The 60,896-nt window shown below is 34.7% G+C and overlaps 6 protein-coding genes across 6 annotated transcripts in view; 4 read left to right on the forward strand and 2 right to left on the reverse strand.

Moving 5' to 3' along the window:
- Nucleotides 1-1,910, forward strand: part of LOC21394731 — a 3,769-nt gene extending 1,859 nt beyond the window's left edge. Inside the window, exons 2-4 of the mRNA XM_024166572.1 lie at nt 705-869; nt 1,054-1,155; nt 1,582-1,910. Of these exons, the coding sequence (XP_024022340.1) occupies nt 705-869; nt 1,054-1,155; nt 1,582-1,716 (402 nt within the window). The 3' untranslated portion in view covers nt 1,717-1,910. The remainder of the gene's footprint in view (nt 1-704; nt 870-1,053; nt 1,156-1,581) is intronic.
- A 120-nt stretch (nt 1,911-2,030) lies between these two features.
- On the reverse strand, nt 2,031-6,938 carry LOC21394732 (hydroxyproline O-galactosyltransferase HPGT1). Its single transcript, XM_010099577.2, has 12 exons — nt 6,625-6,938; nt 6,426-6,489; nt 5,742-5,791; nt 5,441-5,640; nt 4,724-4,787; nt 4,564-4,636; nt 4,327-4,450; nt 3,646-3,733; nt 3,491-3,541; nt 3,049-3,120; nt 2,854-2,966; nt 2,031-2,736 (listed from the first exon to the last, which is right to left on the reverse strand). Exons 1-12 carry the CDS (start codon nt 6,735-6,737, stop codon nt 2,714-2,716), a joined length of 1,035 nt encoding a protein of 344 aa, XP_010097879.2. The 5' UTR covers nt 6,738-6,938; the 3' UTR covers nt 2,031-2,713.
- Nucleotides 6,939-20,929: 13,991 nt separating this feature from the next.
- Nucleotides 20,930-27,393, forward strand: LOC21394733 (ABC transporter C family member 10). Its single transcript, XM_010099578.2, has 12 exons — nt 20,930-21,004; nt 21,158-23,193; nt 23,349-23,669; nt 23,751-23,837; nt 24,234-24,821; nt 24,903-25,067; nt 25,234-25,528; nt 25,670-25,884; nt 26,016-26,321; nt 26,428-26,491; nt 26,571-26,810; nt 26,927-27,393. The coding sequence occupies exons 2-12, from the start codon at nt 21,166-21,168 to the stop codon at nt 27,037-27,039; spliced, it is 4,422 nt and encodes a 1,473-aa protein (XP_010097880.1). The 5' UTR covers nt 20,930-21,004; nt 21,158-21,165; the 3' UTR covers nt 27,040-27,393.
- A 16,206-nt stretch (nt 27,394-43,599) lies between these two features.
- Nucleotides 43,600-45,842, reverse strand: LOC21394734. The gene is made up of 2 exons (XM_010099579.2): nt 45,241-45,842; nt 43,600-44,131 (listed from the first exon to the last, which is right to left on the reverse strand). The coding sequence occupies exons 1-2, from the start codon at nt 45,642-45,644 to the stop codon at nt 44,026-44,028; spliced, it is 510 nt and encodes a 169-aa protein (XP_010097881.1). The 5' UTR covers nt 45,645-45,842; the 3' UTR covers nt 43,600-44,025.
- A 4,464-nt stretch (nt 45,843-50,306) lies between these two features.
- Nucleotides 50,307-53,738, forward strand: LOC21394736. Its single transcript, XM_024166573.1, has 3 exons — nt 50,307-52,159; nt 52,336-52,527; nt 53,019-53,738. The coding sequence occupies exons 1-3, from the start codon at nt 50,307-50,309 to the stop codon at nt 53,602-53,604; spliced, it is 2,631 nt and encodes an 876-aa protein (XP_024022341.1). The 3' UTR covers nt 53,605-53,738.
- A 1,069-nt stretch (nt 53,739-54,807) lies between these two features.
- Nucleotides 54,808-57,010, forward strand: LOC21394737 (putative pentatricopeptide repeat-containing protein At3g49142). The gene has a single exon (XM_010099582.2). The coding sequence runs from the start codon at nt 54,974-54,976 to the stop codon at nt 57,008-57,010; it is 2,037 nt and encodes a 678-aa protein (XP_010097884.1). The 5' UTR covers nt 54,808-54,973.
- Nucleotides 57,011-60,896: the final 3,886 nt, after the last annotated feature.

The raw sequence follows: 60,896 nt of genomic DNA on the forward strand, positions 1-60,896 counted from the left end.
GGTTTTTTTTTTTTTTTTTTTTTTGGTTAAAAGAAAGAAAAACACGATCTAGAATTCCTTTCGAATTTGGTGTTCTGCTGGTTTGTTATTGCTGTAAAATTGAGTACACGTGATTTCAATGTATATGTTGAAGAACAGTGATGAAATGTAAATGATGATCTTAATAGCTTGAACAGTAGGAAAGAACCGAAAAGATTATAATTCTGGGAAATTATGTTCCATTACTTGATTCTGCTTTTCAAGGAAATCATCTTGTGAATTAGTTCATCTTAATGAAATTATGGAATGTGTAGTTAATGGTTTAGGAGAGTGGTGTTTGCTTCTACTGGTCTATGATTATTTTTGCTATCTAGTGGCTTCAGGTGGTGGAATGGATTGTAGTATACATTTTCTTTCTCAAAAAAGAAAACAAAAATCAAAATAGGGTATTCAAATGTTTTATGCAACTTTCCTCTTGCGTACCCCTTGTTCATGAATCGTGACATTCATGTCATTTTGGTTTTTCTAAGTGCTCTACGTTGAAGAATCAGCTTAAGAAAATGATTTATCCACTATCTAGTCCATTATTTTCTATTGTTGTGCATTTCATATTTTGAAAGTAGTTACTTGTAAACATCAACAAGTTTTGCTATTTTCCCACGGTTTACCTGTGTGAAATTTTCTATGGTATGATTCACTTAGGAATTTGTTCTTTCCTTTTGTAGCCTCAGTTGTCACCACAAGTAGGAGAAATACCTCGAAGCAATTTCCAATTTGATTTTGAACTTGAGAGAAAAATTTTAGCTGAGGCAGAGAAGGAAAACCAAAACTGGGTCAAGCTTGGATTGGAAAACCATCCGTCTAGGACTGTGTCATCAACATCTTCAGTGGTATGTTTCTTTTCTTTTTTGTTTTTTTTTGGGAAAGATTCTTTTCGAGTATTATAGCTGGTCATATCCGGATTTCTTTGTATCCCTTGTATGCAGACCAATAACGAATTACATGTGCAATTATTTTACTTGCATCTGGTCTTACGTTCACATGCAAATTCCTAATAGTAAGTTGTCATTGCAGGGTTCCGTTGCAGACCCTACAGTTAGCAAATATATTGCTTCAGGGCTCAGCCGAGAAGCTGTTACTCTTGCTGTTGGGCATTACGGAGACAATCCCACTAAGGTGCTTTCTTAATCTCTTTTTCTGCAACATTTCTATCTTTTAAGCACTGGGTGTGTTTACAAGTTACAGCCTTGTAGAGGCAATAAATATTGATCTGTTTGCTCCTGCTTTCTTCATTATGTGCTCGGTAAATGCGAAACAAGTGCCAAAGGATTTTTTCTGGCACTTAATATCTTTAGTGGAAATTCGTCAAGAGCCAAGTAAATATAACATTTCACATATCCATCATAGTATTTCTTTCATTAGCATACTCTTTCTGCACTCACTCACTCACTTGGTTCCTTGTACATTGAGACAACCTTATTTTCACAATTTGAAATTTGTTGCGGCTTTATCTTGCTATTTAGCTGGTGTTCTCTTATTCCTGGTGCTCTACTGTTATGACGTAATTTGCCTGAACTAGTCTTTCATTTGATTCCTCTCCAGGTTCGGGATTTTGTCAATGGCTACAACCTCTTACGAGAGATGGGATTTCCCTCGAAGAGTGTCGCTGAAGCTCTAGTTATGTACGAGAATGACACAGACAAGGCGCTGGCACATTTTCTCAACAGTTCGTCGTGAGTAAAGGTTGATGCCAAAAGTGATGCCTTTTTTTTTTTTCGCCTCCCCTTTTGATGAGCGATGGTGGCGCCTATAAACAGTTGTGCTTCTGTAATATGAACCTTGATTGAACACGATTGTACAGTGTTCCTAGTATTTTTACACAGTTGTCGATAATAGTCATAAATTCTGATATTATTGTTGTTTCTTTCCTTTCATCTTTTTCTGGCATGTGTTTGAGACCAAAGTTGATAAGACGTTTTTGTTCACGCGGCAAAGTCAGTTTTTTTGCGTATGTGCGCTTGTTTGTGGTCTACGCAACCCAAAAAAAAAAAAAAAAAAACCAAAATTAACTTGTAAAAAGTTTTACGCATCGAACCATAAGCCCCAAACGCATCAATGTTGTCGATAAACACGAGCATTTCAGTACTGATCATCAGGATAGTTTTCGAAGTATGAAAGTAGATTTGTTTGGAAATACCACAGGTCTCTAATCGCAAAGAAGTGATCATATATTGGACAATTGTTTGAATTTAAACTCGAGATTTGGGAAATCCGACATTACGAACATAAGAATGCAAAGAAAGGATCGTGCCATAAACAACTAAAGCAAACCGGGACTTTGAGTTAAATGAAAAAGAATCACCTTCCTATTTCATTAGTATGGAATAAACTCGGGGACAAAATGATGTTCGGAAAATACATCACGACACGAAAGGACGACCTCGACAATTAGTATTTCTATACTTGTATAGTTGACCTACGTTGAATATATTGAGACCATTGTAGATACTCCAATCCTCCTAACCGTACTCTGTCCCGGTGTTGAATGAAGCTATTTTCATCAGATTTCATGTGTCTGATGTGCTAGACGCCCAGAATCAACATTCCTCAAGAACCACGATTCCTCGTGAAGCGAAGCGCAAATTAGTAAGAGATGTTGAATGATGAATGGTAATGGTATCTTCAAAGAGAACTCTGTTTATTCTTTCTCCAAACAATCCCAATGAAAATCAAATCAAACGCCAGCACATATAGCTCCTGGGAAATAACAAATTATCGTCAGTTACCTTGAGGAAGTAAATCAAACTGGGAAAACACACAAGCAATCAACATACGGTGATGATCATGATGAGAGGGAGAGAGAGGGAGAGAGACCTGAGGACCAGGATGAGCAGCAAAACTTCCCTTCATCAACATGTTTGACATCAAGCCCGATGAACCAAGATCCAGCACTCACATCATCATGGGCATACGTTCGGAGGATAGATCTGCAGAGTCCGTCAGTGAGAGGTTAAACATTGCATCTATGGTTTTGTGTCATTGAAACAGTAATAAAGGAAACGAACTCACCTATTTATTGATATAAATTTAGCCAAAGCTTGTGATATGACATACATCTCACCTGAAGCATGGCGGAAATATCTGTTGAAAACCAGAGGGTTAGTGCAACATCTAAAACAGAAATGCATCGGCAAATTTATTGTCCCGAGGCATATGCCACAGTATTGCTACTGTCTTTCAGGAAGAAATAAATTAAAAAAACCAGGAGTGACAAATTTCGAGTTTTCTTCACTATGTGACTGCTAAAGCCTAATTCTTTTGTCTAAAAGATGGTTTTTATAAGACAGATATAATTGCTTAAATGGGAACAAAAAGAATTAGCCTAACAAAAGATTTGTCCGTAAATGATTATAATGACCAAACAGATCCATCCTTCTGGCGAACAAGAACAATCAGTATAAGGTAGGAGGTGGGCCGTACAAAAATTAAAATATGGTTCAGTACAACTTACGATCTTTTATCGCCGAATTTCCACCAATCTGGTTCATACCACTTCTGGCCCCTAAAAGAATCAGCAAATTACAGAATATGAGAATGTTTTCAAGATTTCGTCTTAAAGAAAGCAAAAAAAAATAAAAAATAAAAATAATTCTAGGCAAGACTCACGGTTCAGAGAAAACTTCGCCTGATTTCATGCAGCCAATATAAACATGAGGTTTGTCCAAATGAGTTGCTAGAGTAGCTCCCAGAGCATCTGTCCAAGAATAAGTAAATTAATAGATAGCATACTCCAAGAAGAGATTTTAACAGTTTAAAAATTGCAAATCCATCCCCCCCCCCAAAAAAAAAAAAAAAAAATTAAAACAACAGTTCTTAAGACCCCACTTGGTCCAAATGAGTTGCTAGAGTAGCTCCCAGAGCATCTGTCCAAGAATAAGTAAATTAATAGATAGCATACTCCAAGAAGAGATTTTAACAGTTTAAAAATTGCAAATCCATCCCCCCCCAAAAAAAAAAAAAAAACAATTACATCAACTGTATGTAGTATCCATCTGAGATCTGGGATGTAGGAATTCTGGATAAAAGGTACTTCTTTAATGGAAGACTAAACTAGGCCCACATATTATTTCATGTTCTTAAGTATGGGAAATGCAGTGGCAGTTTACTGATTAAGAATTATTTAATCATACAAAATACCAAGATAGTATCCACAGCAATAACATTGCAAAATGGCTTCCTGCAATTCTTTCTAATATATGCAATGATTTAAAAGTTCATCATTAAGCATCATGCAGACATGTGGAGGTTGTCAAATTTTATTCTATCTGACAAAATTCTTTTACTAACCAATATTTACATAAACGTCATCATTGACTTTAGCATAAAACTCAGCATCCCATTTATCTGCAGCATGAGCAAAGAACAGTTTAGCCTTCTTCGGAAATTCCTCAGGTGCCTCCACATGTTTATCCTGCAAAAGAGATGGGAGGGGGTAGAAAGTAGTCAAATTATTGAAGCTTAACGAACAGTTCTGAATTCCATGAAAGCATCTATAGTCAATTCAACAAAATATGGGAAACGCACGAGAATGATAAAGTCATTAGTTTTCCTATTTTCATTGTCAATGGCCCTGTCGAATTGGTCGCCACGGTTTGCACTGCAGTAGAATGGATCATCAGGCAAAGGTTACTGACCAATAACCATAGAAAAGTGGGGGAGAGAAAGGGAGAGAGAGATCAGATACCTTCTTCCAATGACAAATCGTGCAATTATTCCTTTTTCATTCTCCAGTTTTTTCAAAGCTGCACCTGTAAAGACAATTCTCTTTCTCTAAAACTTCCAAACATAATACTATTGCTTACCACAATAAACACTTGTAAGACAAGCATGCTCAACATAGAGAAGCCCTTTATTTGAAAAATTAATCGACACCACATTATTAATTTTGCAAGTGACGTGTGCTTGGTTAACCAGATACAGTCTTACAGAGCATGTTGTTGGTAATTAAATGCATTGTAGCCATGATAAAATGTAGCACCCCAAAATTGATTTAGAATTTTATTACTCTTGCAACATGATTTAAGGCATTTCCTTTGGGCTTTTTGTAAAATATTACTCCTTGTATAGAGATGCATTCAGAGGCAACAAAGACTTGGGAATTCTCTTCAGAAAAGACGTAAAATGTGTAGACTTCCCCCAGCTATCCATTACAGTTAGTGCACTTATTTAAAGGCAACCTTGATTCATCTAATGCGTTGAGTCACAATTCGTTACTGTCCTGATTTCTTATTACCTTCTGTAAAAAGCCTGCTTACTCAGTTCTCCTTTCTAAAACAGAAAGCCCAATAAAGTGATGGAATACATATACCAGATTGAAAATGGAGAAAAACAAGCAGACAGACAAAAATCTAACTGTACGAAGAAGGAAAACAAATGAGGACAAAGACTAATAAGAAAATACCAGTTCCCATCCATGCCTTACGAATTGCGTCTCTATTTTTGTCGCGGCCAAACTTTGTCAGGATTCCAACAACTACTAGAGGCCTCTTTTTAGACTTAGCATCATTAGTATATGTAGTCTCTGTGCGCTTTGAAGTAAAACCTTCTTGTCTAGCTGCAGCCAACTCCATCTCAAGGGCTGATAATTTCTTGAGTTGTTCCCTAACAAGTGCCAAAAAGTGACATCAAGTCCATTCTAAAATGTAAAATCATACATCACATGCGTATCCCAATTAAATCAAATGAAAAATGACTACCACTACCTGCAGGCTATGATTTTCAATGTATCGTCCACTGATATCGCAGATTGACCCTATAACCCAAACAACTAGTTAATCAAATTGTTCATGGGAAGTTAATAAGGTGTGACATGTGGACAAAATCGAAAAAATGGTTCACTAATCATAGTGCATAGGAATTTTCAAGCAAGTATATCTAAAACTAATATAATTCCAACAGGAACTCGCATAAGTTTGATTTGGAGGAGAAAAAAAAAGTTTCAATTTTCACAGACTAACACACCTCAAAAGCCAAGAAGGAGAAAAGTTTGTACATTTGGGTATCCAAATACACTTGATATGAGCACAAAATCAGAAAAATAGTTGATTTGGCCCGTTCATTTCACCGATTCGAATTTAAAATTTGAGTTTTGTTACGGTAAAAAGCTCTAAAAAACAGTAATATCTAACTTTTTTGTTACAGTAAAAAGCTCTCACATAAAATCACATCACAACTCGAATTAAAAACTTAAATTAACGGGCCATTAATCATTATAGCTAGAATTTTTCAGAGATTCAATAATAGCTAAAACTAGCATAATAATCCAAACTAAATTTAACAGAATGGCATTAGTTTGATATCAAGAAAAAACTCTCCACTTTCACAAACCAAACACGCCTCAATATCCACATAGAAAAAAAAAGTGATCCAATCAAGAAAATACCAACCTGACCAGTAATCTTATCAAGCTCCTTAATCAAATAAACTCTATTTTGCGCGTCCTGCCATAATCTGCATACAACCCGAGTCCAATTAGGATTTAGAAAACGCAAACGCAAAAAGAGAAAAAAAAAAAAAAACCCCCCACAAAAATCGAATTCGATAAAATAAAAATAAAAAATTGGGATGGAAAAACTCGAAACTGACCGGCCGGCGACATAGATGGAAGCGAAGGTCGCGAACATGGAGAGCAAGAGAGTCGGGACTCGGGATCGAAATGCCATGCCCGAAAGCCTGGCACTCGACCCTCTGCTCTGCATTTTCGTCTACAGATTCCAGAATTTTCTTCTTCTTCTTCTTCTTTATTTCCAGAAGATGAATTGAATTGAATCTTCAACTAAAGGTTCTTAGATCTACTTTTTCTGATTTGAATGATTGAGAAAGAGAGAGAGAGAGATTGGTGGTTGAATTGCTTGTGTTCAAAGTGTATTTTGTTTGGCGCAAATTTCTGTAAGTGTAAACTGTTATTTTTTTTTATTCTTTTCTTCTTTTGTTGCTAATCAAATAAATAATTTCCATTTTAAGTACGAAGATAAAAAGACTGAAATATTAGCGCAAATTTTTCTTAATAAGCAAATATTGGCGCAAATCTTTTTTTGCCCCCTTTGAAACGACAGGTATTAATTATTATTTATTATACAATCTTTTTTTTAGGGTAATTTATTATACGATCTTAAAGGTAATATTACTTACTCTAAAAAAAATAAAAAATTTATATTACTGTGTTTTTTATTTTTATTTTTGCATTGTAAGGTATATTACTGGGCTTATTTCGGCTTCTAAATTTGCCTTTTTTCAAAATGAAAAAGAAAAAAAAAGCATAAATACCTTGTAAAATGCAGCTTTTTAAAAGGCATTAATACCTTGTAAAATACAGTTTTTTTTTTTTTTTTTTTTTTTAGTGTTTGTTCATTGCTTAAAAAAATAACATTTTAAAAGTTTAAGAGATTTTTATGATAATTTACTCTTGCACCACTAACCCCGTTCCGTTGACCCGTTAGTAGACTAGCAAAAACAAATGAATAAATGTGTAAAGACGTCATCCAGAATCTGGAATTCTCTTTATAAAAGGAAGGAACGACAATAGTCTCAATAAACGACAGATTTAAAAAACGATAGAAGTTTAAGAAAATCAACATAAGAACCCTAGGGTCCGTTTGATTCACACGTTCAAGTCATTGATTTTGATTCATTAATAAGAATTTTGTGAGAAGAAATTTTTAACTTCAAATTCTTTGTGAGATAAAAAATACTAAAGAGTCAAATTCTTTGTGAGATGATTATAATAAAATTAAAATCATTGATTTAAATATAGGAACCAAAAGGGTCTTGATAACCTCGTTCGTTTCGCTGATTCAAGTTTAGAATTTGAGTTAAGATGTGATTTTATGTGAGAACTTTTTACTGTAATAAAAAAGTTAGATGTGACTGTTTGTGAGAGTTTTTTACTGTAATAAAACTCGAATTGTAAACTCAAATCAGCGAAATGAACGAGACCAATAAACAACAACTATCTAAACCCACATCGATCGAGGATCCGTTGTAGATCTAGTAAACGACGCCATCTGGGAAAACGACGACATTTAGAAATATAAAAGGACAACAGTCTTGATGAACAAAATCGCGGGAAAACGACAACAACTTCTATAAGCGATAATAACTGTAAATACGACATCGCTTATTAACAAGTATTGAATAATCGACATGATCTGGAAAACCAGGCAAACAAGAAAACATGTAATTCCAACAAAACAACGTAAAGTGAAAAGAAAAAAAAATAAAAAACGACATCAAGATTAGAACAGCAACAAGCTCAATAAAATATAACAATCAGAACCATATTTGACATAAAGGATCATAAATTTTTGTAAACGACGTATTAGGAAACAAGAGAAAGAACGAGAAAATAAATAAACAACTTATGAAAATACGACAAAAACCTTTTACAAATAATGTGAACTGAAGAAACGACAACATCTTAAAAACGACAATAATTCAATAAAATCGCTTGACGTGTAAACCCATATCAAGATCCTAAATTCTAGTAAACGACATCGTTTGGAAAAATGACATGATAATGAAGCAATAACATTCTTTTTAGACGTGAAAAGAAAGACAACCAAAAACGATATTATCAAAAAAAGAACGAAAAGAACTTCAGTAAACGTAGAAAAACAGTAATCTAGACCGACATCAGCTTTAAAAATGACCATAAATTTGTTAAACGATATCGTATGGAAAAAAGAATCTACAAAATTGCCATTTGCCTTTCAGCGACGAATTGCCAAAGCACCTAATCCTCTTCATTTTCGCTGTAAATGATAATGGTATTTCCTGCTGTGTATATGAAAACGACAACAATATAAAAATGATAATAACCTCAAAAACAACATGAAAACTAAACGTCAAGATTGAAAAAACAATGTTCTAGACAGAGAACAGAATTTCAGCATCATGTAATCTGGAAAAACAAGGCATCTCGTTGTTAAGCTCCTCTTTCCCTACTCGAGAAATGCTAGCGTCACTCTCTTTATCACCATGTGTATTCACTATTCTATTTACTATTGATATGTGACTCGCCTAACATGATATATTATTATTCAAACAGATAATGAAATAGTGCAGTCCATGTGTTAAACAATAAATGCAGAGAGTGACCGAAAGAATGATGCTAGTATTTCTACGCCTTACTCTACCTTACTCTTGTTGTTAATCTCTCTCTCTCTGAATTCCCAATAAATCTCTCACTCTCTGAATTCCCAATAGATGAAAGACAACCTGATCCTCAACGAACATTAGTATTAAAAAACGACACAATTTTAAAAACGACAATAATCTTCAAAAGGCATATAGAATCTAGTCCCACAATATATATCTATAGATGTTAAAAAAAAGTTAATGATACCATACAAAAGTAATATTGCTTCTAGGATAGTGAAAAAAAAAATCCCAATTACTGTTGGTCTGTTCTCTGTTGGTAATATTACTCTCTACTTCAGCCCCACTCGTCTTCTCTTCTGAAACATTTTAAAGAGTTCGGAAATAGCAGAAAAATAAGAATCTAGATAGATCTTTTTAACATTGTTCTTGATCTTATATTAATTGAGGGAGTGATTAATATTCACTATTCCTCCTTTTCTCTTTAATACTTAACTTTTTTATTATTTACTATTATGGTTCTTCATAAGAATTCTTGTGGATTAGGGTTTTTCTTTATATGTATGTCTTTTTAATAATAAGACATCTAGTAAAAAATATGGATCCGGTATAATTATAAGAAAATAGAAGCTCTTGAAAAGTTTCTAACAATCAATAAAAAAAATATCCAATCACAAGTGAGAAAATTTAGTAGTTAAACAATCAAGTACTCTAAAAGAATTATGAGACGATACACACTACTACAATTTGGTCTATTTACGATGAAATTATTTGCGACGAGTCGTCGCAAATGAGTGAATATTTGGGGCGACATGTCGTCGTAAATATTTTCGTAAAACTGAAAAAATAATGTCGTTGTAAAAAAGTCACATGTCGTCGTAAATAACTGCTTGGCACCAGATCTCGTATGGCGCAAAATTTTAGCGCCATAATAACATTATTTGTGATGACATGTCGTCGCAGATAATCAACTATTTGCGATGACAAATATCGTCGCAAATAAAATTTATTTTATTTTTTTTCCCCCGAGAAAAAAGGATTATTTTGGCGGGTGGCAAAATTTTTTTGCGATGACATTAATGTGTGTCATCGCAAAAAGTGATTTGTATTCCCTCAATAAAATAGAAGGCGGGGAAATTGGGCGGGTCCCCAAATATTATTTGCGACGACATTACAGGTGTCATCACAAATAAGAATTCCAGAACCTTCCTCCCACAACATGTGTCGTCGCAACCGCGACAACGACATCATTAAAGATGCAGTCGACTTGCACAGACACTTTCAGAAGATGGGAGGGGCAGAAAATGAGGATTTTGTTAGGCAAAATCCTCCTAAAAACTTGAGAAGAAAAGAGCGATGGGACCTTACTGTGATTGTTTTACGTTCCCTACTTTTTAGGTTCAATTTCATTATGACTTCTTACTTTTGATTAATTAGTTTATTTAATTATTAAGTATGTTACTAATTCATCTATGATCATTACTAGAAAAAATCTGCTACAAATCAACAAAATCGTAGCAGTCAAAAGTGGTCTAGCTTCCATGGTAGAAAGTTATACTCCTAGCATCGTTTCGATAAGGTAATACTAATTTGCATACTTATTAAGTTTTTGTCACTTTGGCTTAATAATTATTCTAACACGTTCAACTTGATTAGGCAAATCTCGAGACCCAGGAGTTAAGATCATTAATTGATAATTGGGGTGACATGCACCATCATGGGCATAATTTTATCAATTCGGACGCGGAACATGCATTTGCAAGTAAATTTTAAACTTATTTCGTTATTCATATATAACATAACATAATATACTATTTTTATTCATTATTATTTCATTTACCTTTGCAGACTCAGATAAAGGGAGAAAGGACCACGCAGATGACACAGTCTGCTGGCGAAGGTCCATCCACGCCGATCAATGAGAAGGGGATTATGTCTCAAGTCTTGGGCAAGTGCAGAGGACACACTAAGGGAGTGGGACCGACACTGCCATGGAGGAATCGTTCAAGCGCTTCCACCTCATCATCTGCTTCGTAATCGGACGGGTCATCTTCGGTTAATTTGTCCCAGCATGTCCAAAACTGGCTGAACAAACTCTACATCGACCAATGCAACATGTTTGACAACCAGCAGATCATCATAGAAGTCATGCGCTCAATGAATCCCAACATCAACTTCTTGCCAGTTACCCGTTCCCAACAGTTGGTTCCTCTGCCGCTTGAGTGAAATGAAGAAGACGAGGATGAGGACGACGATCCTGCTAATTTAGGAGATTAAAATATATGTTATAATTTTTCTTATTATCAGTACTTTTTAGTATTTCCTGATTAATTTACTTTTTAAGACTTATTTTATTATTGTGTTGACTATTTTATATCAATTATATTGTTTTATTTTATTATTAAAATTTCTTCAAATTATATTTTTATAAATTAATATTATTAGGAAAGTACAGAAAAAAAAGAAAATACTATTTACGACGACATATCTAAAGTGTCGTCGCAAATAGTTCACATTACTAGCGATGACGGTTTAGTCGCAAAAGATTTAAGGACTTTTGCGACAACACCATGTCGTCGTAAATACGTTATGACACGTAATCATCAACGGCATATTTGACGGAACATTTGTGACGACTTATTCGTGACGACTGTCGTCGCTAAAATATTTACGATGACATTTCAAAACTCTATAGTCGCAAATATATTATTTGCATCAAATTTTTTGCGACGACTAAGTTGCGATGACATGTCATCAAAAATACGATATTTGTGACGATATATCAATTATTTGCGACGATATGGCGTCGCCACACATGACTTTTTTATTGTTGTGACATGAAGTGATGATAGTATTAAAAAGTAATCAACTTATTAGCAATGAAATGTGATATTACACCATTCAAAAAATGTGATATTACAATCTCTAATGGCTAGATTGTCAAGTTAATACAGAAATTAATAATTTAGCATCTCTAAAAACTAGAAAGATGGATTTCAAATAAAAAACGAATATTCTAAAGTTAGTTGTATAATAAAAGTTTTTCCCAAGTATCTTATCCCCATAGGAACTAGGAACTCTTTAGTAAAATAAGCACACACACACATGTTATAATTGATTACATCCATTAGATATCTGTAAAGCAATCAGGTTAAAAAAACAGTTTTTTTTTTCCCCCCTTTTCAATTGGGTAAAGAAATAGTTGGGGAGGTAACAAAATCCCCGTAGATTCCCACAAGAGCTGTAATTATGTGACACATGCACATGTAAGCGATGACATAAATTAGTAGAAATTATTACATACAGTAGTTGTACTAGGGCATAAATTTTCCTCGATAATGTGACTCAAAGAAGTGACTCAAAGTATGCTTTGTGCATCGATCAAAGTGAGAATGACTCGAGTGTGAAGGTAAAGAATCACGGTTAATAATGGCCCCATTGCGGGGGCAAAAGTTATCGATAACACGATTAATTTTCTTCAGCAGTGCAATTTTCTATTTGTTGAAGAATCGTTTTCAAACTAAAAAAAGTGCGTAGAATTTTTGATAAAATATAATGACTGATAGTTTCTTTTTCAAATCATATCATAAAAGGTGATCTCCATCTTTGGCCTTTTCTTATTTAATAAAACGCAAAAAGATGCTTTATGCCTCACATGCTGAACTGTGGAGACTTGTTTAGAAATATAAATACGATTCAGAAAGTGATTAAACAATTAACAGTTTAAAATTTGATTTTAAATCTCAAAATATTTATGTATTTTTAAATAGATCCCATTATTTTAAAGAAATTGAGTTTTAAGAAAGAGTGAGGTGAACTTTATAAAATACAATCACCGTTAAAATTAACATCAAAAGTCAGCCTCCGGCATCCACATGGTTTACACTTGTGCATACATAAATAACTATAGAAAAATAAATAACTGACATCAACTATAGTCTAGTAAAGTTTAGGGTTTACAATCCATAAGATTTATACATGCCTTAAATGAGTACGATAATGAAGAAAACACTTCACTGCTTCCTTTCTTGTAGAACCGAGTTCTTCACCTATTCTGCGCTACTTTTAGTATCGCATGAGTGGGGTTAAATACATTTTAAACATATGAAAAATAAGCGAAAGACCTAATAGGATAAAATTTTATAAAAGTGAATAAATAATGAATAAATGAAAATACAGGCCCGAAAGAATTATTTAGAACAAAACAACCTTTTTACTGAAAGGTAAATAAACTTAAATTCCATATTTCAGGCAACCAACAAGTAATTTAATGATAAATTACTTACGACCAATGCAAGGCCTTATCACCACTGTAGTGGCCTGTCCGGGTTTCGGATTCTGCCCTCAAGGATACGATCTCCATATCCTGTCTAGGCTATCAGCGGGCTTACCAGTTCACAAGATATCTTATCTTAAGAAAATGTTCATTAAAACTTAAAATCAGTTCATTATGAGATCAATAGCAATAATCAAGTTATTGTCTTTAAACACTTTTCTTTATCAAACATGTTTTTATCTGTAAAAATATTTACATAGGCCAAAACACTTTAAAACAGGCTAACAAGGACATAGGTAAGGATATCATACCTCTCGAATATCAAACCTGTAGCTAACTTCTCGTAACCCTAACTCCACTTATCTTTGAAGCTCCAAGCTCAATTGTGTCACTAGCATCGTCATCAAAACCAACAATTTAGAGTTTATCCTTCCCTCTAAACAATCTAGTTTAATTATATACAATTATATCATACTAGTGCGTCTTAAACTCAAAATCAGAATTTATAAACAATTCTTAATTCAAATCATGATTCTTTGAGAATTAGAATTCAACTAAGAAGAATGGAATGAAAACAAGGATTAACATGGCTAATCCACTCACTTTAAGTTCCCAAATGAAGTTAGGTTGGTTCTGCACTGAGTTTCGAGGTCAAAACAGGGTTCTTAAACTATTTAGGGTGGGATTTAGTGTGCACCAGTTGACCGGTGACATAGGAGTGTTACCCCACCGGTAACAAAATCAGGTTTCAATCAACAAATGGGGTTCAAAGAATAAAAAACTCCTAAATTTCATCAAGGTTTCATCAAAACCCATTCAAAAGTAAATCTAAACCAAAAATCACCAAACTCGACTAAAAACGAGTTCCACAAGGCTAGATCCGAAAGTTTAAAGTGAGTCTTAAAGAGTTTTACCTTGATCTAGGCTTTGATGTTGAAAATTTCTTGAGAATCCTCATTTTTGGTTCGAATCCGGTTCCAAAACGTCCTTGAGAGAGAGGAAAAACTTTGAGAGAAAGAAAGAGAGTAACGAGTGGGAGAGAGAGAGAGAGTGAGCTGAGAGTGAGAGAGAGATGCACGAGAGAAGAGAAAAATGGAAAGAAATAAGAAAAGAAAGAAAAATAAATGAAATAAGTAATACAGGAAGGTAATTAAAAGGAATAAGTGGAAGTATGTATTTCCACATACTTTCAAGATGAAATTATAAAATATTAAAAGTAAGTTTAAAAATTCTTGATTAATTAAGAAAATTAAATTAAGCACATTAATAAATTATAATTAACATAATTAAATATACTTAATTTTTTGATGGCGTTACAATGCCCTTTTGAGTTAATCATGCCTTCTATTCATTGCTTTGGTAATTGAACGTAGGACTTGACTCCACTCTCCAATATTAAACATGTGTTTGAACTTAGATCGTTGTAATGGTCGGTTGTGGTACATGAATATCCACTTCAGAGGAGTATTTCGGATTCATATGTTACATAGAGATACAAGAATTGATCCCGTTTTTATTTTTCATGTTTTTTGAGAAAAAAATGAAAATGTTTTTAAAACGGCGTCTGGTGCAATAAAGATAAAGAATGAAAATGAAAATGATTTTTTAGTTTATTGTAAAATGAGAGAGAAATAAAAAACGACTTTTAGTCATTTTTCATTTTTGTATTCATTTTTTCATCTCTCGAGCAGAAAGAAAGAGAGAGAGAGACATTAATGCGTTTTTTTATACTGAAAACAATCTCTTGATAAAACTACCAAACGCATTCTCAAAAATGATTTCTATCCGAGATTGAAAATGTTTTCATTTTCATTTTCATACAAAAAATATTATCATTTTGGAACGAGTTCCGAATGCACTCAATACTTCCTTAAAATTAAAAATAAAGACTAATCTCACTGATGCTTCTTAAATTCTATGGTCATTTTTATTTTATCATCTAAACTTTGAAAACTCTCGTTTTGCATCATGAACTTTGAATTTGTCCCATTTAAATCCTTTTATAAAAATTTATGTTAAACTAAGATGAAAAAGATGAAATGAAGTATGACTATATGGTATTTATCTGTTTATTTTTAAAAGAAATTCAAATAGAAAGACTATAAGACTGCATTATTCTCATATGTTTTTAACATATATTGCTACAGAAGAGATTAAGTGGAAATAATTTAAAATTTAAGAAGTAAAATAAGAGTTTAAAATTTGAAGAATAAACTGCGAATGACCTTAAAATCTAAGAACACTAAAATCTTAAAAATAAAATAATTGATTCTATAAATTAAACAAATATTGAACCGAATCCACGTGAGTAGAGCATTTTATCCTCCACCAATAGTACTCATTGAAAGGATTTTTGACCGCACTTCCCCACATCATGTTCCAGTAAAAAAGTAAAAAATTAAAAGTTGAAACATATGTTCCAGTAGTGTTAATTATTTAACTGCATGGGGGGGTATAAAATGGATAAATATTCGTGCCATTTTTAACGCCTATTATCTTTCTTGGCAAATGCATACCTTTTCTCCCGTATATATATATATATATATATATATATATCATATTATCAAGGCCTCCTTTTGTTTAATTGTTTTCCTTTATTTAAAAAAAAAGAGCAAAATCACATGGACACAAAATCCTCCTGAGTTGTTGTGAAACGAGCAAATGTAAATCTAAGCAAATCAAACGAAAGAAAAAAAAAATTCTGAAAAAGACAACTTAAAGTTGATTTGTTTCTCTTGCGTACGTGATTTTGCCATCGACAGGTTGGATTCTTTTGAGTAGCCATTTACGACTGTAATTTGTTTGGAAATTATATTTCATTGGTTGGACTAAAAACAAATGTTGTATTGTTTTGTTTTATTCTGCCATAAAATATTCTAAGATGCATATATGGACAAAGATCATGGATGACGCAAGTGTATATATATCGACCAAAAGAAAAAAAGTCAAGTATATAAATATATATATATATATATATAGGTTATAATAATGTGTGTTCAGCGAACCTACACAAATTTTCAGTACGTACACGTAATTAAAAGAGCACGTAAAACATTATCACATTCATCAAAGGTAAACTACAAGAATTTTCACCAAACTATAATAATTTAAATTAATATTCATGACCGCTCTAAGAAGCACGTCCTGGCTCCTACTTCTTCTGCCAATTTGCATAATCTAAGAGACTGATTTAATTATTTTAATGGAACGCCAGAGTCATCAGATCCAGTATTATCCAGTATCTTCTCTTAATTAATATCATTTATACATTATTAGCTATATTAAGCCTTGCCCTCGCTAAGGTACGTCCAAAGAAATGAGATTCAAAACTTCTGAAAATGGAGCTGGAATATCAGCGCTAATTACTGCTCTATGACTGCTCTATGTTTATCAAGGACCAGTACTAGTAGTACTATTATTAGTTGTCTACTACTACTATATATACATGCACATATATATATATATATATATATTTTTTTTTTTTTTCTGGAAGTACTACGAGTGGTGGAGTCACTTGAGGCGATCGCCCTCATGGTTTTTTTTTTTTTTTTTCAAAATAACCTTTAAAAATTGTGCTTTCTAGTTGCGTCTTTTTAAGATGATCAGAATTTTTAAATGTACACTTCCAATAAACTCCATATCTTTGTATTTTTTTTAAAAAAATTTTATATTGTAGAAGAAAATTTTTAGGCCTCGTTCACTTCGCAGATTCGAGTTTTCAATTCGAGCTGAGATGTAATATTTTTTTAGAGCTTTTCACTGTAGCAAAAAAAGTTAAATGTGACATTTTCTGAGAGTTTTTTACTATAAAAATCTAAAACTGAAAATTTAAATCGGTGAAATGAAACGAGACCTTAATATATTATTTCAAATAAAGTAAAAATCTGACTTTGCCACTAAGTACTCATGTATTCTTCCACTAAAAATATATTTGAATATTTTTCTATATTCAAATATATTCTCTTCAAATATAGTAGCAAATGCTATTTCTGTTTTGGCTCGAATTGGGACTTCTACCAAGCCTCAGAAAAAGAAATATGCAAGCTGGCTATGAAAAAACCAGAAAAGGTTAATACATATATGTCCAAGGACAATGTATATCTATTTTCTCACTTTATATCATTACAACTATATGTGTCCAAAAGAAAGGTGCAAACAATTGGGAAACACATAAAATGAAGAGAATTCGTGGTCGACAATGAATTAGACTTGCAATATATGACGCAGAGAGTGATGTTATCATGAAATTATTATGCAAATATTGTCACTGACTTCCTATTGATGGTGACCACTGCCAATGTTACAGGTCACATTTTTCACTGGCCAACAGAAAGATCAACGTCAAGTACATTATTCGGAAATCATATATTTTGTACGTACGTGTCTTCTTATGCTCAAGTTTTGAGAGTTATATGTATTGGTCTTTCGTGAGTATACTCTGCAAAACTTCTGACAAAAAATTATAATTTGTAAAAGAAAAAATAATTCTTCAGACTACAAAACAATGTTATTATAATTCCAAATCCATCGCTTTAAAATTCTTCCATGGTTCTATTTGTATAAATATATATAATATTCTTTTATATGATTTTGATACACTCAAAACATTTTTTTTTAAAAAGTCCACATATAAGTTCTTCCACCATATAAGATTTCTTATCAAAAATTAATTATAAGGAGAACGACATTTCATTGAAACGGTATTGGCAGATCAAATCCCACTTCGCCTTGCATTTACTTTCTTTCTATATATGTTTATATAATTATATAATACACATATATATAATACAGAATCATCTTAAGTCCGGCACCCGGATTTCCGGCACCCGGATTAGTCAGGCACATGTAATCTTTTTTATATTTTATTTGAAAGGAATCTCTTTTATATTCATAAAACATCGTTCATACGAAAAAACCTATATTAGTTGAACTGTTATAACTGTGCAAATCTTAATTTGTTGTTGGAAGTTTTACTATTTCAATAAACTGAAGAAATTTTAGTGTACATGATGAGTACTTTTGGGGTTGTAAACATAGAAGTGTTTAGTTCGTTGACTGGTCAATCACTGAGACTATTTTAGAGAAACGATAATTTTTTTAAAATAAAAAAATTTGGCCATTTATTTAAAAAAATAAAAAGTTTGGCCATTTATTAAAAAAGGTAGTCAAAAGATGACTATTTAGCAAATTTTCTCATAAATAAACCATAAATTTGTAAATTTCTTTGAACATATTGATATATCATCAACTAACCTTCAACTCATTTTATAGCTATAGATATGAAAGTTTCCCACTCATAATTTATAATGTATGTGCATGCAATATATTCTAATAACTTTTTCCAATTATTTGTTTCAAATGAGGAAATTTTTTCTGACATAAAGAATTAAATGTAATTTATTTATTTTACTAAAAAGGTTAAAAAAAGAGAATATAAAATCATTTGCAAAAGTAAGAAAAGAATATAAATACTAATATTATTTTAATTCAATGTTAAAAAAATATGTGATTATACTCATTACTGCACTCATGTCCGACGGACGTGCATCAAAACTATTATAAAAATAAGCAGCAATAATGCAATGAGGCGCCATTGAAGGTTTGGTTAATTTAAAAAAAAAAAAAAAAGGTCAAGAAAATAAAAAATAAAAAAAAAGAAGAAGAGAAAATGATCATTATGAAAACGATTTTAACCGCGCAAATGGGTTTTCTCTTTTGTGTTCAAAGGTGATTCACGAGTTACAAGTTAAACGTAATCTCCAACTAGAGCTTCCGCTCTAAGCATTTTGTTTAATGTTATATTTTACTCGTATATCAATCATAACTACAGAATCCAATATACAATTAGTTAATAATACAAATCACGGTCCCCCGATCATCAATGGCGCCAATGATTTTGAGTTACCACAAATATTTTAAAACAATCCAATGTTTTCTTTTGGGTTTTTCTCTACTAGGGCCTCTATATTGATAAAATGTTAGATTTAGTGTAACTTTAAATTTAATTAAATTAGATTAGATTAAAAAAGCATGTAAATAGATAGTTTTTTATATAAATTTGATTATTGAAAACCGAGTTATCCTATTTGTTAAAGAAAAAAATTATTAGGATTTAGTGGACGTTTTGTTAATAGATTCAGAATCATAATTCAGAACTATTCTAGATTTACGTGTGTTTTTTGTAAGAGAAAATACTATAATAAGTCACGATTCATGATTCGAATCATGACACAAATCCTCATACCAAACACATTTTAACCTGAAGATCCTGATCACTGAACCAACGGTTTTTTTTTTTTGTTTTTTTTTCGACCAACACTTTGAAAGTAAATCTGTCGGCTGAAATCGTCCGGCACACAACAAAGTAGTGCCAAATCATTTTCCTTTCAAGTAGAATTGGTCATGGACCAAAAACCGTCTTGCCTTTTTTCTTTTTTCTTTTTTTCCTGAAAAGTTATATATTTATATGGTTATTAAAGCAGGAAACATGCAGGTAAGAAAGGACGAGAAGGACACATATATATGACGAATCATGTTACAATGTAACATGTGTTCCTAAGAGAACTCAAAAACGTGAGCCATGACGACATTTGCATATAATCTCAATAAAAATAAATAAAAATTTATAATCACTCACAGAGATTCCTATAAATTGAACTTATCGTCGAAGACTCACAAAATCGGTCTCTCTCCGACGACCACCGAACAAAAACGAGAGAGAGAGAGAGAGAGAGAGCTACCAAGCAAGACTTTCACGAAGTATATAACAAACTAATTAAAAATAAGTAATATTTACAACTGATTAACTGATCAGTGATCACATTGTTCATGTCCGTCGTTTACTATTAAGTATTAAGGTGACCAGACGAGAGCTACCAAGCAAGACTTTGAGCCACGCACGATTCTCGGTCAGTGAAAAACTTGTTTTTGTTTTCCTTCTCTCTTTTTTTTTTTTTTGGTGAGATAATAAGGTTAGTAAATGAAGCTAAAAAATAGTGGTCTATTATCTGTGATAGTTATCCAATATTCTAGTTGTTTAATTTGGTTTGAATTCTTCCTCTCTCCTTATTTTTTTTTTTTCATTATTCGTTTTTTTATTGCCATCGTCATTCTTTCGAGAAATTTATTAATATCCATGTGGCATCTTGAGGGGTTTTATTTTATTTTTTTTGGGTGCTACTGAGATCTTGATGTGAATTTTTTATATTGGGGAGTAAATGTTCAACTACATAATTTACGTTATTTTATTTTCTGAGTCATTCTTTCGAGAAATTTATTAATATCTGTGTGGATCTTGAGGTAAGCTATATATATATATATATTTTAAAATTAATGTTCAACTACATAATCTAAGTTATTTTATTTCCTATGGTTTATTTTATTTATCTATTTTCTTAAAATAATGGAGACGGTTTTCTTGACCTCTATCTCTTTCACACGTACTCCAAAAACTGTTAGCAAAAGGCGGTTTTGCTTTTGTAATTTCAAGCCTTTAAACATTAGTGAAAAAGAAAACTGGACTCTTTTTCGTAGAAACTAATATTAGCTGTGGCCTAAGAATAGGAGCGACTTCCTGTTCTTAGGCAAATTCAGGTACAAAATCACAATATTTCACGTTTCATTTTTTGGCTTCTCATTATATTATATTTTCCACTCTATAGTTTATTATGATTTCTGGGTTCTTTTAGGATTAACAGACGAATATAAACCATCTTTGTTGTATAATGTTTGTTGTTTAATATGCAGCTTCGATTATGGAGGATATGTGGACAATGTTCTGTGGTGAATCTGGTTTTTCACTATCTGAATTTCTGAGCCATCCTTCATCATGCACAAGCCAGGCTTTGATAATCTGTTTCAATGTTGTGCTTTTGGTCATGCTGTTGTTCACCATAATCCACAAATCATCCTCAAAATCTGTTCAAATCCCACCTCGGTTTCAAGGTTGTTCTACTTTACAAGTAGTTTCCGCCGTCGTAAACGGCTGTCTCGGGATTGTGTACTTGTTCCAAGGAATCTGGATTTTGGAAGAGAAGCTGAGGAAATCCCACACAGCTTTGCCGTTAAACTGGTGGCTGCTGACACTGTTTCAAGGCTTCACTTGGTCGTTTGTGGGCTTAACCGTGAGTATTAAGGCAAAGCAGCTTCCGAGAGTGTCGGTCCTGCTGTTGTCCATTCTTGCAGCCTTGTTTGCTGGATTTGTCTGTGTTCTGTCTTTGTTCGCCGCGATTTTGAGCAAACAAGTAACAATAAAGATAGCTCTAGATGTTTTATCTCTACCAGGGGCCATCTTGTTACTCTTATGTGCTTACAAGGATTCTAAACATGTAGAGACTGGTGATGAGAATACGGGCCACAATGGTCTTTACACGCCTTTGAATGGCCAGGCTAATGGCCACGACGATAAAAGCGATTTCGTTACCCCGTTTGCCAAAGCTGGATCTTTGAACAAACTGTCATTTTGGTGGTTGAATCCGTTGATGAAAAGAGGTAGCGAGAAAACACTCGAGGATGAAGATATCCCGAGGCTGCGCGAAGCGGATAGAGCAGAAAGTTGTTACACGACGTTTTTGGAGCTGTTGGAGAAACAGAAACAAAAGGATCCTTCTTCTCAGCCATCAATGTTGAAGTCAATAATTTTGTGCCACTGGAAAGATATTTTCTTATCCGGGTTCTTTGCTTTACTAAAGGTTTTGACTCTCTCTGCTGGTCCTTTGCTCCTTAATGCCTTCATTTTGGTTGCTGAGGGGAAGCAGAGTTTTAAGTATGAAGGTTATGTATTGGCCATTGCACTTTTCTTCGCGAAAAACCTCGAATCCATAGCACAGAGACAGTGGTACTTCAGAAGCAGACTTATTGGTCTGAAAGTTCGGTCTTTGCTCACTGCAGCCATTTACAAGAAGCAATTGAGATTGTCTAATGCTGCTAAGTTGAACCACTCTAGTGGAGAGATAATGAATTATGTTACTGTGGATGCCTATAGAATTGGAGAATTCCCATTTTGGTTCCATCAAACTTGGACGACTAGCCTTCAACTCTGCATTGCGTTGGTAATTCTTTTCCATGCGGTCGGACTGGCCACAATAGCAGCCTTGGTGGCGATACTCCTAACGGTGCTTAGCAACACTCCGCTCGCTAAGTTGCAGCACAAGTTTCAGACTAAGCTTATGACGGCACAAGATGAAAGACTAAAGGCTACGGCAGAGGCTCTTGTGAACATGAAGGTACTTAAGTTATACGCGTGGGAAACTCATTTCAAGAATGTTATAGAAACTTTGAGGAAGGTGGAGGAGAAATGGTTATCGGCGGTGCAGCTGCGAAAAGCGTATTATACCTTCCTCTTCTGGTCATCACCTGTTTTAATCTCGGCTGCAACCTTTGGAACATGCTATTTTCTCAAAGTTCCTCTTCATGCCAGTAATGTCTTCACTTTTGTGGCGACTCTGCGGCTTGTTCAGGACCCCATTAGATCTATACCTGATGTTATTGCGGTGGTGATTCAAGCAAACGTTGCATTGACACGTATTGTAAAGTTCCTTGAGGCACCAGAGCTGCAGACTGCAAGAATCCGTCAAAAGTGCAACCTGCAGAGTTCAAACAAGGCCGTTGTTATTAAATCGGCTAATTTCTCATGGGAAGAGAATTTAGCAAAACCAACTTTGAGAAACATAAACTTAGAGGTTGGCTCCAAAGAAAAAATCGCTGTATGCGGAGAAGTTGGCTCGGGGAAATCAACCCTTCTTGCAGCAATTCTTCATGAAGTTCCACTTATTCAAGGAAATGTAGGTTCTTTTTTTTATTTTTTATTTTTATTTTTTTATTATACCTACTAGTTATTATCTTCTTATCCTGCTTCACCACTTTTATCTATCTCATCTTTTCTTTGTGAAAGAAACTAATAGTTATTGTAATCTTGCTTCTAAATTTGGCTTTACAGATTCAAGTATATGGAAAGATTGCCTATGTTTCTCAAACAGCATGGATTCAGACGGGTACAATAAAGGACAACATTTTGTTTGGCTCCCATATGGATGGTCAGAGATACCGGGAAACGCTCGAGAGATGTTCACTGGTGAAGGACTTTGAGTTGCTCCCTTATGGTGACCTGACTGAAATAGGGGAGCGAGGAGTAAACCTGAGTGGTGGTCAGAAACAGCGAATCCAACTTGCTCGCGCACTTTATCAGAATGCCGATATCTATATCTTGGATGATCCATTCAGTGCCGTTGATGCACACACTGCTACCAGCTTATTTAATGTAATCATATTTACCTTGCAACTTCAGTATCTACGTTCTTGCTTTCTAGCCTAAAGCGAAAACCTTCTTACTTTTTGGCAGGAATATGTTATGGAAGCTCTTTCGGAGAAGGCTGTCCTGCTTGTGACCCATCAAGTTGATTTCCTGCCTGCCTTTGACTGTGTCTTGGTTAGTCTTTTTCCGCTTCTACAAAACTTGATATTATCCAATTATGTTACTATTCAGAAATAATAACAAAAACATCCCTTATGTTTTGTCGAAATGTTGCGCTACACCCTATGTTTGCAAAAATATTGTACTTAGCCCTTATGTTTTACAAATCATGTCAAGTCCTTCCCGGAGGAATAACTTTAACACGATTTCTGGGGAATGTATTTAACACGATTTGCAGCATGTATGTTATTATCTTAACACGAGTTGTTAAACAAAGGGAATATGTGTAGCATCCCTAAAAACACAACGCGGAACTCAACATTTTTATAAATGATAGGATAGGTTAGTTTTTGGTGATTATGTTTGCCAGTTCAACATAAGAACTTTGGTTAACATTTGATTTTGTGACAGTTAATGTCTGATGGGGAAATCTTACAAGCAGCTCCCTACCATCAGTTACTGTCCTCAAGCCAAGAATTTCAGGACCTCGTGAATGCACACAAAGAGACTGCTGGTTCCGAAAGACTTGCAAACATAAGTCCTACTGAGAAACAAGGAACACCTGGTAAAGAGATTAAGAAGAGCTACGTAGATAATCAATTTAAAGCGCCTAAAGGTGATCAACTGATTAAGCAAGAAGAAAGAGAAGTAGGAGACATCGGGTTCAAGCCTTACAAGCAATACCTGAATCAGAACAAAGGCTACTTCTACTTCACCATAGCCGCTCTGTGTCACCTTATATTCGTGATTGGTCAGATACTACAGAACTCTTGGATGGCTGCTAATGTCGACAACCCTCATGTCAGCATGCTGCGATTGATCGTGGTTTACTTGGTGATCGGACTTTCCTCTGTGATGTTTTTGTTTTTCAGATCCCTTGGTGTAGTTGTTTTGGGTATTACATCATCGAAGTCTCTGTTCTCGCAACTACTAAATTCCCTTTTTCGAGCACCCATGTCGTTCTATGACTCCACACCTTTGGGAAGGATACTTAGCCGGGTAAGAATCTGGAACACAAGATATGATTACAGATAGAAGATTCTGAAACTAACACTTGTGTTTTCCTTTGTTCCTATATAGGTTTCAGTCGATCTCAGTATAGTTGATCTTGATATCCCATTTAGCTTAATGTTTGCTCTTGGGGCTTCCACAAATGCTGTTGCAAATCTTGGTGTCCTAGCTGTTATCACCTGGCAAGTCTTGTTTGTCTCATTACCAACAGTTTATCTCGCATTTAGATTACAGGTAATGCAATAAATAGTCGTCTCATGATTCACTTCTTAAAGGAAAGAAAGCCATTCGTCTTGGTTTACTACTAGAACATCTTCTTTTGGGGAAGGGATTTTGCTGTTTTGTTTATTTTTCTCATAAACAAGAAAGATTGATAGATATAACTACTTTTAATCAACAGAAATATTACTTTAAAACTGCTAAAGAGCTAATGCGGATCAACGGTACAACAAAGTCATTGGTAGCGAACCATCTTGCCGAGTCTGTGGCGGGAGTGACAACGATTAGAGCCTTCGAGGAGGAGGAGAGGTTCTTCATGAAGAACCTAGAACTCATCGACGTAAATGCCAGTCCATTTTTTCACAGTTTTGCAGCAAATGAATGGCTAATCCAACGGTTAGAAACACTCAGTGCAACAGTTCTTGCTTCTGCAGCATTGTGCATGGTCCTCCTTCCTCCTGAAACGTTTAGCTCGGGTCAGTATTTCACGATTTCGCTTTCTTGGTGCCCTTTAACTATCTTCTTATAATTAGTACGTCCGTTTACATAGAAATAGTTTTGCATATATTTGGTGAAAAATGGTCTAATGTATGTGAGAATTACTTCCGTTACTGCAGGGTTCGTTGGAATGGCACTTTCTTATGGCCTTTCATTGAACATGTCCCTTGTGTTTTCTATTCAAAACCAATGCACTATAGCAAATTACATCATTTCAGTAGAAAGACTTAACCAATACATGTACGTACCAAGTGAAGCACCTGAAGTGATTGAAGAAAATCGTCCCCCGGCCAGCTGGCCTAGTGTGGGTAAAGTTGAGATACGTGATTTGCAGGTAAAGTACTCTTTTGACTTTTGAGATTAAAAAAAAAAAAAAAACCACACACACACACACCCACACTCTCTATTGATAGAAGAATTGCAGATGTACTGAGAATATTGATGTGAAAAAAAAAAAAAAAACAGATCAGATATAGGCCGCATACGCCGCTCGTTCTTCGGGGGATCAGTTGCACATTTGCAGGAGGGCACAAGATTGGTATAGTCGGTCGGACTGGCAGTGGGAAGACTACTTTAATCGGGGCTTTGTTTCGTCTGGTGGAGCCAACCGGAGGGAAGATCATCGTAGATGGCATTGATATCTCCACAGTTGGACTTCATGATCTTAGGTCACGTTTTGGAATCATACCTCAAGATCCTACTCTTTTCAATGGGACTGTGAGATACAATTTGGACCCCTTATCTCAACATTCCGATCAAGAAATATGGGAGGTAACGTTCGTTAAACTCTTTTATTTTATGAGTTGCGCAAAAAGCCTTCTGACAGTAGTACTCTTGGCTAATTGGATGCTAATGAATTTATGTCATGATTTTCCAGGTTCTTGGAAAGTGTCAGCTTAGAGAAGCTGTTCAGGAGAAGCAAGAGGGATTAGACTCTTTTGGTAATGTTTTGCAACTTTAAAAATTGGCAGTGCTTATTTGCTTGTGATGGCCAGTAATAAACCGTGCTTTGTTATTCAGTTGTGGATGATGGATCAAATTGGAGTATGGGACAGCGACAATTGTTCTGTCTGGGAAGAGCTCTTTTGCGGAGAAGTCGGATATTGGTGCTTGATGAAGCAACCGCATCCATCGACAATGCAACCGATATGATTCTGCAGAAAACCATTAGAACTGAATTTGCCGATTGCACTGTTATCACAGTAGCTCACAGGATACCTACAGTGATGGATTGCACCATGGTTCTTGCCATGAGCGATGGTAAAATTTCATTGCCTTGATGTTCATATAAACAAACCATAAGCGTTCAGTAAAACCATTCCTTACATCTTTATATATCTTTTGAGTTTGTTAAGCAAATTTTTACTTTATTTCAGGACAAGTAGTAGAGTATGATGAACCAATGACATTAATGAAGAGAGAAGATTCACTTTTCGCGAAGCTGGTGAAGGAATACTGGTCTCATTCGCAGTCTGCTGACTCACATTGAGAATGATGCTAACATCTTCACAGCCTTTTTCCTCACTTGGGTACCAAATAGAAGTTGGATCACAAGCCGACTTGCAATAAAAACGACCAGCAACGAGACTGGTGAAGAGCATTGGAGTATCATATCCTCCATTCTCTTGATGTCTTTGGCTGTATGATAAGGCAGTTTCTTATTTCAAAGGAAACATTTACCAAGTGTATCAACTGTAGAATGCTAATATGACATAAATAGGTCCCAATTTTAATATGAGGGGAGCAACTAAGTGAAAGCAAAATTGGTGGAAAACAATGGAATAGTTGTAATATTCAAGATTTAATTAAGTCTTTAAGTCAATAATAAATAAATTTAATAAATTAAAATCATGCATCACATTTACTATTTATCTTAAGATTATTTGTTGGCATTATATTTTATTATTATAGCTATCATATAATTTTATTAAACTTATAGCCAGTGCTGAAATTTTGGACGGGCCGCCCGCGACCACCGAAAAGTCTGAATTTTTGCCTAGTACCGAACCTGAACTGCCCGAAAATTCAGGCTGTCCGACCCGACCCGAATTTCACCTTGGACGGGCTTCGGGCAGGAGGTGGCTGCCCGTGCCTGGTCGGGCTGCCCGATGCCCGACTGGATGCCTGAATTTTTAAACTTTTTTTTATATTATATTTTTATATTGCATTTGTATAATTATAATGTGTATATATATATTATATATATATTACAATTTAAAATTTGAAATGAACACATGAACTATATAAAAAAAAATTATTTATTCATTGATTTTTAAATTTATAATTCATGATTGTCTCGTTAAAAACCTTACTAAGAAAAATCCAATTGGGATAAAAACTTGGTAAGAAAAAAAGAGTGCAATCATTGTGGGACGAATTACAAATTTGACGAACTTACAAAGTCTATACAAGATTACAATAACACTATACAAATTAGAAATTACAAAGTAAATAAATATTTACAAATTACAATAATAAAATTTAATTTGAAGCAGAAGAATCATCTTGAAAAGTAAAAGTTAGTCTATTAAACTCGTCGATCCATTCTTGGCTTGCCGGTGAGATTGTATCGTGTAAGCATTGGTCGGAACGATCCCAATCCTTGATGCACACCAAAACTTCAACAATACCATGTTGCAATGCGTTTCTCCGTTCTTCAAGTATTCGGCCAGTTGTACTGAATGCTTGTTCGGCTGCAACAGTGGAGACCGGGATTGAAAAAATATCCATTACTAGTCGTGTTAGGATCGGCCAAGTTAATGCTCGTGCCCTGCACCACTGAACTAAATCAAACATTTCACTACTGTCTACAACTAAGCCCTCACTCAGGTATGTCATTAACTCGTTGAATCCGCCGCTGTTGCCGCCACCTCTTGACGAAGATCCACTCCCAGATTCTTCTTGATATTGAGTCGTCGTCTTCTTCTTCTTCTTAGACAACCCAAAACATTCAAGAATGAATGTGGATTGGCATCTCGTTGTTGCGGTTGTTCAACATGAGGTGTGTTTCTAAGCCTACTTTCGTAAGAGATATAGAGAGAAAATATTTTTTCCTTTATAATAGGAAATTAGTCAGTAGTGTCGATAGCTAAAAATTCACCTAAGTTATCTAATCCACTTTCTAAACCTTCTAATTTTAATCTAGGGTCGAAAATAACACCGAAACCATACAACACGGGTAATTTAGACCAATATTTCTTAAACTTCTTTTCCATAGAGGTGATAGGAACTCCTAAAACCTCGTGTGTCATAAATTCACTAAATAAAATAGACATTCTTAAAAGTTCTCCTAATGCTAATGGTGACGTTGGGTAATAAGTTTCACTAAGCTTTAAGGTAACTTCGTGAAATCTACCTAAAAATTTATACAAGAGTTCGGCAACTTACCAATCAGTTTCATCTATAAATCCTGGTCCTAATTTTGCACTAACATAATTTGTTATAGCATATTTATAGGGGATGCATTGTTCAAACATTATATAACTGGAGTTCCATCACATGGGCATATCTAAGGCTAATGCTTTAGGATTTTGATTACATGCTTGTAGAAATCTAAAACCAATCTTGTATTCTTTGATTACTACCTTGAATCCAAGCAATGTTATCTCTAATTCTTTTAATATGACCTGACATTGATTTTAAACTGGATTTTACTATTAAAATAATTATATGACATGCACAACGTTAGTGAAATATATCATTATTACCGAATAAACTTAAATCATTTTCAAAAAGTTCTATTGCTTTAGTAGTTGCAGTTGTATTATCTAATGTTATGGTCATTATTCTATCTCTTAAACTATATTCATCAATAACAGATAAAATTATGTTATATATTAAATTTGCAGTATGTGATCCTATAACACATTTGAAACCTAAGATTCTCTTATCAAGATCAAAACCTTTATAATAATGTCCGGTTACAGCTAAATAATCTTTGTTGGCAACGGCGGACCAAATATCTACCGTTAACACAACGCAACTACTAGTAGAGTGTAGAAGGTTGATTAATGCTTCCTTTTCTTGTTTATATAATTTTAATGCATCTTTTCTAAGAGTAGTTTTAGAAAAAAAGTGTGCATTAGGATTATGTACAATTTTAATATAATGCTGCCAATTTCTTTGTTTAGTAAAACTTAGTGGTTGATCTAATGTGGCTATTAATCATGCCATTTCCATACGATCAACTTACGGATTGTATTTCCACGTGCTTAGACCGCCGGTTTGACGGTCAAACGATAATTGCATTTGGCGGAGATCAGTTCCGCCTCCTTGCTTTTGAAGACACTTTTCAGAGTGTCTTCTTAAGTGGGTAGTGTCGTGAATAGTATTACCTTGTAATTTCTCACCACAATATTTACATTGAGCTATGTATTTAATGTTACCATTATTGTCGACCTCCTCAAATGTCTTGAAGTGCTCCCAAACTGCTGAGGTACGCTTGCAATTCTTCTTAGAACTTACAACACTTGCACTAGCACTACCGCTTGCCTTTCCTCCACGGCCACCAGTGCCACCACCATTATGTCCCCGACCTCTAATACGTCCACCAAGGATCGGATTTGCAGTTTCCTCAGCAACTCTTTCCGTAGTTTGCGATTCTTGCGTTTGAAAAACATTAGGAAATTGCCCTTCTTCGATGTTGAATTGGGCACCAAGGCGAATACCACCACCATACCAAGAAGAAGCCATTATGAAAAATAAGAGAGATTGAGAGCGCTTTGAGAGAGATTAAGAGAGATTTGAGAGAGATTTGAGAGAGATTAAGAGAGATTGAGAGAAATTGAGAGAGAATGAGAGTTTTGGGGTGAGAAAAATGGTTGGGGGGGGGGGGGGGATTTTATGAAAAAATTTTTTGTATTTATAGGAAAATTTTTGGCTTGAAAAAAAAAAAATTTCCCCCAAAAATTCGGGTCTAACGGCTAGTAAAATTTTTGGGCACTCGGGTCGAGTCGGGCAGGTCGGGCAACGGTAAAAAATATAGCCGTTGGGGTTTGAATTTTTGGGCAAAAATTGGGCGGCGGGTCGGGTTCGGGTAAAAAGATCTGTTGTATTCAAAATTCTGGCGGATTTCGGGCTAACGGTAAAAAAAATTCGGGCATTTCGGACAACGGGCAACGGGCAAAATTCGGGCAGCGGTCAAAAAAATTCGGGCACATTCGGGTTACGCCAGAAAATTCAAAAAAAATCTGGCGGACGGCGGGGGACGACTTCTCCATGGCGGCGGGCAGCCGGCGAATGAATGTTTTTGGGCTGCCCGAGCCCGTGCCTGAAAAATACCTCGGATGGGCGGCGAATGGCACCTGCCCGCCGTGCCCAAAAATTTTCGGGCACCGGGCATGCTTGCCGCCCGAACTTGCACCACTACTTAAAGATGGATTATTATTTTATATTTTATCATATAAATTGTTATTTTGAGTTTTTATGAGAAAGGGGCTATGTTAGCAATTTGAGTGAACTTTAGGCACCTAATTGAAAAAGAAAATAGACTTTATAGCTGATTTTATGAGGTTATGACAGCTGTTAGAGGCTTAGAAAAAGCTAGACACTTGTCCTACTATAAGGTCACTTTACTTTTGTTTGGTTTCAATCAAGTTTAGACTTCATTTTTTGGTATATTTCAGCAAAATTCCTTAGAACTCTGACCATAGCATTTTCTTCTCTCTTCTCACTCCTTTTCTCACCCAAAACTAAGAATCAAACCTAGGTTTTTAAGAGAGAATGAACTAAAAACTCAACCACCACATTTCAACTCGTTTTTCAACCTAGAACCAAAAACAACTATCAAGATTTTGAGCTTCTATCCACTTGGGAACGAGTTTTTCTTTGAGGTAACTTCTTTCTTATATTAAAAACTAAGATTTCAGTGATTAAGATGTTGAAATCCTATTTGAGATTCAGATTTTTGATGTGGTTTATCATGCATGTCGGTCGTATACCCTTAAAAAATGAGTTTCTTGAGGTTTTGGTTCAAATATTAGTTTCTGGGTGAAATTGATGATTTTAGCTTGATATTATTGATGATTATTTGAAGATAAACTCTTATTAGGATGATGATTCATGTATTTGAGAGTGGGTCTTTGAAGATTAAGATCTGTATGATAAGTATTTGATGAAATATTCAAATATAAGTTCTCTGTACAACTTATATAGATTTTGTTTTTGTGCTATATATATTTATGATTTTGATTGATCTTATATTTTTCTATTAAATTATACATCTCAAGCTTTACGTGAGTTTTTAATCACTTTAAACGGATTTTTCTACATTTAGTTATGAATTTTATAAGTTCAGCTAAAAACTGTCATTTTCCTGACGAGATTATACTTCAATCCGGATTTCAGGTTGTTTTTGGTTAGCTTAAAAAATCTGAAACCTATCATGTAGTAGCTCTAAAAAGAGGATTTTGAGTCTACTTTTATTTGTCACTGGTCTCATAATATTTTGAGTTTTGATGAATTTGTTATGAATATTTTTATAACAATGTGCAATTATGTGTTTTGTTACATGATGATATGAATGTGATTTTTGAAAGCTATAGTTTTTAAAAGTTAATTAGCACATTGAAGGCTCCCCACAACCAGCTAGTTTGTGCTTGCAAAATGGTGATTGAAATTCAAGTAAGTAGAGTTAAAGCATTTTCAAAACTGCATCATAAGACCTATTTGACATAACTTGTTCAGAATTGTGATTTATGCAAGTTTATTCTCTTATGAAATTTTTATTTGATTATGTTCAAAGAGTAGTCATGATTAATTATTTTGAAATAGATTATGATATTTGCTTATTATCTTTTTATGTTTTAAGAGATTTTATGGTATGGTATCTGGATCAGAGGCTGGGCAAGTAGGGGTGCGAGGGACCGGTGCCCCAAATTAGAGAAATTGTCTCTTTGAGACATCTAGAAAAAAATGCTAGTGAGAAGTCTCTTGTTGATCACAAGAGAAAGAGATTCTAAAAATCCCGCTTAGTGTTTAAGAGAAGAGAATTGGCCAAAATTAGAGAATGTCCTGTATAGAGAGGCTTACTTGGAACCGAAGTTCTGTATTATACCTAAACTAAGAATAAGTATGAAAGTTTATAAACAATTTTTAACAAAAAGATGTCAGCCATGAAGATTTTAGATACTTACTTTATTTGAAATCTAATTACTGAGTTTTTACTCATTAGTTTTACCTTGTGATGCAGATGATGTTGTTGTTACCGAAGAGTAAAAATAATAATTTCTAAGGTTGGCTGAGTACTCTAAGTCCTACATCTGACATCTTGTTTAGAAGTAATTAATGTCTATAATTTCGAGAGTTCAATTCCAAGTTTATAGTGGAGTAACTATTGGAATTAATAGAATTAATAAATTAATTAAAGTGTTTAATTAATTATTAATTTTATTAGAGCTCGGGATTATAGGTCCATAAGTCCCCGCATCGTCCTTGTAATTCTACCAGACACACACCACAAAATGAGAATCTTAGAATTATGAAATTCTAAAATTAAATACTCAAAAAATAATTAATTGAGAATTAATTATTATTTAAATAATGTGATTATTTAAATTTGAATTTGAATTGTGAACATAATTTAAATTTATCCTTTTAAACTTATTTGATAAGTTGTTCAATTTAGAATTCAAATTAATTTAAGTTTAACTTAAATTCGAATTTGAATTTGAATTAAAATTGGACTGCAGGATAAATGATAATTTTCTCTTCCTTCCCTATCTGCAATTGGCGCCACACATAGGGATAAAAACCCTAGGGTGGCCGGCCACTTAAGGGATAAGGTGTAGGAGATTTTTTGTTCCAAATTAAAATAGGAGATAGAGATTTGATTCCTTTTTGAAGTTTGACTGCTACTCTTTAAATATGAGAATGATAGAAAATTGTGAACACAATTTTTGAAAAACAATTTTCTGCCCTAATTTGTGAGAGTGGCCGAATTTCTCAAAAGGAAGAGAGAGGAAAATTTTTTTCTCCCAAAAAATTCCACATCGTGCATGCGTTGGTGTTTGTGGAAATTCGAGTGTTTTTGAAACCTGTTTTTGTCTCACGTGTGCCCACACACACGTCTACGTGGAATCAAGAAATTGACGTGGAAGACTTTGGTTTTCTAAACACAAAGATTGGAGCAAGGACTGTTCGTAGTCAAAGAACTCAAGTTATCATCCGAGTCAGCCTCCAAGTATTTTTCTTAATTGAGTTCTTGACATATAAATTAATGTGATTAATTTATTCGTGCATAAATTAATATAATCTATAGAGTATCTCAAAAATTTTATGAAATTTTTGTTATACACGATCCGCCTTCCCGCCACGCTTCCGCATCCGAATTCGATTCGGTTACCAACAGAAACATGGGAGGTAACGTTCGTTAAACTCTTTTATTTCATGAGTTGCGCAAAAAGCCTTCTGACAATAGTAATCTTAGCTAATTGGATGCTAATGAATTTATGTCATGATTTTCCAGGTTCTTAGAAAGTGTCAGCTTAGAGAAGCTGTACAGGAGAAGCAAGAGGGATTAGACTTTTTAGGTAATGTTTTGCAACTTTAAGAATTGACTGTGCTTATTTGCTTGTGATGGCCAAGAATAACCCGTGATTTGTTATTCAGTTGTGGATGATGGATCAAATTGGAGTATGGGACAGCGACAATTGTTCCGTCTGGGAAGAGCTCTTCTGCGGAGAAGTAAGATATTGGTGCTTGATGAAGCAACCGCATCCATCGACAATGCAACCGATATGATTCTACACAAAACCATTAGAACTGAATTTGCCGATTGCACTGTTATCACAGTAGCTCACAGGATACCTACAGTGATGGATTGCACCATGGTTCTTGCCATGAGCGATGGTAAAATTTCATTGCCTTGATGTTCATATAAACAAACCATAAGCGTTCAGTAAAACCCTTACTTCTTTATATATCTTTTGAGTTTGTTAAGCAAATTTTTACTTTATATCAGGATAAGTAGTAGAGTATGATGAACCAATGACGTTAATGAAGAGAGAAGTTTCACTTTTCGCGAAGCTGGTGAAGGAATACTAGTCTCATTCGTAGTCTGCTGACTCACATTGAGAATGATGCTAACATCTTCACAGCCTTTTTCCTCACTTGGGTACCAAATAGAAGTTGGATCACAAGCCGACTCGCAATAAAAATGACCGGCAACGAGACTGGTGAAGAGCATTGGAGTATCATATCCCTCATTCACTTGATGTCTTTGGCTGTATGATAAGGCATTTTCTTATTTCAAAGGAAACATTTACCAAGTGTATCAACTGTAGAATGCTAATATGACACAAATAGCTCCCAATTTTAATATGAAGGGAGCAACTAAGTGAAAGCAAAATTGGTGGGAAACATTGGAATAATTATAATATCTGAGATGGTAAAATTTCATTGCCTTGATGTTCATATAAACAAACCATAAGCGTTCAGTAAAACCCTTACTTCTTTATATATCTTTTGAGTTTGTTAAGCAAATTTTTACTTTATATCAGGATAAGTAGTAGAGTATGATGAACCAATGACGTTAATGAAGAGAGAAGTTTCACTTTTCGCGAAGCTGGTGAAGGAATACTAGTCTCATTCGTAGTCTGCTGACTCACATTGAGAATGATGCTAACATCTTCACAGCCTTTTTCCTCACTTGGGTACCAAATAGAAGTTGGATCACAAGCCGACTCGCAATAAAAATGACCGGCAACGAGACTGGTGAAGAGCATTGGAGTATCATATCCCTCATTCACTTGATGTCTTTGGCTGTATGATAAGGCATTTTCTTATTTCAAAGGAAACATTTACCAAGTGTATCAACTGTAGAATGCTAATATGACACAAATAGCTCCCAATTTTAATATGAAGGGAGCAACTAAGTGAAAGCAAAATTGGTGGGAAACATTGGAATAATTATAATATCTGAGATTTAATTAAGTCTTAAGTCAATAATAAATAAATTTAGTAAATTAAAATCATGCATCACATTTACCATTTATCTCAAAGTTATTTGTTGGCATTATATTTTATTATTATAGCTATCATATGATTTTATTAAACTTGTAGCTTTGCTAATCAAGTTTTCAATTTTAATGTACAATGCAACTAACTCGATTTGAGAACTCAATGTGCTAAACTTATGAAGAAAAAATAATATTTATTATGATTATTTGATATGACATTTTACCTCTACTATGATTCATTTAATGATGAATTATTATTTTATATTTCATAATATGATTTTATGTAAATGTGTTGAGGACTTAGTTGTTATTTTGAGTTTTTGTGAGAAAAAGGTTATGTTAGCAATTTGAGTAAACATTTGGCACCTAATTGAAAAAGACAAATAGACTTTAGAGCTGATTTTATGAGGTTAGGACAGCTTTTAGAGGTTTAGAAAAACTTAAACACTTGTCCTACTATAAGGTCACTTTCACTTTTGTTTGGTTTCTATCAAGTTTAGGCTTCATTTTTGGGTCTATTTCAGAAAAATTCCCTAGAACTCTGACCATAGCATTTTCTTCTCTCTTCTCACTCCTTTTCTCACCCAAAACTCAGAATCAAACCTAGGTTTTCAAGAGAGAATGAGCTAAAAACTCAACCAGCCCATTTCAACTCATTTTTCAACCTAGAACCTAAAACAACTATCAAGGTTTTGAGCTTCTATTCACTTGGGAATGAGTTTTTCTTTGAGATAACTTCTTTCTTATGTTAGAAACTAAGATTTTAGAGATTAAGATGTTGAAATTCTATTTGAGATTCAGATTTTTGATGTGGCTTATCATGCATGTTGGTTGTAGACCCTTAAAAAATGAGTTTCTTGAGGTTTTGGTTCAAATATTGGTTTCTGGGTGAAATTAATGATTTTAGTTTGAAATTATTGATGATTATTTGAAGATAAACTCTTATTAGGATGATGATTCATGTATTTGAGAGTAGGTCATTGAAGATTAAGATCTGCATGCTAAGTATTTGATGAAATGTTCAAATATAAGTCCTCTGCACAACTTATGTAGATTCTGTTTTCGTGCTATATATATTTATGATTTTGATTGATCTTATATTTTTCTATTAAATTATACATCTCAAGCTTTACGTGAGTTTTTAATCACTCTAAACGGATTTTTTTACATTTAGTTATGAATTTTATAAGTTCAGCTAAAAACTGTCATTTTCCTGACGAGATTATACTTCAATCCAGATTTCAGGCTGTTTTTGGTTAGCTTAAAAAATCTGAAACCTATCATGTAGTAGCTCTAAAAAGAGGGTTTTAAGTCTACTTTTATTTGCCACTGGTCTCATAATATTTTGAGTTTTGATTAATTTGTTATGAATATTTTTGTAACAATGTGCAGTTATGTGTTTTGTTAAATGATGATGTGAATGTGATTTTTGAAAGCTATGGTTTTTAAAGGTTAATTAGCACATTGAAGGCTCCCCACAACCAGCTAGTTTGTGCTTGCAAAGTTGTGATCGCAATTTAAGTAAGTAGAGTTAAAGCATTTTCAAAACTGCATCATAAGACCTATTTGACATAACTTGTTCAGAATTGTGATTTATGCAAGTTTATTATCTTATGAAATTTTATATGATTATGTTCAAAGAGTATTCATGATTAATTATTTTGAAAGAGATTATGATATTTGCTTATTATGTTTTTATTTTTTAATAGATTTTATGATATGGTATATGGATGAGAGGCTGGGTAAGTAGGGGTGCAAGGGACCGGTGCCCCAAATTAGAGAAACTGTCTCTTTGAGACAATTGGAGAAAAATACTAATGGAAAGTCTCTTGTTGATCACAAGAGAAAGAGATTCTAAAAATCTCACTTAGTGTTTAAGAGAAGAGAATTGACCAAAATTAGAGAATGTCTTGTATAGAGAGGCTTACTTGGAACTGAAGTTATATATCATGCCTAAACTAAGAATAAGTATGAAAGTTTATGAACAATTTTTAACAAAGAGATTTCAGCCATGGAGATTTTAGATACTTACTTTATTTGAAACTAATTACTGAGTTTTTACTCATTAATTTTACCTTGTGATGCAGATGATGTTGTTGTTACTGAAGAGTCAAAAAGAAATAATTTCCAAGGTTGGTTGAGTACTCTAAGTCCTACATATGACATCTTGCTTATATGTACTTCCAAACAATAGATGGGCTCAAAATGTTTTTTTTTTGTTACTATATCGCTTTTGAATTACTGTTTAATGTCTAAGATTTATGATTGTAATCATTTTGCGCACTGACTCATTTTGTTTAAAAACCTTTACGAAAATTTTGTGATGAAATCAACCACAAGTTTCCGCATCTTAAAAAAATGACATTATTTTAAGTATAGAAAGTATGTTTTAAGTAGAACAACCTCGTTAAATTTGGGCTTAGACCTGTTTAGCGTTGGGGGCGTTACAGTTTGGGTATCATAGCCCAGTGTTTAATGTTTCTAAAGACAAAAAAGTACATATAGACATGTGGTTGGATAAGAAACTTAGCCAATCAGTAATGTTTATGATTTTCAATGTATAGAATAATATCTTTAAGTTTTATAAAATGAGTTTCATGTGCTAGTCAATTGCTAAAGAATAATGCTAGACATTGGTGGGCATCTATTAAGTTGACTCCAGCTACTACCAACCTTAATCGGAATGGTTTCAAAGAACTGTTTTACAACAAGCTTCACTGAGGAAGTAAAGAAAAGTAAAGTGGTTGAGTTAGTGGGGATTAGCACAGGGTATTATGACTGTTGATGACTATGTCACTAAATTTGAAGGACTTTCAAGATTTATTCCATGGATAGTAGGTAATGGCGTGGAAATGATGAACTTCTTCATTAAGGGTTTAAAAGCAACTAATCCCAAGGATGTGAGCATGTCGAGGCCCCAGTCGTTCAGTGAAGCAGTTGAACTGGTTATGATATATGAGAAGGGTATTAAGAGACAAGAATTGGGTAATAAAGCTACTTATACCGCTAAGAATGGCCAGTGGAAACCATGAACAACTGCAGCAAAAGGGAAACAGAAGCAAGAGTGGCAACAAAATGCCAACAACGGCCTAAGACAGATAATTCAACTACTACGGAGTATCCAAAATGTCCTAAATGTGGGAAAATGTATGGAGGAGAATGTCGATATGGTACCTTTAATTGCTACACTTGTGAAAAACCTGGTCACATTGCTGCAAATTGTGGAGCTAAGTCCGATGGTCAGAAGAAGACTCAAGGAAGGGGTTTTGCAATGACGACATAAGATGCTGAAGAAGATCCTACCGTTGTGGCAGGCACACTCTTCATTTTTGGAATGATAGCTCACATATTGATAGATTCAGGTTCTACTCATTCATTTGCATCTCGTGCATTTGCTAATAAGTTGGGTAAAGTACCAGAGATATTGAAAAGTGGGTTTAGTGTAGTTTTAGCTTATGGAGAAGTGTTAAGGTCTAATAAAGTGTTGAGATCTTGTTTGGTTATGATAAATGGGAGAGAGATGTATGTGAATTTAATCGTTTTGGATATGAAAGATTTTGATGTGATTCTTACTATTGATTGGTTATCTAAGCATATATCCACCATAGATTGTCATCAAAATGCAGTTATTTTTAGACCTCAAGATGGACATCAATTCCTTTTCATTGGAAGGTCAAAGAATGTCTCTTTTTCAATCATTTTTGCAATGAAGACAAGAAAAATGATTTGTAAAGGCTGTATTGGTTTCTTGGCCTCGGTAGTTGATACTTCAATTTGGGATGAGCTAAAACCTGAAGATGTGCCAGTTGTTAGGGAGTATTTGGAAGTTCTTCCTGAAGATCTTCCTAGTCTTCCTCCTGATTAAGAGATAGAATTTGTCATTGATGTTATTCCAGGAACAACTCCTATTTCTAAAGCACCATATCGTATGGCACCATCAGAATTGAAAGAGTTGAAGATTCCACTTCAAGAATTGTTGGACAAAGGTTTTATTCGTCCAAGTTTTTCTCCATGGAGTGCACCGTCTCTTTTTGTGAAAAAGAAGGATGGTTCGATGCGACTTTGTATTGATTATCAAGAATTAAACAAAGTCACAGTAAGGAACAAGTATCCTTTGCCTCGGATTGATGATTTGTTCGATCAATTGAAAGGAGTAGTGGTGTTTTCAAAGATTGATTTAAGGTCCGGCTATCATCAATTAAAGGTGAAGGAATCAGATATACCCAAGATAGCTTTCAGAACACGATATGGACATTATGAGTTTTTAGTTATGCCATTTGGATTAACCAATGCTCCAGCAGTTTTCATGGATTTGATGAATCGTGTATTTAAGGATTTTCTTGATAAGTTTGTCATTGTTTTATTGATGACATACTTATTTATTCTCGGACTCATGAGGAGCATTATGAACACTTGACTAGTTGAGAATAGTTTTACAAATTTTGAAGGAGAAGTAGATATTTGCAAAATTCAAGAAGTGTGAGTTTTGGCTAGAGAAAGTATCTTTCTTGGTCATATTATTTCAAAGGATGGAATTTTTGTGGATCCTAGCAAAGTCGAAGCTATTAGTGTTTGGCCTAGACCAAACAATGTCTCTGAAGTTCGTAGTTTCTTAGGCTTGGCAGGTTACTATAGATGATTTATTAAAGGCTTCTCTAAAATTGCTACTCCTCTAACTGCTTTGACGAGGAAGAATGTGAAGTTCACTTGGTCGGATGCATGTGAGCGATTGATCTCTGCTTCGGTGTTAGCTCTTCCGTTAGGGACTGATGGTTTTGCTATCTATAGCAACGCTTCAAAGAATGGTTTGAGTTACGTGCTTATGCAAAATAGGAAGGTGATAGCTTATGCTTCACTTCAGTTGAAAAGCTATGAGAAGAATTACTCTACTCACGATTTGGAGCTAGCTGCTGTTATTTTTACACTCAAGATTTAGTGTCACTATCTTTGTGGTAAGCACTGTGAGATATATTCTGACCACAAGAGTTTGAAGTATTTATTCCCGTAGAAGAAATTGAATATGAGACAGCGAAGATGGTTAGAATTGGTTAAAGATTATGATTGTGTTATCAATTTTCATCTTGTCAAGGCTAATGTGGTGGTGGATGCTCTTAGTAGGAAGCTAGTTGTTGTTGGTTCAGAATAACAATCTTCATTTGCAGACTTAAGTAGAATGTAAATTGAAGTGGTTTCTCAAGAAACAAAGGCTAAGCTTTCAGCTTTAGTGTTGCAGTCACGTATCATCAATAAGATTAAGCAAAGTCAAGATTTAGATCCTTATTTGGTTCGTATGAAAAATAAGGTTCAAGCTGGCAAAAAGAATGACTTTCAAGTATCTGACGAGGGTGTGATCTTTTGTGGTAATAGGCTGTGTGTGCCCAAAATTAAGGAATTGAAGAAGGAGATTTTAGATGAGGTTCATTCATCTCCTTACTCAGTTCATCCAGGGAGCACTAAAATGTATAAAGATTTGAGACTCCATTTTTTGTGGCCAAAGTTGAAGTATGAAGTAGCAAAGTATGTTCAGAAATGTCTCACTTCTCAGCAAGTCAAGATAGAACATCAGAGGCCTTCAGGGAAGTTGAAACCACTTTTTATCCTATAATAGAAATGGGAGCATGTTATCATGCATTTTATCATAGGATTGCCAAGGACATAGAACAAGTTTAATGCTATTTGGGTTATTGTAGATCGACTTACAAAGTCTGCTCATTTTCTTCCAATACGGAATACTTTTAGTATGGATTAGTATGCACAGCTTTATATCGAAGAGATTATTAGGCTTCATGGTTCACTTGTATCCATTATTTCTGATCGTGACCTAAAATTCACTTCAACATTTTAGAAAAATTTGCATTCAGCTATAGGAACGCGCTTGTCTTTCAGCACGGCTTATCATCCTCAAACCGACGGGCAATTAGAGAGAACTATCCAGACTCTAGAGGACATGCTTATAGCTTGTGTTCTTGATTTTTTGACTTCATGGGATAAAAAGCTACCTTTAGCTGAGTTTTCCTACAATAATAGTTATCATTCGACTATTGGTATGGCTCCATACGAGGCGTTGTATGGTAGGAACTGCAAATCTCCAATTCATTGTAATGAGGTTGGAGAAAGAAAAGTCTTGGGTCCAGAATTGGATCAGAAAACAGTTGATGCTATTGACAAGATTCAAAAAAGGATAAAAGCAGCTCAAAGTCAACAGAAGAGTTATGCCGATAAGCGTAGACAAGATCTTGAATTTGAAGTTGGTGACAAGGTCTTTCTTAAAGTTGCTCCAATTAAGGGAGTTATGAGATTTGGATAGAATGGAAATCTCAATCCTATGTATATAGGGACTTTTGAGATTTTGAAAAGAGTAGGAAAACTTGCTTATGAGTTAGCTCTTCCACCATCATTGTCTGGTATTCATGGTACATTTCATGTTTTTATGCTTCGCAAGTATATAGCTGATCCATCTCATGTTTTGAAGTATGAAGCTTTGGAGTTGAAACCAAATTTGTGATATGAAGAAAAACCAGTTAAGATTCTTGATAGAAGACTTAAGAAATTAAGAAACAAGAGCATTCATTTGGTCAAGGTTCTTTGGAGAAATCAATTAGTAGAGGAAGCTACTTGGAAAAAAGCGGATGAGATGAAGATCAAGTATCTAGAACTTTTTGGTAAGCTAAATTTTGAGGACGAAATTTGTTAAGGATGGGAGAATTGTAATACTCGAGATTTAATTAAGCCTTAAGCCAATAATAAATAAATTTAGTAAATTAAAATCATGCACCACATTTACTATTCATCTCAAAGTTATTTGTTGGCATTATATTTTATTATTATAGCTATCATATGATTTTATTAAAACTTATAGCTTTGCTAATCAAGTTTTTAGTTTTAATGTGCAGTGTAACTAGCTCGATGTGGGAACTCAATATGTTAAACTTATGAAGAAAAAATGATATTTATTATGATTATTTGATATGATATTTTACTTCTATTATGATTGATTTAATGATGAATTATTATTTTATATTTTATTATATGATTTTATGTAAATGTGTTAGGACTTAGATGTTATTTTGAGTTTTTGTCAGAGAATGCTATGTTAGCAATTTGAGTGAACTTTAGGCACCTAATTAAAGAGAAAAAATAGACTTTAGATGGCATTGATATCTCCACAGTTGGACTTCATGATCTTAGGTCACGTTTTGGAATAATACCTCAAGATCCTACTCTTTTCAATGGGACTGTAAGATACAATTTGGACCCCTTATCTCAACATTCCGACCAAGAAACATGGGAGGTAACGTTCGTTAAACTCTTGTATTTCATGAGTTGCGCAAAAAGCCTTCTGACAATAGTACTCTTAGCTAATTGGATGCTAATGAATTTATGTTATGATTTTCCAGGTTCTTGGAAAGTGTCAGCTTAGAGAAGCTGTTCAGGAGAAGCAAGAGGGATTAGACTCTTTAGGTAATGTTTTGCAACTTTAAGAATTGGCTGTGCTTATTTGCTTGTGATGGCCAGTAATAACTCGTGCTTTGTTATTCAGTTGTGGATGATGGATCAAATTGGAGTATGGGACAGCAACAATTGTTCTGTCTGGGACGAGCTCTTCTGCAGAGAAATCGGATATTGGTGCTTGATGAAGCAACCACATCCATCGACAGATATTAGTGCTTGATGAAGCAACCACATCCATCGACAATGCAACCGATATGACTCTGCAGAAAACCATTAGAACTGAATTTGCCGATTACACTGTTATCACAGTAGCTCACAGGATACCTACAGTGATGGATTGCACCATGGTTCTTGCCATGAGCGATGGTAAAATTTCATTGCCTTGACGTTCATAGAAACAAACCATAAGCGTTCAGTAAAACCCTTACTGACATCTTTATATATCTTTTGAGTTTGTTAAGCAAATTTTTACTCTATTTCAAGACAAGTAGTAGAGTTTGATGAACCAATGATGTTAATGAAGAGAGAAGATTCACTTTTCGGTAAGCTGGTGAAGGAATACTGGTCTCATTCGCAGTCTGCTGACTCACATTGAGAATGATGCTAACATCTTCACAGCCTTTTTCCTCACTTGGGTACCAAATAGAAGTCGGATCACAAGCCGACTCGCAATAAAAATGACTGGCAACGAGACTGGTGGAGAGCTGAAGAGCACGATTTCATTGGAGTATCATATCCCCATTCACTTGATGTATTTGGCTGTATGATAAGACATTTCCTTATTTCAAAGGAAACATTTGCCAAGTGTATCAACTGTAGAATGCTAATATATGACACAAATAGCTCCCAATTTTAATATGAGGGGAGCAATTATGTGAAAGCAAAATTGGTGGAAAACAATGGAATAGTACCAAGGATAACAAGTTCTTTGAGTTCAACTTAGAACAGAATGGACATTCCAAAAATAGCCGAAAGCAGTGTATTCACACTATGCAACTAATTCCATCGAAAAAATGATGGTTAATCTTGACCTCTGGCCTTATCGCAGAGAAAACCAGTTATTGTCCCTAAGGTCCTCCGAGCACGGCATTCTCAATATCTTCTCTGCTTAGAGCGTAACTGAATCTCCTTTCCACATCCTTCTCGAGATTTCCAGGTCCACTCTTTAGATACCTGAAACGTAGTGCGATTTTCAGTATCTGCAACGGTTGAAATGAAGGGGAAAAAACAAATTTCAACAATTGAAATGGCTGAAATATCAAAAATAAAACACCACTTGGGCGACATATTTGAGCTAATTAAGGGAAACTTCTAATACTTTAAAGGTTCACTCTTTCTCTCCCCCATTTGGAAGCGAGAAACACAGATCATTTGATGTTCAGTCATATCCCAAAAGAGTCTTGTGAGAACAGCTAGATTAGTTGAACATGGGGACAAAGCTGTAACCATTGAATTCAACTACTCTCTTCATCTAACCTGAATCCTGATTATTGAAAAGTTCACACAAGCACAAATTTCCCCTTTTTTTTTAACCATCACAATCTCCTCTCCTTTGTTATTGGCCAACAATGTCAATAGGATAAAGAGTTACTTCCAATTAAAAGATGAAAAAGGAGATAAAATTAAAACATCATACCGAAAACTCCCCTTTCAGCTTAATATGAGTGCAATTTTGCGTCCAATTCAAAAGTAGCAAAAGATAATCTTCAAACCAAATTCATATTGTGCCTTGGGCAATTGGGTCAGGTCAGTTCAACAAGGTATCACACACCCACTTACCCAGTAATCCATTTTCTTCTACTCTAGCACAAACACTAAGGCAGTGTTTGGTTAGAAGAAGAGAAAACAGGAGGGAAGAAAGCAAAGGTATATAACTAGATGGGAAAATGAAGAAGGAAAAGACTTTTATCTTATTGTATTTAGTATGAATTGGCATCAAAATTGAAGCCCCGTGGAAGATTTCAAGTCACCCACCCAGTTATTCCCTTCTTCAATACCTCCTACCAAACAACCAGAAAATGCTAAAATATATCTACTAATACCTCACTCTTATTCCTGCTTCCACTTTTCCCTCCTATCACACAAGGTCATAAGAAAAGCTAATAATAAAAAGAAATGCAACTCAGTTAAGTACGAATTCTAATTAACGAAATGAACTTTGAACCCTAAACCAACCAATTAGCAATCAAAACTACAGGGCCCACCGCCAACTTCATCATCATCATCATGATCAATAACCTAAAACTGATGAAAACACAGAATCAGATGCAGAAAAAACCGACCTTATGTACAAATCGGTGACATCGAGCGAGAGCTGCGCGTGCCAATCGGCCTTCTCGACGAGCCAAACTGCTCTGTCCTCTTTGCTCTGGTAAAACCCCAAACTCCTCAGCCAGGCCTCAATGCAAGGGAGACTGTGAGAATACAGAGGCTTCTTCTTGTCCGGAAGCTTCTTCAACCACTCATCCTCCGGCGACGAGAGCTCCTCCGCCTCCGACGACTTCGAGCGACTTCGCAGATGGAGCTTCCTCGGTGGGCGAGCCAAGGGTTTGCAAAAAGCGGGGAATTTTCGAGAAATGGAAGGGCTGAGAGCGGGGGATTCGGGAACTTTTGAAGGAATTGAAGAAGAGGATGTGAAAGACAGTATATTGGAGCTCGTGAGCTTGGAGAAACAAATGGCGGACATGGTTTTTTCGATTCCGAATTGTGTGATTCAATGATTTTGGAATAAATTACGGGGTTTGGCGAGGGAATTGACGAATTTTCGAAAATTCGAGTGAAAGCTTGCAATGGAAACTACTTACTAGAGATAATTATCTTCTTCTTCGTCTTTGAATTTGGGGAATGCAGTGTCGCGCGAAAAGATTATAGATTAGGAAGTTGTTGGGACTTGGGACCCATTCTAAAATAATAATAATAATAATAATTAAATAATAATTTCATAAATACCCTAAATTTTGTATTTTTTTTAACATGTCTCCTAAATTTTAAAACGGATTCATTTTACTACCTAAGAGTATGTTTGGTAGGAAAGAAAAGTAGAATGAAGGAAGAAAATGGATGAATTTTGGGAGGAAAAATGAAAATGTAAGTTGTTTGGTAGGAGAGAAAAGAGAAAGAAAGAGAAAATAGAGTGGAAAATAATACATGTGGGCCCCACTATTTTTTTTCTTTCCACAAGTGGGCAAAAAATGGGATAGAAAATAGGGACAACTCATTAAAGTGAGTAAAGTTACTAAACTACTATTTTCTCCATCAACATCCAAGTAAAAAATTTAAGGGTATAAAAGTAATTTACGAGTAAGATTTTTTCTTTCCTCCCAATTTAACTTTCAATACCAAACAAGTGAAGGTAAGCTCATTTTCTTTCCATCTTCTCATACCAAACAACATAAAAGAAAATCAATTTCCTTTCCATCATTGTTATTTTTCATCACTTTCATATTTCTTTTCTATCATATTTTCTTTCCTTCCTACCAAACATAATAGTGGTTAAAAACACCTCCTGTATTAATATGTTTCATAAATACCCCTTGAACTAGTATTTTATGTCAATTTACTCCTGACTTTTAAAATGTTAGGGGACAAGTTGACACAAAAGTAATAATTTAATAATAAAATGACTTAAAATTAATAGTTTATCATTTTAAAAAATCAATAGTTGAAGGGTATTTATAAAAACATTAGTAGTGACATGTTATAGAATTTGTTAGTTTTATAAATGAAGGGACATTTTGAACAATGGTACATATTTTAAGAGGTGAAATGAACATTTTCAAAATTTAGGGGACATATTAAAATAATGTATAAAATTTAGGGGTATTTATGAAATTAATTCAAAAAACTACATTCCAATAGATTGGGAAAGTTGCTAGGTCCTACCCACTAAAAAAAAATCCAATACAAAAGAATTGGTTTTTTTTTTTTTTATCAATCTCATGGTTTGAGTTTTAGCTTTAATATTAAAAAAAAAAAAAAAAAAAAAAAACACACATCAGGTAAACAAGTCTAAAAATTTAAGAGCATTTGATTAGCTGTTGTCGAGTTCCATTGATCTCCAACTTTGTTGTCGGCATCTTATCTCCCCTTCACCTAGATCTCCACTGGAGTTTCACGCCCTAATCTTCTCAATTCCATCTCAGCCCCAACGCCTGCCCTTACAGCTACTAGACACTGGCCACCCCTTGCTACTCGCGTACTCCCTGCTTAATGGATAATACGATGGTGAACTATAAACTTTTGATCTCTTTACTAAAAAAGATAAAAGGGTTATTGGTAAAAATGGTCCCCAACCTGTTTAGTAAGTGACAGTTTAATCTTTATTTTTTTCTTAACCAAACGACCCCTGACTTTTTTAAACAGGTGCAATTTAATCCTTTCCGTTAACATCTGCTAAATTCTTCACAGAAAATTGCACGTGCCCATCATGTGACCCTTTTTTTCTAATAAAATGACTTAAATGCCCCCATTAGAAAGACTTCTTCTTCTTTCCTTCCGTCAGACTCCCGTCGCCGACGATGGAAGACAGCAATAGAAATTCCCGTCTCTAACTGACTCATATGCTCACTACTGCTCTATCTAAAAACACACAGGTACGAGTAAGCCAACTCCGTTTTCTCAAAACCAAATGGAGCGAGAAGGGGTCCCACCTCCTTCGTCGTTACCAACTACTGCCACCACCATCCTCGGCAAGTACCGGTTGGGCCGGTTCTTGGGCTTGGGCAGCTTCGCAAAGGTATATGATGAGGCACAATCCCTTTATGATGGCTCCACCGCTATCCTTCAATGGCGAAATTCTTGGGAGAGAACGCTAATTCCATCCAAGCTGTGGTGGGAAACACCAACATCGGCGCCAACGTAGTACTAATCGGTTCGCTGCTGAGATTGAGGATTGTCGCGAGCTACAGTGTGGGGTTGGACAAGATTAATTTGAGAAAATGCGAGGAAAGAGGGATTAGGGTCACCAACAGTCCCGATGCGTTAACTGACGACGTCGTCAACAAAGCGATTAGGCTTATTTTGGCGGCGATTGAGATTCTTCTTCAATGGCTGGTTGTGAAAATGTGGTTTTTGATCTGTAGACAACCCAATGCGAATTGGAAGTTTCAGTAGAAGTTTCATTCAACAAGGTTGTTGTAGCTCAAAAAAAAAAAACTTTAGAAACGTGTTCACTTGGTCGGGCATGATCGGTGCGTGAGCAGAGGTGAAAGCTTAATACTTTTTACCAATTAATAAGACTTTTTACCAAAATGCTCCATATTAAAAAGTCATGTGAGGGGCGCGTGTAATTTTATATGAAGAATTTAACAGATATTAACGGAAAGTACCAAATTACACCTGTTTAAAGAGGTTGGGGGTCATTTAGCCAATAAAAAATAGACTAAATTGTCACTTACTAAACAAGTTGAGGACCATTTTTACCAATAACCCAAGCAATAATTCTCACACATGATTTCATATATTGGAGATAAACCGTAACAAATGAAATCTTCAATTTTTGTTATAAATCATAAATTATTACTTAAAAAATGTTGACTAATGCCAATTATAAATTTTTATCAACGTGAGGCTTTGCATGTCAATGAGGGACATAAAAAAACCATTAGTTCGTTATACTAAGAAGTTTAGGGGGAACGATGCTCTTTTTGTCAAAAGAAAATTTAAACGCATTGTAGGACCACGTGTATTATAACATCTTATGGTAGTCTGTAGATAAGTAGCAGTTCTTAAAACACGTTTAATGTGTTGTATTATATATATTGTATATAAATTGTATTGTAGTATTATATTTTTATTATATTTTTTTTATACAACACGATATTTAGTTTATGTCGTAATTATTAAATTACATTATATTATGTTTGTTTTGCCATCACATTATATTGCATTTGAATTTTTACGCAGATAAATTTTAGGCCTTAGTCCTAGTCTAGCTCTGTTTTGGCCTGACCCTAACCTAATAGGCAAGGTGAAAAAGGACAGAGAGATTCATATGGGATTTTTTGCAAAGTTTTATAAGAGAATGGCCAAAATAATAATTTTTAAAAAGTTAATGGGTCAAACATATTTTGTTTAAAATGTTTAGGGTGAGAATATAATTATCAAAAGATGAGGGTCAACAACATTCAAAAGATGATGGGTTAAATTGTAATTTTATAAAAATTGATAGGTAAAAATGCATTTTTCAAAAGTCAAGGCATGAAATGTAATTTTTAACATAGATAATTTTATTTTTGTTTATAAAATTATAATTTGACCCTAATTTTTTGATTTTTTTGCAAAAATACCATACTTTTTCATTCACGTAAACTGTTAGCTTTATACTTTTTCTAAGTCAATTGTTTATTTTGATCTTTAAATATACAAATTTATTCTTTGTTAAATTTCAAAAATCATTAATCAATTATAATATCAGGGATCAAAACTGTTAAAAGATCAAAATTGTGGGAATAATAAGCTAAAATTAAAAGTATAGGGATTAAAATGTCTACATACTCAAAGTTGAGGTTCTATTTGTAATTTTGTACCAACCATTGAAATGGCAAAAAAAAAAAAAAAAAAAAGGGGTAGTGAAATAGTAAAGAGCCCTTTATTTTACTTTTTTATTTTATTTCATTTTTTTGAAAAAGTGAATTAGCCCATAGATTAAGGTCTAGCGGCATGGTTTGTCAGTTTGTTTTGGTATTGAATATTTTACCAGCGCCACATGTTTTGTTTTGGCGCCCATTTTTTACAGAAACGTGAAACGTCACCGTTTCAAGGCCGTCCAGACTACACACCTTTCGTTTTATTTTCCCGCTCATTTTATTTCATCCCCTTTCACTCTCGCCGTTTTCCTTAATTTTTCCAGTTCCCGTCTGCCAAACGTCGTCGTTCCGATCTCCTTCAACCTCTTCCCTTTCCCCTTCCTTCTCTTCTTCTGCTTCCGCCTTCAAACACCATACCTCTCTCTCTCTCTCTTATTTCTCTCTCTAAAATGGAAAATGATCCAATCACAGACTACAGCCAAACCCAGCGCGTAGTTCTGCTAATCGATCTGAACCCATTGCTTCATCTCAGAAACCCAAACCATTTTCTCACTTCCATCCTCTCTTCTGCCAAAATCCTTCTCTCCTTCTCTCCTCTCTCTTCCTCTCTCTTCGCCTTCAAATTCTTCTTCTCCTCTCTCTCTCTTCTCCTCTCTTCCTCCAAGCTCCGCTCTTTCGTCCCCAATTCCACACTTTCTCTCTCCTTCGACCACCCAATTGCCGCTTTCGAATCCCTCTCCCAAACCCTAAGTTCTCTCCCCTCTTCTTGCAATGAAGAATCTGCACTTTCTTCTCCTAGGGCTTCGTGCCTCGTGGCTTCGATGCGGCAACTGGTGCACGACTACGCCTGGGACCCTGTAATCCAGGGCCCTGTGACGGGTACGCTTTTGAATTCTGGTTCTGTTTTGGTTAGGTCTAATTTGGTTGTTCTGTTTTCTCCGATTCCCGCTTCTTTAAAGTATTTGTCTGAGCTCTTGGATGTGGGAATTGATGATGATTGCTTAGGAGATGTGAGTAGTTTCTGCGAGAGATTTTGTGGATTCTTTGCAAGTGTTAATGACGCGTTTGTTAGTAGGGATATTCAATTTAGTTGGGTTAATGTTCGAGTGGATGATGATTATGATAAATTTGAGATTGATGAATCAGAACTGAGATCCGAGTTTTTTGAGAGTGGGATTAGGAATTTGGGATGGGGATTTTGCTCAAGTGATTCCATAGTTCTTGGCTCAGCTCTTGTTCCTTTTGGTTTGATTTATCCGAAGATTGGGATTTCGCCTAATGGTTTAAGTTGTAATGACTGTTCTAAGAAGCTTCATGTGCAGTTGAGTCTTGAGATACTAGATGTTGCTCAGAAACCTTTGGAATGCAAATGTTGTGATCTTGAACTGGTTGATTTGAAACTTTCGCCTGTAAATAGGTCCGATAATGGTGTTTTTTGTATCCCAGAGATCATGAATACACATAAAGGACGCAATGAACTGAAAGAAAAGTTGTGGGGAAGTTTTGGTGGTGGAGTGAGCAAACTCCAGGTTAAGGCTTTGCACAGGAACAATGATTTTAAGAAACTCAAGGGGCATCTATCCGATCCTATACTTGTCCGTGAAGTTTCTGAAAAACCCAGGAAAGATAAGAAAGAAGGTTCGGATGATTTTTTTGCGGACAAGGTTCTAGAAGTGATAGCAAGAGAATGGGCTGACTTTGTGCCCAGCAAATCTGCACCCATTTATCAGATTTTGTCAAGTTTCCTCTACAGGGAAGGTTATTGGGCATTGGTGTCTCTTTCAAATGAAAGTAGAGATTCCCTTTTGGGAATCCTTAAGCCTCTTACAGTTTGTTCAGCTTTGTTATTCATTACAAATGATGAGGTCTACAATGATGAATTCTACCCGTCCAAGAAAGTGCCTGAGATAGATGGAGCAGACGTGGCGCTTGTAAGTACAAAGGTGAAAGATGTCTCTTCACAACCCAGTAAGCATTCGGACAAGGATGAGAAAAATACCAGGAGAAAAAGAAATTTAAAACTAGTTCAGGACCACACATGGAGTAGCTTCTGTGCTGCAGCATTTGAACATTTTGAGTTCGAGTTGGAAGAGGTCTATTTTGCCAGGGGATGTAACAACTCCAAAAAGTTGAGATTTCTGAAGTGCTGGATGAAGCAGATTAAGAAATCTAGCTGTTCAGGCATAGTACTAGAGCAGAAAACCAAGCCACAGCAGGAGATTCAAAAAGATATAGGTGATAGATTGACCAATTCGTGCCAAGAAAGCGAACAGCCTATTTCATCTGCTTCGGCTCAGGAAAACTCCTTAACTGGGGATTCCAGAATTCGGGATGAAGCAGCAGCTGACTTTCCACCAGAAACTTCTGAAAATTTCTTCGGTAATTTATCCAAAAGGATTCAGCAGGGACTTGAATCTGAAGCAGTGGATTTGGGGGCTTTGGCACAGCGGCTTGTGAATTCATCCATACATTGGTTAAATAAAAAGTGTGACACAGAAACCACTTCCAAGAGTCAAATACCTGACGCAACATCTCAAGATACGACCAGTCTTCTTGGTGCTAAACTGCTAAATCTTCTACTAAGGGACCCAAAGGACTTGATTGCAAAGGGAAGAAGTAATGATCCATCCTCTCAGGCGTCTCAAGGATCTGCATCAGAAAAGATAGTTAGAGAGTATCCTTCCCATTTTCCTCCTTTTTTTTTCATGCTATGGCTTGGTTTATCTATCTTTATTTCTATAAGCCATACATTAGTTTAGTTGGTGGTTTTTCTAATTGAATCTACTTGGTGTTAATTACGTCAACAATTTGCTCAGCTGGTTTTACACTTTTCCTTAATATATGCATAAGATATGAATTGCAGATTTTGTTTCGTATGGAAATACTACAATCAGAGGTTGGAGAGAATATTGGAGAGTCTATGACACAGAAGTTTGTAAAACAAATTTGCTTGCTTCTGGAGACCATTCAGTGCCATCTTGAGGGAGGCTTTTTTGGTGATTGGAGCCTAGATAATTATGTGGGGAAGATCATAAAAGCCAGGTACAATCTTTCTGCATCAGAGCTTATTGAATTATCTCTTACAAAACGATAGCTATTTCTTTCATAATGGAGTGCTTTATTTTAAAAAAAAAAAAATCATTTCTTATGAACCCTGAAACACACTAGCTTTAGTTTTTATTTTATATATTTGTTGTGAGCTGCACCAAATACTTGTCATCTTTGGTCCTTTTTTCCTTGGGATCTCTCCCTTGTAACAATATTGTCCTCATCGTAAATAAAGTATAGAAATATCATATTATGGAAGAGTAAGGATACGAAACTAGCTAGGGGTTGAGATAACTTGAGTTGCTTCTTTGTTGTAGTTATTTGTGAAACATGTAATGCTGTTAATGCACTCTTGACAGGCATGGAGCCCCAAACAAATTCTGGTTTATTTTGAAAGTTTCTAATCACATGAGCAAGTGTTTCCCATTGTTTACAAAGGAATGAGAAAAGCTGATTGAAGAATGTTTAAATGCCAAAAATTTCAGGTACAGTGACACCCTTAAAGATGTAGTCCACAAAATCTATACGAAAATGGATTTACTGCTCTTTGCTGATGAGGATGAACTCCCTAATCGTTTACTCAATAGCGAGGACAGCACTCAATCTTTGAGAGAAAAACCAGAGAAAGTTGACATGGGTGAAAACATTAGAAGTAGCGAACCGATATCAGCAGAAGACGAGTCCTTTCAGGAGCTTGAAAATGATAATGGAATGACTCAAGAAAAGCATGCTCGCAAGTTACTTGAAGCTCAAGAAAGGAGAGAGAGGTCTCGGAAGTTTGCTTCTTTTACTAGTTGGGTACCTGATTTACAGAGAGTTTGGGCCCCCAAGCAGCAAAAGGCCATGAAGCCGAAGTCAGATCGTCGTCGAAAGCTGTCAAAAAGGAAGAGCCGTGCAGAGGAAATCAATGACAGAGTATGTGAAACCCCAATGACAGAAAAGAAACGTTCCAACTCCGGACGCAGCTACGATGACGATGAAGATTACCAACGTGATAAAGACTACAGCAGTCAGTCACGTGCCTCTGTTTGTGCCTCGGTTTCCAAGGCACTGTTTCAAGACGACCGGTGAAATTGGAATCGAGAACAATTTCTCAGCAGAAAATTCCTTGGAGCAAAAAATAAACGCTAAATAAATAGCTGGCAGGCGATCTTATTAGTGTTGTTTGTCCATTTTCCTTCATCAAAATTAATACACAATTCTTTTCCCCACTGTGTAAATAGTATCTAACTCTTGTGTTACGTAGTTCGTTTTTTTTTTTTCTTAAATGAAGGTATGAAAAAATACACACACGCAGTAAGCCTTTCTGCGCGGCTATTTGATGTGATTCTATAGAAAAATGCTGAATTTATATTGCATAATTATGAAACATTAGGGTCCGTTCACTTCATCAATTCAAGTTTAGAATTCGAGTTTTGTTACAGTAAAAAACTCTTACAAACAATCACATCTAACTTTTTTGCTACAGTAAAAAACTCACATAAAATCACATCTCAACTCGAATTATAAACTCAAATCAGCGAAGTGAACGGACCTTAAATTGTTATCACATTTTATTAAATTTTATATGGTTAAAGAGTTTCACATTGTAATAAGAAATTTTTCGTATTTTGACACCTTAGTAAAACGCTTTAAAATTTTTAAGTAAAAAAAAAAAAAAAAAAGAGAGACGTGTCCAAAATTAGATCATTCTCTACTTATAGTTTGAGCCTTAAGGGATTGTTCTTTTGCAATAAAATTTAAAAAAAATTTGAACTCGAGTTATAACTTTATTTAAATTCATGTTCTTTTGTAAAATTTAAGTTTGAACTCGAGTTTTGGGCTAAACTCAAATTCAAGTTTTCCTTTCAACTCAAGTTCAGAAACTCGAACTCAAGTTAATGAACAATATTTTTTTTATTTTTAAAAATGTCATAACTTTTTTGTTTTAATTCTGATTGAGATGATTTTTTTTTGTATGCATTCACAACGAAAAGACGAATAAAATATTCTCAATTATACCCTATTAAAATTTTTCATCACCATTGAGTTTTTATTAAAATACCATCTAAATATAAATTTAAGTTTTGATCCACCTAAACACAAATTTAAAAAGATTCTCAATTCAAATCATAACTCAAATATGCATATCTAAACATAAACTCAAAGTTATAACTTCAACTCAAATTCAATTTAAGATCATCACTCAAATTATCTAACTCAAAAATACAAAAGAACAATCAAGTTTTTAAGTAAAAAAAATATGACATGTCAAGTGAGAGAGGAGAACGATTGGGAAAATATGAATCAGTAGTATCTCTACACGAATTGCCATGAATTACTAGCTAGCGAGTAAGTGTCCGTTCAAAAGCGCAGTCACAAGTTATTTGTTTGAGAACTGTCGACACATCCTCGTATTGATGGCTAAAAGATGTGATCATATCTCAGATTAAACCAATTGATGAGACCCATTGTTTGTCACTCTCGCCATTTCAAGCCTTGGGACAAAGTAGAAGCCCTGGTTTCATCAATTCGACGACCCGAAATAACTAGTCAGAGCCCAGCTCTTTCAGAAGAATTAGTTGGTAAGATATTGGATGGATACCCAGATATCAAAACACTCAAGAAACTCCACTCCAAAGTCATTGTGGATCGACATCTTCACTTTAACCCATCGCTTAGCATAAAACTCATGAGGGCTTTTGCGGCCTGTGGGGAAAGCAGGATCACCCGCCACATATTCGACGAAAGTCCTGACAGAAACGTTATTTTCTACAATGTCATGATCAGAAGCTACATGAACAACCATTTGTATGAAGATGCTTTTCTTGTTTTCAAAACGATGTTCAGCCATGGATTCCTGCCTGATAATTACACGTACCCTTGTGTTTTAAAGGCGTGCTCTGCGTCCCATGATTTGTGGGTCGGGTTGCAAATTCATGGTGCTGTTGTGAAAGTTGGGCTTGACTTAAATTTGTTTGTTGGGAATGGACTGGTTTCCATGTATGGGAAATGTGATCGATTAGTGGAGGGGCGGCGGGTTCTCGATGAGATGCCGAGGAGAGATGTGGTTTCTTGGAATTCAATGGTTGCCGGGTATGCTCAAAATGCACGGTTTGATGACGTGTTGGAAATCTGTAGAGAAATGGAGTCACTGAGGCTGAAACTTGATGCTGGTACAATGGCTAGTCTCTTGCCAGCCGTAACTAATACATCATCGGAAAACGTCTTGTATATAAAAAAGATGTTTGAAAATCTGGTTAACAAGAGTTTGGTGTCCTGGAATGTGATGATTGCTGTTTATGTGAATAATTCAATGCCTAGTGAAGCTGTTCATTTGTTTCTTCATATGGAGACTTGTGAGACAGAACCTGATGCCGTCACAATTGCTAGTATTCTTCCAGCTTGTGGGGATCTTTCAGCTCTGTTACTAGGAAGGCGGCTTCATCAATATGTCAAGAGAAAGAAACTCTTGCCAAATTTGCTATTGGAGAATGCATTGATGGATATGTATGCTAAATGTGGATGCTTACAAGATGCGAGGGGAGTGTTTGACAATATGAAGTTTCGGGATGTTGTATCATGGACATCGCTGATTTCTGCATATGGTAGGAGTGGACAAGGTCGCGATGCCATTGAACTGTTTGAGAAAATGCAGGACTCGGGTCTGAGTCCTGACTCTGTTGCCTTTGTATCAGTCATTTCGGCTTGCAGCCATGTGGGACTTTTAGAGGAGGGAAAGTACTACTTCAGATTGATGATTGGGGAATATAAGATAGTTCCGAGAATAGAACACTTTTCGTGCATGGTTGATCTTTTGGGACGGGCTGGGAGAGTGGAAGAGGCTTATAGCTTTGTCAAGGAAATGCCAATAGAGCCTAATGAAAGAGTGTGGGGGGCTCTGCTGAGTGCATGCAGAGTGTACTCCAACATGGATATTGGACTCATAGCTGCTGATAAACTCTTTCAACTGGTTCCGGAGCAAGCAGGATATTACGTTTTGTTGTCAAACATTTATGCAAAGGCGGAAAGATGGCAAGACGTGACGACTGTAAGATCAATGATGAAAAGTAGAGGCATCAAGAAAACTCCTGGGGTCAGCAATGTTGAGCTCAATGATAGGGTTCACACTTTTCTTGCCGGTGATAGATCACATCCTCAGTCCAAGAAGATATATGAAGACTTGGATGTGCTGGTTGGGAAAATGAAAGAGCTCGGTTATGTTCCTGAGACCGATTCAGCTCTTCATGACGTGGAGGAGGAGGACAAGGAATGCCACTTAGCAGTTCACAGCGAGAAGTTGGCTATTGTCTTTGCCCTTCTGAATTCGGAACCCGGTGCACCGATCAGAATTACGAAGAATCTTCGTGTTTGCGGGGATTGTCATACCGCGGTGAAGCTCATATCTAAAATAGCTGAACGTGAAATTGTAGTTAGAGATACTTATCGTTTCCACCATTTCAAAAATGGTATTTGCTCTTGTGCAGATAATTGGTAATAAGCCTTTTTGGTCACCGTTCAATGGATATGTTAATGAGTTTTTATTTTTTATTTTTATTTTTTAAGCTTCACATTCATTATCATCCAAGCACCAAGAAAATTACTATCTGGTTTGTTGCCATTGAATTACAGATGTCAAAAGAATTTTGAGACCATAGCAATTTCTAATCTGAAAACAGAGTTGAACTTTTGACGACTTCAGAAGATTGTTTCATCTGTTTCAAATGTTTGCCAAAAACACGTATTCAAATTCCATAGTCATCTAAAAACGAAAAAAATAATCCAGTATAAGCTAGGCAGCCAAGAAAAATTGGCACATTCTGTTATAGAGGTTTGAATTTTCTGGCAGTACTTTGAAAATCACACGCCATTGAAGCTTTTTCCACAAACATCCAATTAACCATGCCATGCTAACTCACTGTCTAATCTCCACGTATTAGAATCTAGATTGTTTCACTATTTCTACACCATGACTGGTTTATTCATCTTTTTTTTTTTTTTTTTTTTTATATTTTCCGGACTTGGGTTTGGCTTTATTTTTCGATACCGATGCTCCTAGTCTTATCTATAGCTAGTTAAAAAAGGAAAAAAAAAGAAAAAAAGAAAGAAAGAAAAAGCTAGTTAGGTCGCTAGCCAATTTGGTGTATTATCTTTTGTGTATATATTTTCTCCCCTCGCTTACGCAGCCTGTGAATTTTATTTTCTCCGAAATTTCATTTACCCATGAAAAACTTGAAAGTAGACTCGGTCAAAAAGAAAAAAAATTTTATATTTCTCGAATCAAAAAGACTTGTACCAAGTACCAAGATCACACGCTAGAGAACTTTATCTTATGTATTGTTGTAAGTAACAACTAGTCCACACATTTCTAGCGTGATTGAAGGAGTAATAGAGATTTGTTTCTCAAAAAGAAATTGCAACTCATTAGTCATAAGAATGGTAATTTTTGTTTTAATTATCAATTTCTTTTATGTAATTAATATTGGTAATGGTTGATGAATAAGTCAAACGGATATTGACATACTAATAATAGGTTTTTTGCTACCTATTGAAGTGCATGTTTCCAAGTGGATGTAATCTTAGATTTTAAACTAAATAAATGAATAACAGAGCGTATTATGAGTTTAATTAGATTAGCAATCTTTTGAATCCATGCACCAAAAAAAAAAAAAAGGTCACTTTCTGAGTTTCTATATGCTCATTATTTTCAATTCAAGTTTATTTATGTTATGCGCTTATTATAAATCCCATATTTTGGTTAGTTCAAGAAAAGAAGATCGTTTTTTTTTTTTTTTATTCCTTTTAAAATGATCACACTCATATTGGCCACAACTCAACATAATTTGCTATTGTTCATAAATCAAGTCAAGAAAACAAATTTTGGGTTGTTCTTTTGGAGTGTAATTTGAGTGTAGTTTTTGAGTTGAATTTGAGTTATAACTTGAGTTGAAGTTGTAACTTGAATAAAGTTGAGTAAAGTTGAATAAAGTTGAAACTTAAAAGAACATAAACTTGAATAAAGTTGAAACTCGAGTTGTCTTTTTTTGAGTTTTTTAGACAAAAGAACAGGGTCGTTCCTGAAAATGACAGACAATGCTAAAAGCAACGGAAAGATGATTAACCATTGATAACAAGCAATCAAGCATAAGAAGTAACGACATATAAAATAAAATAGTCAACCTGAATAATGACAGATATTTAGAAAAGGAAATTTATACGACAGGACTTAAAAAATATAAGTAACCAGTAGTTCTTTATTTTTAATCCCAGATTCATATCAAAAATTATTATTATATTTTTTTTTCTGATATGATTTTGATCATATTCAATTATCAAAAATAGACACTACCAGTGAGAAACCCTGCCATACGAAAACGATAACAATAACATAACAATGAAAAAGACGGAATCCAAAATTGTAAAAATAATGTAAACTTAGTTAGGCTACACCATTAATACAACTTGGGCTAAAAACATGACCACATCGGCCCCTCGCCTAACAAAAGACAAGTTAAAAGAAATGTTAGGAAAACTTTAATTGATGAAAAATTATCACCAATGTCTGGTTAAATTATCAAGAAAAATTGATCAGAAGCATATTTAAATTCATAGTGATGAAATTGAAAGAGATAGATCCTTTAGTGTTAAAGATTCTCTCTTTTGAATGAGGAAAGAGGAAGAAAACAAATTGTACGTATGATTTGATTTGGGACCACAAACCTTAAAAGGTGTCCTTATATACTAAGTCAAATTAGAGTTCCTTTATCCCTAATTTAATTAGTATTGGCTTTGTACCTATACCCAATAGATATCTCAAGAGCCCAAATTAATAGATCACTTATTTGTAACGATAATAATAACATAACAATGAAAAATACCGAATCCTAAATTGTAAAAATAATGTAAACTTAGTTAGGCTACACCATCAATACAACTAAAAGTTAAAAGAAATGTTAGGAAAACTTTAATTGATGAAAAACTATCACCAATGTCTGGTTAAATTATCAATAAAAATTGATCAGAAGCGTACCTAAATTTACAGTGATTAAATTGAAAGGGATAGATCCTTTAGTACTAAAGATTCTCTCTTTTGAATGACAAAAGAGGAAGAGAACAAATTGTACCTATAATTTGATTTGGGACCACAAACCTTAAAAGGTGTCCTTATATACTAGTTCCATTATCCCTAATTTAATTAGTATTGGGTTTGTACACATTACAAAGCCTATACCCAATAGATATCTCTAGAGCTCAAATTAATAGATCACTTATTTGTAACGATAACAATAACATAACAATGAAAAACACGGAATCCTAAATTGTAAAAATAATGTAAACTTAGTTAGGCTACACCATTAATACAACTAGGGCTAAAAACATGACCACATCGGCCCATCGCCTACCAAAAGACAAGTTAAAAGAAATGTTAGAAAACCTTTAATTGATAAAAAACTATCACCAATGTCTGGTCAAATTATCAATAAAAATTGATCAAAAGCGTACTTAAATTCATAGTGATAAAATTGAAAAGGGTAGATTATTTAGTGCTAAAGATTCTCTCTTTTGAATGAGGAAAGAGGAGGAGAACAAATTGTACGTATGATTTGACTTGGGACCACAAACCTTAAAATGCGTCCTTATATATACAAAGTCAAATTAGAGTTCCATTATCCCTAATTTAATTAGTATTGGGTTTGTACACATTACAAAGCCTATACCCAGTAGATATCTCTAGAGCTCAAATTAATAGATCACTTATTTGTAACAATAACAATAACATAACAATGAAAAACACGGAATCCTAAATTGTAAAAATAATGTAAACTTAGTTAGGCTACACCATTAATACAACTAGGGCTAAAAACATGACCACATTGGCCCATCGCCTACCAAAAGACAAGTTAAAAGAAATGTTAGAAAACCTTTAATTGATAAAAAACTATCACCAATGTCTGGTTAAATTATCAATAAAAATTGATCAGAAGCGTACCTAAATTTACAGTGATTAAATTGAAAGGGATAGATCCTTTAGTACTAAAGATTCTCTCTTTTGAATGACAAAAGAGGAAGAGAACAAATTGTACCTATAATTTGATTTGGGACCACAAACCTTAAAAGGTGTCCTTATATACTAAGTCAAATTAGAGTTCCTTTATCCCTAATTCAATTAGTATTGGCTTTGTACCTATACCCAATAGATATCTCGAGAGCCCAAATTAATAGATCACTTATTTGTAACGATAATAATAACATAACAATGAAAAATACAGAATCCTAAATTGTAAAAATAATGTAAACTTAGTTAGGCTACACCATCAATACAACTAAAAGTTAAAAGAAATGTTAGGAAAACTTTAATTGATGAAAAACTATCACCAATGTCT

The sequence above is a fragment of the Morus notabilis genome, unplaced genomic scaffold, assembly GCF_000414095.1.
Source record: "Morus notabilis unplaced genomic scaffold, ASM41409v2 Scaffold812, whole genome shotgun sequence".
NCBI classification, from domain to species: Eukaryota; Viridiplantae; Streptophyta; class Magnoliopsida; order Rosales; family Moraceae; genus Morus; species Morus notabilis.

What these genes read in the sequence shown, in the direction of transcription:
- LOC21394733 (XM_010099578.2), top strand. Translation starts at nt 21,166, where the DNA reads ATGGAGGATATGTGGACAATGTTCTGTGGTGAATCTGGTTTTTCACTA. An exon ending in CTGCCTTTGACTGTGTCTTG is followed by an intron (nt 23,838 to 24,233) that starts GTTAGTCTTTTT and finishes ATTTTGTGACAG; the next exon opens with TTAATGTCTGATGGGGAAAT. An exon ending in GGTTCTTGCCATGAGCGATG is followed by an intron (nt 26,811 to 26,926) that starts GTAAAATTTCAT and finishes ACTTTATTTCAG; the next exon opens with GACAAGTAGTAGAGTATGAT.
- LOC21394734 (XM_010099579.2), bottom strand. Translation starts at nt 45,644, where the DNA reads ATGTCCGCCATTTGTTTCTCCAAGCTCACGAGCTCCAATATACTGTCT. An exon ending in GTCACCGATTTGTACATAAG is followed by an intron (nt 44,132 to 45,240) that starts GTCGGTTTTTTC and finishes ACTACGTTTCAG; the next exon opens with GTATCTAAAGAGTGGACCTG.
- LOC21394732 (XM_010099577.2), bottom strand. Translation starts at nt 6,737, where the DNA reads ATGCAGAGCAGAGGGTCGAGTGCCAGGCTTTCGGGCATGGCATTTCGA. An exon ending in TCCATCTATGTCGCCGGCCG is followed by an intron (nt 6,490 to 6,624) that starts GTCAGTTTCGAG and finishes GGTTGTATGCAG; the next exon opens with ATTATGGCAGGACGCGCAAA. An exon ending in TTGAAAATCATAGCCTGCAG is followed by an intron (nt 5,641 to 5,741) that starts GTAGTGGTAGTC and finishes GGCACTTGTTAG; the next exon opens with GGAACAACTCAAGAAATTAT.
- LOC21394737 (XM_010099582.2), top strand. Translation starts at nt 54,974, where the DNA reads ATGAGACCCATTGTTTGTCACTCTCGCCATTTCAAGCCTTGGGACAAA.
- LOC21394736 (XM_024166573.1), top strand. Translation starts at nt 50,307, where the DNA reads ATGCGGCAACTGGTGCACGACTACGCCTGGGACCCTGTAATCCAGGGC. An exon ending in TCAGAAAAGATAGTTAGAGA is followed by an intron (nt 52,160 to 52,335) that starts GTATCCTTCCCA and finishes TATATGCATAAG; the next exon opens with ATATGAATTGCAGATTTTGT. An exon ending in GGGAAGATCATAAAAGCCAG is followed by an intron (nt 52,528 to 53,018) that starts GTACAATCTTTC and finishes CAAAAATTTCAG; the next exon opens with GTACAGTGACACCCTTAAAG.